Here is a 72,089-nt window from a genome sequence, read left to right on the forward strand (position 1 = left end):
AGCGATCTATTTTGGAACAATGGCTGAGAGCAGCTCAAAAATGCAAGGTGACGAACCTCATGAGGAAACCCTTCTAGTATGTTTAGATACAACAAAGGTATAATGCAAAGTAAATAAAGAAAAGACTGCAAGGGAATGGAAGACAGATCCAGCACTATGTATAGATACAAATCAGAGATTTAAGGAGCAAGTCCCTTCCCTCATCTATGTGCACAAAGAAACATACTGTATTCTTTTAGATTAATATACGGCTGCATTCCTACGACTGCCATGGTGACTGCTCAATTGCCCAAAACAGATAAAATGGGAACATGTACATGTATAAGGATATCCTCTTTGTTACACACTTGTCTCATGTTTTTTAAAGATCATAGGGTCAAATGGTGAGGAGATGATGACCCAGGTTTTGTTTTCAAACAGAGGTTAATTAGAATCAGGTCATGGGGGTCATGCATGTGTTCCATATTCCTGAATAATCTTACAAAAATATCTGATTCAAAAAAAGGTATGTTTTTTTCCTAGAATATTTCTGGATCTGGTGCTGTGACTGTTCAGCAACTGTAACTGCAATCCAGAAATTAATCCACTGTGTGAACTGCTTTGAGACATTTCTACAACATGTTAAAATCCTGCATCAATCAATATTTTTAAAATGTTTTTCTCTACTTACTGCCTTAATGAGCTAAATCATTGGAGGGCCTGCTCAACTGTTGGCTAGAATTATTAGCAGTAGGCTTAATTAAAGTTGAGAAGGTAAGTTATAGTAGTGTTTACTCCTAATGAGTGCAGAGGGAAGATTGGCTAAGCAGCAACATTTGGCTTTAGGCATTGAGTCAAATGCCATTTGAAGTCCGCAATCAATATATAAGCTTACAATTTGTACCTGTTCCATCTTCATAGCTCCCATTTAGAGAGTAACTGTATCAAATGCATAGAAAAATTAAACATGTTATTGCTATATATTAAGTGATTCTCAATTTCACATTGAACTATCATAAAAAGATTATTTTGAATCACTTGTAGGAAATGGCAAGCCCTTAAGTGGTTTACCAGCCTGATTTATTTAAACTTTTGAAAGATTTCCAAGCACTAGATGTACTTCAATATTATTGAGATGTTATTTCTGGGCCAGCCACAAATGATCCCAGGCATGTTAACATTTATATTTTTATTACAGCCAAATTTACAAAATCACGCTCCCTACAGGAAGCCTTATCCGCCAATGGAGCGGATCAGGATTTCAGGTGCATGTTGTCAAGTGATTTTCCGCCCATTAAAATGAATGATAAATCATGGGAAGTATGCATCTAAATTCCAAATATGTAATCCTAGCAAATGAATTGCCAAATGGGGGCAGATAAATGTGCGGTGCTATAGTGAGGCACTTGTTGCAGCACTGGAAATAGAGGGACTGTCACCGAAGGGGATTAAAACCACAAAAACTGTCACAAAGCTCATAGTTCCATAGCTTTGAATGAACTCTTGCTGTTTACTTTTTAAAAGTTGTTAAGAGGAAGAGGTGGCCAGCCTGTTGATTTCTTCTCTCTCCTGCATAACTGTCCCAACACCACATCCTTCTAATTCGTCATCTCATAATCCCTAGCACAGAAGCATATGACAAGGGAATGGTTTGATGTTCCAAGCCTTCCCCAGTACCATCACTTAAATGTAGCAGGATGGGCAAAATTTGAATAGTCAAAACCTGTGCCAGTTTGGGGAGGAAAAAAGCTTTAGAAGGTTGATTTAGAATTGGGATTTGATGTTAGGCCTTCCTGCCTATTTTCCTTGGGATAGCGCTTAAGGGTTGGTCAAAAATGATCCATTCCCACCAGAAAATCCAGGCTTTTGTTTCATAACTTCTGTGTTTAGCACCCCCATTGCCACCCTCCACACCTTCATCCCCTCTGATGTTTTATTGCGGGAGTTTGACACTCAGTTTGATGAGTCACATTTCACTGTGTGCTTCTTAGCATTCAATAAGCCCAGTGTTTACTGTCTGCAAAAGTGGGCATGTGATCAAGATTTTAGCCAGCAAACTGTTTTCTTGAGTGAACAGAATGGAACATTTGATTAGGGCTGTCTATGTTGCAGAAGAGAAGGAGAGACTGGTAGAAGAGGAAATCTTCAAATGAACATTCCAGACTTTTACTTCTATTTCAGATTATTAAAATTGACAAAACAAAGAGAATGCAAGAGGAACAAATGACTCTTTTCTTTAATATTTTCAAAAGGTTATTGCTTGATCTTCAGTGGTATTTGCTCATGAAGATTTGATATAAATGGTGCCACTCTCATCCTGTAACTGTCACTGTTTGTCTCCCAAGGTTTAATTCTTTCGGACTTGGTTTTAGTAGAATGTGATGGGTTGTTTGTGTGACTGAACCAATGAAAGTTGATACCACAGAGATGATTCCAGGCTCTGATTGTTTTCTGTTCTAGGATCTGAGTTGAAGAGAAGATGGGCTCAAAAATAAGAAATTTGGGTATGGGATTGCTTAAAGGGATTCTACAGTACGACAATATTACATCATGCAGCACATGGACACGTGCAGGCAATTGTGAGATGCTTAATTAAAATCAACATGCTCAGTTTTCAGAACGATTGTTGAGACATTGCAGAAGTCCAGTATGTCAGTATAATACTTAATTCACAAGGCCACCAATTTTAGCTCTGCAAGATCACTCAATGTAATAATAAGTTTGATGATGTTTTGTGCACCACAAATATTTCTGGAACACGCCATTTGTACAAAAACAGGGAAAAAAACAAAAAGAAATATTGCTGAAAAAAGATACATGTTGTCGAAGCTTTTCATCTTGCACGCATCGGGATAGATTTGAAAGGGTACCAAATCTCAAAAGGTACAATAATTTAAACTGCATAACAGGGTGCTGATTTGTTGGTAAGTGGACTCTGACTGGTAGAGGCATTGCCATGGAAAATGCACCAGGGAATAGTTGACTGCCAAGCTTTAACTTAAATTCAAACCAGGTAGGTCGACTCTGATTGGTCAAGGTAGTGCCCTGGGAAGGGAGCCAGGGAATAGCTGTCCCCCAAGCTTTTGTTTGGTTAAAAAAGACACAATGTGTGGACACGTTCTTTCTGTTTGCAAAGGACAAGGCCCTGTGTGTGAATATATGTGGCTTCTAGCATGAATAAATGAGCCACACTGAGGGCCTGACTGATTATCTTAAATGGGTTGTTCGTAATTCTTAGCACAATCAGGATTGTTTAGTCAGTGTTGTCCAAATGCAGAATCGCATCTGATATTGGACACTATGGGCAGAATATTTCACTGAGCGGGCAGGCGTGGGCCCGACCCGCTCGAGTGTAAAATGACGTACGATATTTTGCTCAGCAGGCGTGCATCGGAGTCGGAGCTGCGCCCACTATCAATTAACAGGCCAGTTAAGGCCTTTGACAATCGAATTGATGGCAATTTAACATTGCCGGTGTGATTTTTTCTCGTTGCATGGGCAAAACGGGCAGGCAGGCAGGCAGGCCACAATTTGCAAAACTTCATTCACGGGCGGGATAAGAAGGGTCAACGGCATTGTCAATGTGAGTAGTGAGGAGTTTTGGAGATTACTTTGCTGCTGGCGGATTATTGAGACTTGATGGCTTAATCTCAGATCGGGCCTTCGATATTTGGATTTCCAGGCTTCACTGGCATCTACCAGGCCCCCTGAGGACTCGGACCGTGTGGAACCATCCCAGGTATCAGACTGCCTTCCCTTATCCTGGTAATGGGGATTGTGGTCTCCACTGGAGGTACATCCTCTGAGGAGGAACAGAGGGGCAGAAGGGGGAGGAGGCCAGGTATCCCAACTCAGCTTCCAGGGAAGGGACCTGTGAGAGGAGATGGCCAATTGGAAGTCCAAGGCAGAAGGGGCCACAAAAGACACCACTATTCTGCTGCCAGGGTTTACAGGCAGTGATGCAGCTACCTCAATATGTCTGAGGTGCAGTGCCGAAGGAGGCTCCGCCTCTCCAGGGAGACCGTGACCTCCATTTGTCAGATGATCGGGCCTGAGATCAGCTCCAACTGTGTGGGTGGAAACCCCATGCCAGTGGCTCTGCAGGTTACAGTGGCCCTCAATTTTCCAGGGCTCAGTGGGGGATCTGTGTGGAGTCTCCCAATCAACTGTCCACAGTTGTGTCAAGCTGGTGACAGATGCTCTGTTCAGGCGGGTACTGACTTTCATTCATTTCCATACGGACGAGGCCAGCCAGACTGAGTGAGCCAGAGGCTTTGCAGCGATTGCTGGGTTCCCCCGTGTCCAGGGTGCTATAGACTGTACACATGTGGCCATCAAGGCGCCAGCGGGTGAGCCCAGTGCCTTCGTCAACAGGAAGGGCTTCCACTCCATGAACGTGCAGATAGTGTGTGACCACAGGATGCAGATTCTGCAAGTCTGTGCAAGGTACCCAGGCAGCTCCCATTACGCCTACATCCTCAGACACTCCCAGGTGCCAAGGCTCTTCAGTGCTCCAGCCCCCTGGCTGGATGGCTGCTGGGTGACAAGGGCTATCCATTGAAAACATGGCTCATGGTGCCTCTCCACCACCCAAGAACAGAGGCGGAGCAGTGGTACAACAGGAGCCACGCCTCCATAAGGGCGGTGGTAGAGAAAGCCATAGGTCTGCTCAAGATTCGCTTCCAATGTCTGGACCATTCAGGAGGTGCACTGCAATACCCCTCAGAGTGGGTGTCACTAATAGTGGTTGCATGCTGCGCTCTCCACAACCTGGCACTGGAAGTGGGGGAACCCACTGGAGGAAGAGGATGTTGATGCAGCTGCACAGGCCCCAGATGATGAATCCAGTAGTGAGTCAGAAGAGGAGCACGGTGAGGGGAATGCTGAGGGTGTGGAGCCAGACCTCGGTAACCTCCAGGGAGGCAGGGGCACCAGGGACACCTTGATCCAAGGGTCCTTCAGTTAGGCTGACAAATAAGAACCACCACCTCATGTCAGGGCTGCCGCCTCTATCCTGGATCACAGAAATGACCCTTTCCTTGGCCCCCAAAATATAGTCAGTGCCTGTGCAATAAAGGTTCGAGCCACCCACGTCCAGTATTACATACTGGCCTACCCTGCACCGACAAAATAAATGAAGCACACTCAGGCCAATAACACAAAAGCAAATGTAATATAATGTTGGAACTCACATAGTCTTGAACGGAACAACATCCGGTGTTGCTACTGACACCATTAAAAAAAGATAAACAAAATGAGGGAACAAAAGATCACCTGTGACCAATCCCTCTTGTGCTTAAGGTGCTTTAAACTTACGTTTGTGGGTTAAACGTCTAGGTGCTGCCCCCTTGCTGGCACCGGCATTGGAGAGAGAATGCTCACTCTGCTGTCCTATTGGCATTGATGACCTTGGCGGTCATCCTCTGGCCAGTGGAGCTCTTGCTGGCCCCGCCTGGGAGGGAGCAGCCAGATCCATGGCTGGCATCTCCCCAGTCGCATCAGATGCGACGGTGACTGGCAGTGGAGCAGAGGAGCTGCTGCCGTCATCCAGAGCATTCTGAGAAGAGCCCGCAGAGAACGATAAGCAGCTTGTGCGTCAACATGAGGTTGCTGTGGAGCTGCTCGCCATTGATGGATGGGGACCTAGCTGGGATACTGGGTGCCCCAACCATCTCACACACAGATACTGACCACCTGAGGTCATTGCCTGTGTGAGGGCTTGCAGGTCTGAGCACAACCACAGGAACGCCTGATTCTGTCCCTGGAACTACCTCGCCATGAGAGTCGCCACTGTCTCCATGGAGGAGGCATTGTGATCTGTCATGGGGGTCAACACAGTGCTCATGCTCCGTAGGGACTCCTCCACAATGGAGACTATGGCACGCATACCCTCTTGGCCCTCTGCCAGATCCTCCCGCACACCCCGCTTAATGTCCAGCATCTGCTGCCTAATGGACAACTCCAGAGGCTCATCACCTGCCTTCAACTGAGCATCGTCCTGGTCTCCAGCAGCCCTCCGACTGCCGGTGCCGTGAGCACTCTCTGCCTCCACCTGCACCTCAAGCGAGTGTGAAGCACCCTCACCAATGTGCACCGAGATACTAGATGGTGATCTAATGCCCACCGAGGTGCTGGAATCTGCACTGGTGCCTGGTTCAGAGAGTGGGTGTGACGCAGGTGCTTGGGGAACATGGTGGCCCTCCTGGGTCAGGGGTGGCCCTTCAGGGTCCGGAGAGCGAATGCTTGCTGGCAAACCTAAAAGGGAGAAGGAGGACATGTCATTAGTTAAAGTCATCACACTGTCACTGTGCATACCAGGCACCCTGGTGAGACAACAGAGACCTGTATCACGGTGCCATCATCTTCCAATGATCAATACAAACTCCAGACTCAAGGCTCACATCAATGAAGAGACTACACTAGAATGGTCGCACAAGCTGAAATTCTCACCTCAGTGCACTGCACTCTTACCTTCGTCTGACACCCCAGCACCTCCGCGGCAGGTTAACCGAGGTGCATGGCACCTCTCGAGCTCCAAGGCCTCCAGCTCGTACCGGGAGAGAATGAGAAGGTGTGGGGGTCCTCTGCCAGTCTGCCACTTCTCAATATTTTTATGGGATGTCTTCCCCTGCAAGGTCAGAGAAGCATTGATTAGTCCACTCTCTACCTGCAGCGCCATTGCAGCCTGGCCAACCCCAGCTGAGGAGCACCTTGCAGGGCACATTTGGGTTGTGGTCCTCGAGCCGCAAGGCACTCAGTCAAAGCAACCAGGTTTCACCCCCTTGGCCGGTGTGATTGACAGTTGGCGCTCAGACTCTAACACCCTTGAGCTCCATGGAGGGACGGCCAGCCCAAAACAATTCAACACACTGACACGTGCCAACACGGTACTCACCCTTCCTGAGTTCAGCAGGTCATTGAAGCGTTTCCGGTCGTGCACCCAGGTGCACTGCACCACGTCGTGCCTGCCCACCTGGGCTGCCACCTCCTCCTATGCCTTCTTTATAACCCTAACCCTAACCCTAAACCCTCCCATCTCTGGGACAAGGGTATCCCTTCTGGCAGCCACCTCCTCCAGGAGGGCAGCGAGGCACTCGTCGGAAAAACGGCGGGGAGGCAAGTGCCCACCTGACCTGCCCTCCTGCCTAGCGCTTGCTGCCGCACTCAAGTCCACCTTTACAATGGCAGACAGACGGTCTTCCCTTGCAGCCTCTGGGGGGGCTGCCTGGGCCATTATTAAACCAGCCGCCGGTCGTCATTGGGCCTGGCGGCCGACAGACCCCCTTCCTGGCTCGGCCCTTCCCGGCCAGTGATGAGCTGCATTTCACACAGGGTGGGCCTTAATTGGCCCACCAGCATGAAATCGTGGTCGGGTTCCGATCGCCAGCGGCCGTCGGCTTGCCGACCGCTCTGCCCGTCCCTGCCGAGCCCACCCGACGAGGGCAAAACTCTGCCCTATGTTCTAAGCTTTGCAAGCATGGGGTGTTTAAGTACAGTCAGTACTTTGCCTGTCGCAAACAGCTAAAGGGAAAGTGGTGATCTGATCTATCGGTTATTGGAATGTATGGCCTACATACCTGGCATCACACTGTCACTGAAATTCATATACCACAAACTCAGAACATAGTGTCCAACATTAGATGTGATTCTGCAATTGGACAACACTTACTAAACAATCCTGATTGTGGTAAGAATTACACTAACAACCAATTTAAGATTATCAGTCGGGTTCACAAGCTGGAATTTTCCAGCCCCTCACACTGGCGGAATCTTCCGGTCTCGCTGATGTGAATGGAGATTTCAATTGCTCAGCAGCTCCACCCCAGGGGAATCTGCTGTGGTGGCCCGGAAAATTCCGGCCACAGTGTGGCTCACTTAAGCATGCTAGAAACAGATGCTTTGCTCTCCTAAACCCTAATCCCATCCTAACAGTCTCACTTAAAACCATAGATTAGGGAAGATATTTCTTTACCCCACACCTGGGAAATCAGCACAAGACAGGCAAACAAGGATTGAGAACCCATTACACCAGGACCCTGCCTCCATTGGATCTAAATGCAACTTGTTCATCCTTCCATGCATGATGCAACTGGGCCTGGGTCTGCTGGTGATATTTAAATGAGGCTGATGGGGGTAACTCATTCTCTGTCATTCCACAGACCCAGAAGCACTGACACTGCTGTCCCCTTAGCTGTTGCAGTCTTTGGGTAGTCAGGTCATCTACTCCTCTGCCCTTCCCCCTGTGAGAATGCAGCACCACTGTTTGGCAAATCCAGGATCTCACCGAAACCCCTCCCAAAGCACTCTGGAATACTTCTGAATGACAGGGAGTGCTGCTGGGTGAATGATGGGGGTGTGGAGCAGTGAGCAGCATGAGAGGATGGTGGAGTGGCGGGTAGGAGATGTCATGTGAAGATGCATTCACTGACCTTGACAGGAGGTCATTTGACAGCTTCTAGATCCACAGGTTCAGACTCTAGGAGTTGACCTTCCTGGAAACCTGCACTGACTTCCTTCTGAGGGTGGTCTTTGAGGCCTCCTATCCTCTGCCCCTGCCCTCCCAGAGAACCACAGTGTCTCTCCTTCTGCCCACCTGTACCATTACTGCCTCCAGCATCTCATCCATCACTATGGATCCATCTGACTATCTCTTTTTAATAATTTGCAATGCAGCAATGTTTTTTGTGAAGATTCCTTTTGAGGTACAGCCTGCCATTAAGAAGAGAAGGTTGGTTGTACCACAGGTCTGCAAAAAACACTGTCAGGCCCTCCTGGTGTGCATGGGCAGGCAGTGTTCAGGAATAAAAAGCAGCACTGAAGCCACTCAGATGGATGCTACAATCATTCAGATGAGGTGGTACACAAAGTTTGCATGTTCCCCACCCGGATCTGAATGAGCATGAGCAGGTCGCAAATTGAAACCACAGCACCCAAAAACAGGGAGAACCAACTTCTAGTCTGGTGAATTTAATGAGGCAGAAATTTACAGAAGAATGGCTGCAATTAAAATAGAAAACGAGCTCATCCACACTCTCTGTGAGGGTTCCAAAAGTTGGAAAATACAAACACATATTATGTCTCTGCATTCGGTACTTCGTGAATTCAGCACTCGGGTCTATTTGTCTGATTCAGCAAGATACACTTGAAGAACTTGCGGGTTCTAACAGAGCGCATCCTAATGGAATTGATATCTGGGCTTAATTATAGCAGCATAGAGGGTAATTTTAACCCTATGTGCCTGGCACAAATCAACAACAATAACTTATATTTATACAGCACCTTTAACGTAATAGAACATCCAAAAAGGTTTAAGCAAAAAACTGCGGATGCTAGAAATCCAAAACAAAAACAAAAATACCTGGAAAAACTCAGCAGGCCTGGCAGCATCTGCGGAGAGGAACACAGTTAACGTTTTGAGTCCGAATGACCCTTCAACAGAACAGTTGAAGGGCCATTCGGACTCGAAACGTTAACTGTGTTCCTCTCCGCAGATGCTGCCAGACCTGCTGAGTTTTTCCAGGTATTTTTGTTTTTGTATCCAAAAAGGTTTCACAGAGGCATTATAAAACAAATTATGGCACTCAGCCACATAAGGAGATATTAGATCAAATTACCAAAAGCTGGGTCAAAGAGCTAGGTTTAAAGGAGTGACTTAAAGGAGGAACAATTAAAGAGGTTTAGGGAGAGAATTCCAGAGCTTCAGGCCTAGGCACAACCATTAATGGTGGAGTAATTAAAATCAGGGGTGTTCAAGAGGCTAGAATTAAACCAGGCAGGGGAGCAGTTGAAATGACCCAAGTCTTATACTCACCTTGTCCCATCAGGATCCAACATTCTACAATTTTAACCAGTTCAACTGAACAGGCAGCAGTGACACCCTCTCAAAGCTGGGGTCTTTTTTTAACATATGCATGTCAGCTCCTGATGATGTCATGAACAGAAGTGAGTTTCCCACCAGGCATATCCAACAAGGAAATGGGTAAGAGCCGAAAGAGGCCCAAAAAGAGAAATTCTTTAATTTTGTTTTAGTTATGGGGCCAGGAGAAGCAGGAATACTCCTCATGCCCCTCACAAGGAAAGGTTAAACCTCCATGCCATTAACTAATGCTCACTGACCACACCATCACCACTACCACCCACCCGTAATCCCAGATCCTGGGGATATGTTTGGAGCAGCCTGATTTACTTGTTGGTGGTGAGCAAGCTCTGTGCAGTGTAATTTTCCATCACTTCTAATTAACTTCCTGACTTAAATTGATGGAAAGTTAGCCAGCAATATTTAAATGAAGCCCTGGAGCCAAATTTCCCAGAGCCTCAATTTCAGAGCTGCAGATGAGTTTTGAACTCACATCCAGCCCACCCACCCAAAACTGGCCCACCGTTAAAATCGGGCTCATAATAATAATTTTAAGCAGAAGAAGTGGATTGATCGATCTAGCCCCCTAACCACAATATCCCCTTAGTACATTTCGAATAACACTGAATGCAATAATCTGCCTTGTTCTTTAGGAAACCTATTCACTGTCAGCACCCCTGCCAGTAATCTGTTTCATGGGCTAGATTTGACCCCTGTCAGGCCTGTTTTCGGCTGGGGGGCGGGGGGGAGGGGGTGCGAGGGGCACGTAAAAAATGAAGGGTGGCAAGCTGTTCAGAACTAGACATAGGCTGGGATTTCCTGTGCCCGTTAGCATCAGGTGTTTTCGGTGGCGTGAGCGGACAATATGGCGAGAAGGCCAAGAATTGGTTTCATGAAACCAGTCATGAAACCAGTTTGCAATCGTCCACTCAGCCAGTCGATGGCAGGCTGCGTTCCCCACCATTGGACGTCGGAAACCTCATGGTAATACATCAGCATATCATTATAAGGCCAGCCTGTTGGACTCAACCACCCCCCCTGCCCCACCGCTGGATCGTCCATCCACATCGGCCAGAAAACACGCCAGTGCAGAACACTTCTTGATAAGTGTGACATGCAGAAATCGGGACTTACCGCCAGGGCCTTGCTCACATCACAGACATCCGAAGAACGGAAGATGCTGGAGACTGGCACCAACAGGATCCTGGAGGAACGTCCATGGCATGCTAGGTGGATTCTCATGGACATGTCTCTGGCTGCGAAGCAGCTCATATAAGTTGGAAAGTTACTGTTGAGGGTCTGCTCACAACAGATGTTGGTCAAAGGGGTGGGAGAGGAAGGTCCAGCTGTGTTTGGGAGAGGAAGATGTACCAGAGAGTGGAAGAGGAAGGTCTAGTATCGACTGGCAGAGGAAAAAGTAAGGCAGGAGGAAGGAGTCGGGAGGGGGGAGGGACTAAGGATGGCAGAACAAGTAAGGGTGCCTGAGGGAGTCAGAAAGTGGGAGGGTCTAAATGAGGGGGAATCCGGGGTTGGCGGGGGGGTGGTGTCAGAGGACCAAAGTGTGTGGAAGGGATTCTGGGGGGGAAGAATTCAGGAGGGGGGAAGGGGTCCAGAGGAGGGAAGGGGTTCCAAGGAGCAAAGGGGCAAAGCGGTCTGAAGGGGGCGATGTCCAGGTGAACGTGCAAGGGAGGGGTCTGATGGGTCCATGACTACCTCCTGGGAGAGAACTGAGTGGTGGCATGGTATCAGGAAATGGTGAGAATAATCAAGGGCAGAGTGAGGCGGTAGGGTGGAAGGTTGAGGATTTGAAGGTAGCGGTAGAAGGGACGGCGAGGGTGGTTGGTGAGGACTCAGAGGCAGACATGGACTCTGAGGTTAGAAAGGAGGAGGTTAGGGTGGTGAATGTGGATCGGGATGGGATTTTCAGGAAGGGAATGTGCACATTCACCTGGAAAAGGGTTGTGGTTGCTAGGTCGAGGAGGGGAGGTGGAACATGATGCCAGGAGGGTCAACTGTAATGGGGGAAAGGAAAAGGGTGACGAGGAGGGGAAAAGATGGGGGAGCACATGAAAAACTGAATCCAGACCATGCTGTCTAAATCGAAAGTAAAACGACAGTCGTGATGTATGAGATCAGGTGCTGCATGGGAGTGCGATCATTGGGTGGGCGCATTCTGCTGGACCAGGGTCTCCATGGCATCCGCAATCTTTCCCATGGAGACCTCCATACGTGCACATGTGGGCACCACATCATCAGAGAGCAGGCAGATGCACTCCTCTGACTCATGTGTCATTCTGTTGAGGGCTTCCAATAGCTCTGCGTGATATTCCCACGCCTTCTGCTGACTCTCCATGATGAGTTGGAAGGCCAAACCTAGAGGCTCGTCATCTGGCTCAGACCTCACAGATGCCTGATCCCCAGCGGTCCTCCAAGTGCTGGGGAGCTCGCACAAACCTGCCTCCTGCTGCTGCGGACACGTGTCCATGTGGTGACCAACAGATTGTGAACCTGAGCCTGTGCTGGATCAAGGTCCCACCGAGGTGTGTGTCTCTGCACTGGTGCAGGGTGTGGGTAAACGCTGTGACGGGTCTTCCAGGCTGCTTATTTCCAGCTCTTCAATGGAGGAGGTGTCCTCTTGGCTGGAGCTGAGGGACTGGCTGGCTGAGGGTGTCGGTCACTTGGCAGAGCTCCCTATGAATCAAGGTAGAGATAATTAGTGCATGGCAGCAGAGTCAAAAGCAGGAGAGAGAGCACTCACATTTACATTGAGAGAGGGATGATGTGATGCAGGATCCTCACAAGGGTGTTCGCTGCCGACCTCACCATCACTGCAGGCACAGTCCATGTCCTCACCAGTTCAGTGAAATGGCACACTCTTAAAAGTGAGTGATGGACCTAATGTGGGCCACTTCACCCCTGGTCTGGGAACTCTCCCTGCTGATGTGAGAAGGCTTCTCCTACGTGAAAACAGATGGAAAGAGTATGAGCAGGACTCATGGCACTGTGTGGAATGTTTGTGTGGTGAGCGGAGCAGTGGACTGCATGAGGATGCGAGCTCAAGAAGGTATGAGCCTGATGGAGATGTGAGAGTGTGTGTGAGAGTTAGCAGTGTTGTCCCTTGAGGTGTGAAATCCCTGTGGATGTGTGATGGGTTTTGTGAGTGTGTGAGTTGAGAGTGATGAGAAGAGTGAATTACCACTGCCTCCCAAGCCAGATTAGTGAGGTTGCTGCCAAACCTGCAGCCAGAGCAAGGGCAGCCTCACAGTGAGCCTCCATCGCGTCCAAAAGGCGTTCGAGGGACGCGTCATTGAACCTGGGAGCTGCAGTCTTATTGTCTTTCGGGGCCATGTCTTCTTGGGCTGGGAGGTCTGCACAAGGCTGAACTTTAAATGTGGTGCCCGGCGTGATGAAGCAGCAAGGTGGTGGCGTGGCATGTGAATGAGAGCCCGCCCACCATGGAAATGGCATTTTTCCTGGGCATGCATAATTAATGCAGCAGGTTTGAGACGATACAGAGTGAAAAGTCGCCATTGCGGCCAGCAGGTAAAATGTTGTTTTTCCTGCCCGCTACCGCACTTAGTGCAAATCTGGGATGATTCCACCCATAGTTCTGATAAGTTGTATATGTATTTGTGGGTGTTAGGAATAAGATATATATTTAAGTTCAAGTTTAGTTTGTATTTATGTAATTTGTGTGTTAAGAAAGGGGGGAACTTGAGTTTTCCTTTCACTTTAAAAGGTGCCTGCATTCTAATGAGGTTTTATAACTGTTGAAGGGAAATTAAAACAAACACAATGTTGAAAAAACTGCTGTTGCCTAGCAACAGGGGTCCAGAGAGACAGACCCACAGATGCAGAGAAAAACAGAAAAGTAGTCTCAGTTCAGTTGATCATTATGCTCTAAGGTGGAGGAAGCAGTTTAAGTCTCTGCCTAGCTGGATATATTAGCAGATTGCTGAGAAAAATATGTCTACGAGTCTTAGATGAGTTGCTCTAAAGTTGAAGTAACAGTGAATGTCATGTGAGTTCTGGATCTCAAGGGAGATACCAAGTTGTCAGTAGTCTACTGGGAGAGGGGACTGCAGGGAGCAGGTCATAAAGGGAAAAGAGGAAAGTCCTAAGAAGACCTAGTCAAAATAAAAGAACAGGAATCTGGAAAATGTCTTGTTAAGTGAAGTTAAGAGTAAGGAGAAAAGGAAGGCTCCAAGCTTAAAGGGAGAAAGCTGCAGGATGCAGACTTAAAGCAAAATCGGCATGCAGCAAGCCAGAAGATCCAAGGGGACAGCCGAAGGTCTGTAAGTCTTTATTATGGGCATGTGAAGCAGTGGTGTTCTGTCAGCATGGCTGACTATCTGAGAAAGACTGTATGGAAGGCAAAGCTTGAATGCACGTGGTGATCCAGGGGAGAGGAACATTGGAAGGAGAGTTTGAAACCCTGGAGGGTGGACCCTTATGGAAGGCATCCGAGAGAAAGCGTCGTTTAGGAGAAGATTCCAAAACGGGTTCTTCGAGATTGGAAAACCTCATGTGAAAGATGGAGTTCAAAGAGACCAGTTGGCTCACAAACATCTCAGGGGAGTTGATGACAGATCCATAGCATCTGTTTGGGGTGGCATCTGTCACTTGGTTTCAGAGTGTGGTGTGTCTGACCACAGGTCACCTGTTGGTTTACATGTACTGTGTACTTACTGTGAATATGAGAGTATAAGATAACTTTTGTAACTTGTGTCATCCTTACAAATCTGTATCTATCTCTAAAGGTATAGTTGTGGGCAAAGGAGTATTGTGATATAATTCACCTTTTCTTGTTTAATAAATGTTTTATTCTTTTGTTAAAATTTCAACAGCTGACGCTTGTGTCTCTGTTCAGTGGCCGCCCTCCATGCTTCTAAACAAAAAATAAAACTTAGAATTTGTCAAGCCGGGTTCCACCCTGGGATCTGACTTGCCCAGTAGTAACATCAGCTGGGATCATAACACAAGCCCACCACCTTTCTGGCCACCCCCAAGATGTCCCCCATAACACAGTAGGTGGATGGGCACCGAAATCAGGAGCCCACCTGCCAATTTTAAATAAATAAATAATGGCCAATTCAGCTTGTTACCAAGTCATAGTGGCATTGAATTTCTACGCCTGTGGGTCTTTCCAGGTCTCTACGGAGGTCATGTGTGGCATCTCACAGGCAGCCACTCGCAAATGCACCAGGGAGGTCATCAATGCCCTGTTCACAAAAGCTATGAATTTTTGCGATTCACCACAGACACTGAGAGTCAGGCAGCTGGAGCTGTGGGATTCACTACCATCACCAAATTTCCACAAGTACAAGGGGCAATTGATTGCACACATCTAGCGCTAAGAGCTCCATGGGATCATCTAGCGCCCTCATAAACTGAAAGGGATTTCAACCTCTCAATGGGCAGCTGGTCTGTGATTACCATAAACAAATTCTTCAAGTGTGTGCTCGCTCTCCTGACTCTTAGATCCTCACTCACTCTCAGGTGCCACAACTGTTTGCTTCCCCTCAGCAACTGCAGGGGTGGCTCCTGGGTGACAGGGGATAGTCACAGAGGACATGACTATGCAGAACTACAGCAGACGAGAGGTACAATGCAGCCCATACTTCAACAAGGGCAACAATAGGCTGAAGATGAGGTTCTGCTGTCTGGACCACTCAGGTGGAGCACTCCAGTATGAGCTAGAGAGAATCTGCAGGATCATTATGGCCTGCTCCACCCAACACAACCTCACATAGCAAAGAGGTGAGGAATTTGCAGAGGGGGAGATGGAGCAGCCGGATGCCTCCTCAGATGAAGATGAAGCGGAAGAAGCTGATGTTCATGAGGGTGTGGATGGTATGGCTGCAGCTGCAGATGCCATGGCGATGGAGCAATCTGCCAGACAGGCGTGTGACAACCTCACTGCAGCTAGATTCCAGCCAGAATGAGACCCCTGCAAGATCTCTTGATCTGCTCCTCAATAAAAATCACGGTGGAATTGCAAGTCGAACTGGAACACTCCTTCCGGACCAATCTACGTTGCCATGACCTCTGGCATATAGAAGAAAACTGCTACAGGTCATTGGCATGAACAAGCCCATATACATGCTATCATGGAAGCCATATATACTTGTGATTTGGAAGGAAGTTGTTCATGACTCAGTGACACATGCTCCAAATGCTGGTAATGCCTTGTAAAGAATTCTATTATGTGTGCGTTCACCTGCAATATATAGAACGCATCAGCTACAATCACTGTTTAGACAACAGGCCTATGTACGGAAGTGTATTCATATGCAGCCAGAATTAAAGCTCATCATTGTATTCTTGCTGAGGCTATGGGTGGTACAGCCTTGTCCTCACTAAACAACCCTAGATATATATGGTTTGTGCTCTGAAACGATTGTAAAATGGTGGCCATGTCCGTACTGGTGAAATTTCTTGACACCAAAGATGATGGATAGGCCTCCTTTCTCTATCTGCTAGTATCCCTTTTCCGCTGTGGTGACCGTTCTTGATACGTAGCCTATTGGCCGTTCTGTGCCGTCATCCATCTGATGAGAGAGCATTCTCCCACTCCATAGGGAGATACATCACATCAGCGCCAATTCTTTCGTCTATTCATAATGAACTAATAGATTGGACAAGTGCAACAATTGTTTCACCTTTATGAAAGCTTCTTTCTGGGGCGCCTCCCAAGATAATGTTGGTTCTTTTGGAGTAGAGAATGCGGGGCAGGGGGAGGTGGGCGAGCACTGTAGACAAACTGGGTAAGAACCGCCCATAATAGTTGATCATTCCGAGGAATGATTTGAGCTCTGAGGCATTCTTTGGCGCAGGTGCCTCTCTTATGGCTCTCACTTTCTCCTGAACTGGGTGGAGGCCCTGTGATAACCCAACTCGATAACCCAAATAGATTACCTCACTTGCACCTCCTTCAGTTTGGTCAACTGCATTCGCTGCTCCCAATGCGGTCTCCTCTACATTGGAGAGGCCATACGCAGACTGGGTGACCGCTTTGCAGAACACCTTTGGTCTGTCCGCAAGCATGACCCACTTATTTTTATTTATTTTCATTTTTATTTATTGTTTTATCCCCACCTTTTATCCTGTTTTCTATATTTTTTTCCCACCACCATCCCCTCCCCCCACCCCACCCCCACAAGGGCCATCTGTCACTTGTTCACATTGTTCTTTCCAGAGTGTTGACCCTTGTCCTGTTATTATCACATTCTGCTTTCTGACCTTAATGCCACCATCAGCTCCTCCTTTAGCCAATATTACTATTATTAACACCCCTTTGTCCTTTTGTCCATGATATCTCTGGCAATCTCTTCTTTGCTTCCACCTATCACTGACCTTCTATCCAGCTTCACCTGCTCCACCCCCCTTAAAGAATATAAATTTCATCACATTTTTACTTCTCTTTAGCTCTGAAGAAGAGTCATACAGACTCGAAATGTTAACTCTTTTTTTTTCCTCCACAGATGCTGTTAGATCTGCTGAGTTTTTCCAGCATTTTCTGTTTTTGTTTTAGATTACCTTCTTTGATTGGAACACACACTCCAGCTTGCAAGAAATGTTTTAAGACTTCTTCTAAGTTTGCCAAAAGCTCTTTTTCAGTGAATCCTGTCACCAATATATATTCTAAATAGACTACAACCTGGGGCAGTCCCTGCAATAAGCTTTCCCTTGTTCTCTGAAAGGTGTCGCAAGCTGAGGAGACATCGAAAGGCAATCATGTATATTGGTACAACCCTTTGTGGGTATTAGTTGTGATAAATTCCCCGGAGGCATTATCTAACTCTAGTTCTTGATAAGCATGACTCATGTCAAGCTTTGTGTAGGTTGTCCCTCCTGCAGGCTTGGCATACAGGTCTCCAATTTATGGAATAAGAAGTCTGTCTAGCTTAGCTACTTTATTAACCGTCAGTTTGTAGTCTCCACAAATTTGGAAGCTTTGGTCAGGTTTAAGGACAGAAACTATGGGTGCTGCCCATTCTGAGAACTGAACAGGTTGTATAACGTCCAGTTTCTCTAGTCTGTTCAGCTCAGTGTCGACTTTTTCTCGCCGTGCGTATGGCACCGGTCTCGCCTTCATGAAGTGAGGGGTTGCTCCTGGATCCACATGAATCTTCACCTGCAGCCCTTGAATTTTCCCAGGTTCGTCCTTGAAGATGGTGGCATACTTTGGAAATAGCCCACCTGCTCTCAACTGGAAAATTTCAGCCCATTCTAACTTAATCTCCTTTAACCAATTTCGCCCCAGGAGGCTTGGCCCTTCAGCTGCTACCACCATCAAGGGTAGCTATGCCGATTGGCTTCCATAAGACACAGTTACTCTGCCTTTTACTTGAATGCCTACACCCATATATGTTTTGAGCTTGGCAGTTGTTTCTTCTAAACTTAATTGATGTTCACCATTATTCAGATATCTAAAGGCATGTTCCCCAATTACTATAATGGAAACTCCCATGTCCACTTCCATACTAACAGGTCTGCCATTTACTTTCACTGTGGCAAATATTGTTTCTAACTGTCAGATTAAACAATGAGTAAATGTCTGAATTTGTTGTTGTTTCAGTCTGTTCTACATTGTAGATTTCATTGGGCTTCTTTTGTTTACAAGCCTGCTTGAATCTTTCCTTGCACTGCCTCATTATATGTCTATTTCTGTGACAACAGTAGCATTCGATTTTTTTTAAACTACGAATCGCTAAAAGACTGCTTGTTTCCACTTTTATTAAAATTATTCTTCGATTTCGCTGTTAAGTTATTTTTCTTCTAGCCCCCTCGGCTAACAGGAGCTGTTTCCCGTTTTTCGGCAGAGTCTTGCATTTTCGCATCCTTTTCGGCTGGGGTTTCCCGACCGATGTGGAGGACGGCGCCATTTTGCGCACATTGTTTTGCTTTTGAATCTCTTACTGCGCTTTCCATGGCCAGTGCTATCTCTAGCGCCTTCTTGAAATCCAGATTCACTTTGGACAATAATCTTTTTTGAATAGTGTCCTCATTCACACCACACACTAAACGATCTCTGAGCATGTCGTTCAGAGTCGTACCGAACTCACAATGTTCCGTTAGCTGCTTCAACTTTGCCATGTAGCATGCAATTGTCTCACTGGGGCTCTATTTCGCGAATTAAACCTGAACCTCTGCATCGTGATTGAGGGCTTTGGTTGAAAATGAGGTCTTCACAAGGCTTCACGACATCTACCAATTCTTCAAAATTCTTCTAATCTGGGGCACTGGGTGCCATCAAACTTCAAATCAGACTGTAGGTTTTGCTCCCACATGTACGCAAGAGGATCATTTGCCTCTTCTCTTCCCGTGTGATCTTGTTCGCTTGAAAAAAAGAATGTGAGGCATTCTACATAATGAGACCAATCATCTGTGGCTGGTTCAAAAGGATCAATTTCCCAAATTGTGGCATTTTGAGAGGGGATTACTTCTTTGATTCTAATGGAGCTCGCTACTTACAATCACTGGGCAAGGTACAGTGCCAATTTCTTTCTATCTTGATTTATTGTGTCTAATCCTGTTTTATCCTCATCTCCAGTTTGTTATAAGGTTGGCCGAGTTGCTACTATTGATGATAGCGTTGATCTGCAGATGCTTCTTGGGTGGAAACATCAAGTTTATTTACAATGTACTCAGCAGCAATTACATGTGAGCTTTCAACTCTATCTCTACGCTGATTGCTGAGGTAGCCCGCTCTACTCTCCTTTTGGTTACTACAGATCATGTGATCTTCCTTAACTAGTATTATTCTTAAAGGTCCTTACACACTAAACAACCATAATTACTACAATATCCTTGACCACTGCCCTGACTGCAGCCGCTCGTGCCCAGTGTTTCACCACATCTATTGCCTGGCCAGGTTGTGCCTCTTGGGCATCTGAAAAGAAAAGGCACAAGAGTAAGACTGTGGTACAGGGAGAGGTTTGGAAATGGTGCATGCTTACTGCAGCTTATAAGACACAGTGAGTGGGGGATGAGAGGGAGCTGTGGTTTGAGAAAGAGGATTAGGAATTTGGACACTGTCATCTCCAATGTTTCAACCCTATCATTGGCCATGGCCTCGGCAATGGCAATTCAATTATCCAGCACTGTCTCCTATCTGGGTTTTGGAATGCGCACGTGCAGCTGTCCCCTGGCTTGATAGCAATGACAGAGTGAGGGATATGCCAGGCTATGAGGTTACATACTGTGTTCAAGTACAATTCTGCTGCTGCTGATGGCCCACAGCACCTCATGGATGCCCAGTCTTGAGTTGCTAGATCAGTTCGAAATCTATCCTATTTAGCATGGTACCACACAACACGATGGAGGGTATCCTCGATGTGAAGGCAGGACTTCGGCTCCACAACGACTGTACAGTGGTCACTCCTACCGATACTGTCATGGACAGATGCATCTGCGGTAGGCAGGTTGGTAAGCATGAGGTCAAGTATGTTTTTCTCTCTTGTTGGTTCCCTCACCACCTGCCGCAGACCCAGTCTAGCAGCTATGTCATTTAGGACTCGGAAAGCTCAGTCATTAGTGGTGCAACTGTACCACTCTTGGTGATGGACATTGAAGTCCCCCACCTAAAGGACATTCTGCACCCTTATCACCCGCAGTGCTTCCTCCAAGTGGTGTTCAACATGGAGGAATACTGATTCATCAGCTGAGGGAGGGTGGTACATGGTAATCATCAGGAGGTTTCCTTGCTCATGTTTGACCTGATGCCATGAGACTTCATGAGGTCCAGAGTCGATGTTGACGACTCCCAGAGCAACTCCCTTCTGACTGTATACCACTGTGCTGCCACCTCTGCAGGGCCGGTCCTGCTGGTGGAACAGGACATACCCAGGGACGGTGATGGTGGTGTCTGGGACATTATCTGTAAGGTATGATTCCGTGAGGATGACTATGTCAGGCTGTTGCTTGACTAGTCTGTGAGACAGCTCTCCCAATTTTGGCACTAGCCCCCAGATGTTAGTAAGGAGGGCTTTGCAGGGTCGAGACTGCCATTGTTATTTCCGGTGCCTAGGTCGATGCCCGGTTGTCCGTCTGGTTTCATTCCTTTTAGGTGCACCATGATCCCCATTCCTGTTTTCGGAGGCTATTCAATTTACTCTCTTACTGCTCTAAAATGCCAGGCAAATTGTTTTTCAAGGTAAAAGTGGCACAATTGCCAGCAAATGTAATTTCATTAATGTTCTTTAATTTTGCTGTCTGGAACATTACCAATATTTGTAGGACTGTAACAATTTATTAATTTTGCACAATGTTTATGTGGCAGAGAGGGGAAAAAAATTGTCTGCTGGTGATGAGGTAAGTCCTTCTCTCTCTACCTTTCCTCAAACTTTATCTGTCTATTTCTTTTCCTCCGTGTCTTTCTTTGAGAACATCTGGCTCTCATATTAAAACCTTCTCCTGGCTGTTCTACTCCTGGCAACCTATGAAAGTTTATTTATGTCCAGCACAAACCCGATCCAGCTCACAGTTGGGAGTAATTCTCTTCATCAAAAGCGCCTTTTTCGTATTGAGGTTTTGCCTTCCCTTTAGTTTTTTTACACTTACGTGTAGTTTCAACAAGTGCAGTTTAGAGCAACATTTACTGATAGCAGCGTTCTCAGAAAAGTACAATAATATTAAATGTTCAAAACATAAAGGCAGGGTTCCTTCACCACATAAAACTGAAACACATGAAAAAAAAACATTAAATGACGTGTAAAAAATAATATATTTTCCTTCCATGTCAAAAATGAAATGCTACACATAGTTTGGCAATATATGTGATCCTAGTACAGTAATGGTTTGTCTGAAGATGCAAATGAGAACGATTCCTCTGTAATTCCACAAAGGAAATGTTATTTTGATTTTTGCCACTTCGTGACTCCGGAGTTCTGCTCAAAACTCAGGAAGTTAAAAAGTAGGTAGGCATCACTTGGCAATTGCCAGGAGATAGTGAATAAAGTTCTCTGTTGAGCTGAGGTTCACCAGCATTTTGCGGCCTCTGACACAGTCAGATGTTTAGGCTGTGGAAAAAGATTTTCAAATTATTGAAGTATAAGAGTTTTTCAGCATTTTTTTGATGCATAAACTACCCTTGTACTATTCAGCTTTTATATTTTGTTGATTTGATGCCATTCAGCTGTGATGCAGCAGTACAAACTCCTAATGCTATTCCAGATGTACCATTTGCCTGAAAACTTAATTTACAAAGGCACCACAATAGACTGTTGACATAATTGGCCTTTCATTCTTCATCTAACAATGTAAAGAGCTTTGTTTCTCTGCCATCCATCTTAACACTCAATTTTTGTCATTTTGTGCCTCTCCGGAGGTTTCAGTGAAATAACTAGGCCTGACCTGGAGATTTGTTCATGTTGTCTGCCAGTTCAGACAGGAAATTAGAACCTGGATACATTTCTAAAGCAGTCTGCGCACAGCTGAAATTTTCCAAACCACTTTTCTCGTTTCAGTATCCTTTGAAGACAGATCCTCACTATTTATGTTCATTCATGAAAACTGGAATTGCATCTACCAGGAAATTTACCAAACTATATGAGAATTCATGGGCCTAGGTGTGCAATGAGTAATAGCACTGAGGTGAAAAGCCCTTCCTTTAGATGGCTTTTTAAGTGCTCTCAGTGAAATTACAAAGTCTTCATATAGACTGGTAGACTAGTAACTAGTAGAATAGATAAGGGAGAACCAGTGGATGTGGTGTATTTGAATTTCAAGAAGACTTTTGATAAGGTCCCACATAAGAGGCTAGAGGGCAAAATTAAAGCACATGGGATCGGGGGTAATATACTGGCATGGATTGAGAATTGGTTGACAGACCGGAAACAGAGACTGGGAATAAATTGGTCTTTTTCCAGATGGCAGGCGGTGACTAGTGATCGGTGCTTGGGCCCCAGCTATTCACAATATATATAAATGACTTGGATGAGGAAACCAAATGCAATATTTCCAAGTTTGCTGATGACATAAAACTGGGCGTTCTGAGTTCTGAGGAGGATGTAAGGAGGCTTCAGGGTGCTTTAGACAAGTTGTGTGTGTGGGCAAACACATGGCAGATGCAGTATAACGTGGATAAATGTGAAGTTATACGCTTCGGTGTGAAAAACTAAAAGGCGGAGTATTATTTAAATGGTGATATATTGGGAAACGTGGATGTACAAAGGGGTCTGGATGTCCTTGTACACCAGTCAATGAAAGTAAACAGACAGGTGCAGCAAGCAATTAGGAAGGTAAGTAGTATGTTGGCCTTCATTGCAAGAGGATTTGAGTTCAGAAGTAGGGATGCCTTACTGCAGTTATACAGGGCCTTAGTGAGACGACACCTGGAGTATTGTATACAGTTTTGATCTCCCTACCTAAGAAAGGATATACTTGCCGTAGAGGGATTGCAGCGAAGATTCACTAGGCTGATACTGGGGATGGCAGGACTGTCGTATGAGGGGAGATTAGTTCGACTGGGTCTGTATTCACTAGAGTTTAGAAGGATGAGAGGGGATCTGATTGAAATGTATAAAATTCTAAAAGGGCTAGATAGACTAGATGCAGGGAGGATGTTTCCCCTGGTTGGGGAGTCTAGAACCAGGGGCCACAGTCTCAGGATATGGGGCAGGCCATCTAGGACTGAGATGAGGAAATATTTCTTTACTCAGAGGGTGGTGAACCTGTGGAATTCTCTACCACTGAAGGCTGTGGAGGCCAGATCACTGAGTATATTCAAGAAAGAAACTGATAATTTTTTGGATATATGAGACATCAAGGGGCATGGAGAGAAAGCGGGAATGTGTCGTTGAGCTAGAGGATCAGCCATGATCATACTGAATGGCGGAACAGGCTCGAAGGGCCGAATGACCTACTTCTGCTCCTAGTTTCTATGTTTCTATGACACCTTCCTGAACAGGCATCTGAGCAGCTGAGATGTGTCCATAGCCGCACGGGTGCCCAGCAACCAACTGTAAATTAGATAACATCCCCAGCCCTGAACACTCAAGCAGGATCAGCCCTAGAGGGTCCCAGTGGGTATGATCACAGCATAACTGCTAGGATAACAACCTGTCCAAATTCAGCCACATACTGTTAGACAAGATTCATGTGGGCAGTGATCAGACATGAACAGTCTCACAAATTGATCAAGGGAGATACAATTTCTCAATCAAATTCAGCCTTATTTACGATCTCATGAGAGGGCTGTTAATTCGTGAGATATTTCTTCTGCTGACATTTACTCAGGGAGCCAGGTTGGGACCAGGTTGCTGATAGGATCTTACCAGCCATGTGGAGGCGGCTTTGGTGGTGGGAGGGTGAGGATTTCAGAAAATCTCACATTGTGATCACTCCCTGATGCTATCCCACCTCCGTGCACTCTTACAGGCGTCAGGATCTGAACAGCATCGACTCCCGCCAAATGGTGGCAGCAGCTAATTAAGTGCCTGTGTGAGATTAGATTGGTGATGCTGCCACGATCTTCCAAACGGTGGACAGGCCCCCCGCTGAGAACTCATAGGTGCCTGGAGGCGGTCCCCCAGCTACAGGCCATGTCCAGCAAGGCCTCGTTCAATTTCCCCCTTGGAGCCATGGGTGCCAGACCGCCACAGCTGCAGTCATAGGCCTTCCTGTGGAGGGAAGGGGTGGGGGGATCCCTTCCACAATGACAGACCATACTTACTTTAGCCCTTTCTGAAGTCTTCAGAGGCTGCTTCCCTCTTCAGGTGCCCTCGTGTTCTTCCACCACCACCAGAAACACCCACCTCTCTCACTAGAGCTGTCAGCCACCCACAGCCTCGGGCATTCCAAATGTCTCTCCCTCCTGCGGAGCCTGCCCACTGATTGGGCACAACTCCCAGAGGTGACCTGTTACTAGGAAGATCACACAAGTGGGCAGACCTCAGAAACCATCAGAGGCAGGACCTGGAAGTGGTCCCAGCCCGTGTCTAACATATTTAATCTTCTTAACAGACACTCGGTCTTCAACGTGAGTGTCCTCAACTCCATCCCGCAGTATGCTACCCGCCACCATCTCAGCACAACCCAAACCTGGCACAAGGTAAAAAAGGCCATTTGACAGTTAAAGACGCTTGGTCACTTGACCAGGAAACACCAAGACTGGTTCGATGAGAATGGCCAGGAGATCCAGGAGCTGATAAGCTGCAAGCGCAAGGCATTTCTGAACCTGAAACAGAAACCCAACTCGAGAGCAAGTAAACAGCTCTACAGACAACTGAAGGCTGAGGTCCAGCAAAAAACCCACGACCTAAAGAACAGGTGGTGGGTGGAGAAAGCGCAGGAGATCCAACTGTTAGCTGACAACCATGACATGCCAGGTCTCTTTAGCGCAGTCAAGACCACCTACGGCCTGAGCACCCAAGGCCCCACTCCACTGCTGGCCAAGAACGGAAAGGTGCTCATCAAGGGCAGAGAGGCAGTCAGCACCTGCTGGAAGGAGCACTTCGAAGATCTTAACAGACATTCTGTCTTCAACCGCAGCATGTTACCAGCCACCACGTCAGCATAACCCAAACCCAGCAAGAGGTAGAAAAGGCCATCCAGCACCTAAAGAGCAACAAGAAAGACAACAAGTCTGACTGTAGTAATTACAGAGGAATCTCCCTGCTGTCGGCCATAGGGAAGGCCATCACAAGAATCTTCTTCAATCGCCTTCTCCTAGTGGCTCTAGAGCTCCTCGCAGAGTCGCAATGCGGATTCCATCCACTAAGGGGCACAACGGACATGATCTTCACCGTGCAGCAAATACAAGAGAAATGCATGGAACAGCACCAACCCTTGTACATGGCCTTCTTTGATCTCACAAAAGGTCAATCGCAAAGGATTATGGAGCATCCTCCTCCGTTTCGGCTGACCCCAAAAGTTCATCACTGTCCTCCGCCTGCTCCACGATGACATGCAAGCCGTGATCCTGACCAACAGATCCACCACAGACCCAATCCACGTTCAGGCCGGGGTCAAGTAAGACTGTGTCATTGCACCAACAATCTTCTCGATCTTCCTTGCAGCAATGGTCCATCTCACCCTCAGCAAGCTCCCCTATGGAGTGGAGCTAAACTACAGAACAAGTGGGAATCTGTTCAGCCTCCGCCGCCTGCAGGCCAGATCCAAGGTCATCCTATCCTTTGTTATTGAACTACAGTATGCAGACGATGCTTGCGTCTGCGCACACTCGGAGGCCAAGCTCCAAGCCATTGGCAACACTTACGAGAGCATGGGCCTTACACTAAACATCGTAAGACAAAGGTTCTCTACCGACCTGCCCCCTCCACACCGCACTGCCCCCACCACCATCCCCACCCCCCCACCCCCCCAAGTTATCAAAATCCGCGACGAGACCTTGGACAACGTGGAACACTTTCCTTATGTTGGGAGCCTACTGTCAACAGTGGCAGACTTGATGACGAGATTCAACACCGCCTACAGTGTCCCAGTGCAGCCTTCGGCTGCCTGAGGAAGAGTGTTTGAAGACCAGGACCTCAAATCCAGTTCCAAGCTCATGGTCTACAGAGCAGTAGTGATACCCGCCCTCCTATATGGCTTAGAGACTGGACTATGTACAGCAAGCACCTCAAAACTCTGGAGAAGTATCACCAAGATCCAGCAAACCCATTGGCACAATAGACCCACCAATGTCAGTATTCTCGCTCAGGTCAACACCCCCAGCATAAATGCATTGACCAGTCTCGATCAGCTCCGCTGGGCAGGCCAGATCATCCATATGCCTGACACAAGTCTCCCAACACAAGCGCTCTACTTAAGGGCAAGTGAGCCCCAGGAGGGCAGAGGAAATGTTTCAAGGATACCCTCAAAGCCTCTTTGATGAGGTGCATTATCCCCACTGACATCTGGGAATCCCTGGCCAAGAGTGCCAGAAGTGGAGGAAAAGCATCCGGGAAGCAGCTGAACACCTCAAGTCTCAACACCAAGGGCTAGCTGAAGCTAAGCATCGACAGTGAATCCGGGCACCCCACTCACCCGTTCCCCTTACAACCATCTGCCCCATCTGTGACAGAGACTGTGGGTCATCTGAGAACTCAATTTTAGTGTGGAAGCAAGTCATCCTTGACCTCGAGGAACTGCCTAAGAAGAAGAAAAACTAAGATTCCACCCTCTGTCTGCTGACTGACAACTTGGCTACGGAGAGAAGCTCCAGTGAACTCCAGGCACAGCAAAAGACTCTTGGCAGCCAGGCAATAGAGCAAGAATGATATGTTATTCAGCACTTGCCAATTCATTGGCATCGTAGTCCCATGTGAGTCCAGTTGTGGCCACGTCCACCTCCTCTGCTCTTTTCTAATCAATCACAGTGTCTGTCTACTCTGATCAGCAGCTATGACATCCAATTCCAAGACAATGTGGTCAACCCACTTTAAGGGGCTGATCCTGCCCTGATATTTGTAATTTTTAAACAATTATCTGCCACCTTTATTTACTCACCAATCATTCTCTGAGATCACAACTGTCTCACAAGGTAACAGATGCACCTGCCACTGACCTCACAAAGGGGTCACTTCCACTTGGAGACACAATAGCACTGGAGACTTAGTTTGTCATGGGTGTTAATCCTGTTATTAGGGGCTGGATTTTCATGCCTCTGTCTGTGTAAGAATGGAGGCGGGTAGGATTTAAAGTGATGGGTGGGACATAATTCTGGGATTCCCAGCATATAGGATTCTTATAGCCCCAGGATAAGGGTGTGGATAGTAAGTCTGCACATGGCAATCCCAACCTTGCCTACTCCATTGCAGGGGTCAGCATTTTATGCCCCCCACTCTGCCCCCACCACCCCGCCCCCCACCCCCCACACCCCCCTCCCCCCAACCCCACAATTTTCATGGAGTCAGGCCCATTTTGTATGAAGATATGGCTTCAGAGCAAAGCTGAGTCTGGTGTCAGGAACATTTTGATAGGTAAGTTCAAAAGGTCTTGCCAACTTCAAATGTTATAGTTAGATGCTGTTTGGTAAGTTAAATGTGTTTTAAATGTAGCGGTCGATCAGAGGATTTTGTCGTTGAAAGGTAACTGACCATTAATTTGAAAAGTTATGGCCAGAATTTTCCCGTCAGCGATTTGGGGGCGGGGCCCGCTCACCGACGGGAAAATGATGCAGGATGATGTCAGGAGGAACCCCTGATGTCATCCGGTCCATTTAAATATTTTAGGAAGGCAGGCAGAGAGCGAAATCAGCTGTTTGCCCGCCGACCTGTCAATGGCCAATTGAGGCCATTGACAGAGTAATTAAGATAATTAAAGACCCTGCCCATCCAACCTTAAGGCTGGTGGGCAGGCCAGGAGCCCCAGCGGGCTTCTGATAATACATAAAAACTCATCCACTGGCAGGATGAGGTTTCAAGTCCGTTTTTAAAAACTTTATTAAATTTTATGTGATACTTATTAACATGTCCCATCTCGTGTGACATTGTCACATGAGGAGGACATATTAATAATTTTCTAATTTTTCTATTTTTAAAGTTTTTTAGACTTTTAGTAATCTACCTGAGACTGCACTTAGTCTCAGGAAGCAGTGCGCTCTTTCGTGCGCATGCACGGAAGAGCACACTTTGACAGATGAGGAATCCCTCCACCCCCCCCACACAGGAAGCGCATAACGCTTCCTGTCAGGCAGGCCGCTGGGCGGGCTTTAATTGGCCTGCCCACTCAAAATGGCAGCGGGCCCCGCTTCGGCGGCGGAGTTCGTCTGCCCACCCACTGCCTGCCGAGCCAGTGGGGCCCACCCACCAACCGAAGGCAAAATTCTGCCCTATGTGTAAACATTTAGATGTGGAGATGGTGGCATAGTGGTAATATCACTGAACCAGTAATTTAAAGACCCAAGCTTTGGGAGCATGGGTTCAAATCCCACCATGGCAGCTAATTGAATTTAAATTCAATTAATAAATCTGGAATATAAAACTAGTCTCAGTAATGATGACAATGAAACTATCATTGATTTTTCTTTTGTGCATAAAAACTCATCTGGATCACGAGAAAGTCTGCTACTCTAATCTGGTCTGGTGTACATGTGGTTGACTCTTCACTATCCTCTCAAATGAGCACTTGAGAGCAGGACTGTTTTTTTCAAGGGGAGTTTCAATGGCTGTGTGTTTGATTGACAGTTTTATGAGCTTCTAGGAGGAACATTTTTTCAACTGGAGTTTGAATTGTTTCTTTTTCATGAGCAGTTCAAAGACTTCTCCATGTTGTCATATGGCTCATGATCTCTATACATAGTGGATATTGTGTGAGTGGGTATGAAGGATGCATGGGTGCATGGAAGGGGCATGGGGGAATGGAGGAGGTATAGTGGGTGTGGGAGGGTGAGAAGTAAGGACTAGGGGGCCTAACAATCATGGAGAGAACTTGGCTCATGTTCCAGCGAATGAAGGCGAACCTTCAAGCCAATAAATGTGGCCTTGCCACCATTGCCCAAATTGCTGGACAAATAACAAAAAAACTTCAGAGATTTTCTTTCCTGAAGAACTATTAAAATGGAAATGCTTAAGACTTGACTCAGTAGTATTTCTAATGCAAGTTCACCTTGCAGTGGCAAGGTATGGTAAGCCCATGTCTGAGGCACTGTGAGTTTATAGAGTGGTTGCGTATTAACATTGTGCTTGAATATTTGCATAAGTGAGTTTCTCTGACGTCCAGGTGACAACAGCAAAAGAATACAAGAGGTAAGGAAGTAAGTGAAGCCTTTGTTTTAGTGTTGTGAAGAAATCTATATTTTTGGGTGTGTTTTTGGTGTGGAGCCAAGGTAATTTTGCACCTGGGGAAGTGACCTTTGGTTGACTAGAGATTGTAAAATTTAAGGCACAGAATGTACCAAGAGTTGATACATTCAACTCTGCCTCAGGACAGGGGTGAAACCTTATTGTGAGATATTAACACGTCACTTCAGAGGGAATAGCAACCTGTTGGTGAACAATGGTTGCTCAGGTGTCTCCAGAACCTCAGTTGGCAGCAGAAAATTGCTAGCTTTGTGCTGTTGGGGAGACTGGGGTTAAGAGAAGCCCGGAGCAGTTATCAGCCCAGTGAAGCTGAAATAAACAGCTGCCATTGGCTCCATGAAGCTGGCAATTGTGGGGAAAAAGCCCATGAGCACTGAGGTTTTGCTGAGAGTAGCTAGAGAGCTGGAATTGAGCCGGTAACTAGATGCTGGGGTGCAGCCTTAGGAATCCATTGGGATGCAGTCTTGGGAGAAGAGATTGAGCAACTGGAGGCAAGCAGTTGTTGGAGGAGTCTGAGTTGGAATGGCTGTTGAGGGAAATCAGAAGCTATATCCTTAAAAGACAGGAGTTGAGATCTCTTGTGAAGAAGACAGAGTTAGTTTTTAAGACATTTTGTGACTGAGTAATGTCTGGGTGGGTTGCTATGAAACTGGGGGACCTGTCTTGGTATGTCTGCCATCTAATGTGCAGCTTATGGTGTGTTTGAGCACAGTTTGCCTGTTAATTTATGTTTAATGCATGTTAATTTTGAATGTTGGAGTATAAGATAGATGGTGTCGATCATTGGCTTTGCTGACATATGTATAGAAAAGGTTCTTTTTGTTTAAAACCATGGAATCTTGTAGCTTTATTCTCTTAGTGAGTAACCAAGCTTTCTAATTTTGTTTACCTTAAAACAAAAGTTACAGGTCACTTACTGGATTGTAACAAAATTTGGGGGTCTCGTCTGGGATTGTAACACAATTTGGAGGTCTGGTCTGGGGTTGCAACAGTGTATACACTAGAGCAGTGCCTTCATTTACTCTAGCTGCTTTTGTGGAATCAACAAACCTCTTTCTATACAGTGTGGCAATTCTTGGACTGTCTCATTCAGCCACTTCCTGCCATAAGACATGAACACCTATCTTATGGAGATTCCTGCCCCCATTGTCCAACAGTTGCTCCATTTTAGCCCTGGCCTCTTCTAACAACACCTCCCTGGATGCAACTGAGAAATAGGTGGCATTCTCTGCTTCTGACATTCTCCCCACTCGCAAGATTATTGCTCGTTCAGATATCTTGCATTTGGCTTTCCTTTTCTCCCCTTTAACTAGCTGTCAGATTTTTAAATTTTCAAAAACACTCCATTTCCCTCTCTCTCTCAGCAGTGGCAAGTCAATGAAAAGAAGTATAACCAGTTTTAGCTCACCCTGCTTTGATAATGAAAGCCCTTGGTGCTAAATTCAATGTGTCAATGGGCAGGTGGGAATTACATGGATGGGCAGAACTCCTGCTCTGCCACCAATGGAAGAGGAATCCAGACAGATGGATCAAATGGTTTCCATCTGCCCTAAAACTTCTCTGATTCTATGATGGAAAGCAGTTACCAACCAAACTGATATGGACTTATTGCAAGGGATGAAACAATCTGATACATATGTCAATTCTAAGACTTTATCATTTTATTTTAAAATAGAAAAAACAAATGGACTTTCATTTATATAAGTGCCTTAATTGAAAAAAATCAAGGATATGAGTATTATGCAGAGGCTAAACATTTTCAAACTAAAATCACACCATTATTGAGTTTCCAACAGCAAAACATACCAGTCACCAGTAAACTCCATAATCTTCCCTTTCATTTTTTGCCAAAAAAGAGATCTTCCTTCAGTGCTTGTTTCTTTGAATCTAAAAAATAAGATGAGGATGATATGTCATAATTTGAAGCACCAACTAACAATTAACTAAATTCTAATGGATTTTCCTTTGTTCAATTATCATGAAAATCCATAGGAGGTAGGTAAGAGTTCTACATTGGCCAATAGCAGACACTTCTATTCCACCTGAGGGCACTCAAACTGCTTTCTGTATTAATAAAAGGAACGCAAATTCCTGGGACGATCTTGAGCATTACTGGAAAACCACTATCTGCTTTGAAATGTTGATAGAGTATTGAGTTTTGATCATAAGTAAATTGTACCAGTTGAAGGTGGCAATGAATGGCCTAAAGTACATCTATGAACTTGTTAAATTACTCAGCTAAGGTTATAAAAGTTAAGTATGTAGAATATCCGAAACATATAAGACTTTTTAATTAATTTTAGAACATGCTCAATGTTTCTATTGAAATAATTTTGCTGATAGCCAATTCTTGAATTCAGAAATTTTGTATAATTAACATAGATTTAAGAGCCCATTAGTATTTACATATTTAGGAACAGTGCCTTTATGAACAGTAGCGTAATAGTTACATTACTGGCCTAGATTGCAGAGGTATGGACTAATAATAAACATGAACTCAGGTCCCACAGTGCCAATTTTCAAATTTGAATTCAGCTTTTAAAAACCTAGAAATAGAAGCTGCTGAACTGTCACAAAAAACAACTGGTACATTAGTGCCATTTAATGTCCTTTAGAAAACTCGTGTGTGTAGAACTTAATCAACTTCCTTCTTAAAGTATGATTAAAATATATCCTCTGTATAATAATTGGCTAGATTTTCATTAATAGGGCATTGTGGATATTGGAGAATTGGTTCTATTCATTTTGGCAGGGGAGTAATCCAGTAAAACTAAAATGATGAATGCTGTATTGTCACTTTAAGATGCTTCTTAAATAGATTAACATGGAGCATTTTCATTTGGCATCTGGATGTAAAACTGGTGTTGTCAATTGGACACTCATTGTAAAACAGCCCAATTTTCATTTCCATCAATGTCAATACAAATGAAAATTAGGAGGTGTCCATTATGGGCTGCTGCTCTGCAACACCAGTTTTTTGCCCAGGCAGCAAGTTGAAACAGTAGCTCTCAGGCTAGAATATCAATGGCTGAGAGTACCAGGATTTCGATTGTTAACAAGTACTTCTCCCAGTATCTGAATTGCCGTTGAGCTAAAAGGTGCAGATTTGATCATAAACTTCTATTGACACAGATTCTGGGGTTAGCAATGAAGCAAGGGGGCTCACTGCTGACCTCAAAGTAATTCCTGCTGAGACTACAATCTCTCTGCTGAGTATCTCATCTCTATCACCTTGCAATAATATTGCAGCTGATTGTAGCATTCTTTACTGGGGAGTTCCCAGTGTGAAGCCGGAATCTTGTCATCAGGCTGTCCAAGCAGCCAATCACGTTAAAGGATTTTCACATCCAAGCAGGAAAGAAAAACAGTAAATAAGTCACTTTTAAAATTTGAAATAGAGCATATTAAAGATTGGGATATACATGAGGTGAAGGTAGAAGCTAAAATTTTCTGAGAACAGTTTTTCTAAAATAAAATTATTACAAAAATTTACTTTAAATAATCTATAAATTAATCACTTAACAGTACTCCATGTATATAAAATTACTTTACTGGGCCGCTTATGTTCATTAATCGCTTCACCATTAAAAATCCCAGTTGTACCTGATTGAACAAGGTGTAAATTTTTAAGGGATTTCTAACAGCGATGTGGGAGCACAGAAAGTTGAAGTTGTCACTTATTTCAGTGGTTGCCAAGTCTCTTAATCTAGCTGTCTCTGAGATGCAAAATGTTGCTACCTGTCCAAGTTACTGTGCTTAAAAATAAAGAACAATGATCCAGATCTTCCAGTCTCCGGGTCATCGGAGACCGGACATTCCCCACAAGATGTGGGCCGGGGTCCCACGAAAGTCATGATATGCTGACCTCCATGGGAAATACCCAGGAAGTTTGAACTTCAATGGGCAATTAGCCTGCTCCCCAAGACCCTCCATGAATGTCCCCAAATCTGAGTTAGAGTCGAAGACTTGCGATAGTTCTTATGTACTTACCTGGATCGTTATCGAGGAAATGTTAGACAGATTAAAATTTAGCCTAACTCCTGGGTAACTACAGAACTGAACCCCCACCAACTCCCCCCTCAACACCCGCCCCCTCTGCCTACCCCTCTGACCGCCCCCCCCCACCGAATAACCCCCTGATCCCCCAACTACCCCACCTGACCTCCCCCCGACCACCCCTCCCAACCATTCCACTACTCCCCTCCAAACCACCCAACTACAACCCCCGACAACCTAGCTACCCCCAACCTAACCTGACTACCACCCATCATTCGACTACCCCTCTAACCCAACTTGACTATTCCCCAATCTGACCACCTCTCTCAATCTGACCTGACTACCCCGACCCACCTACCCACTCACCTACTAACCCTCCTCACCCAACTACCACCTCGCCCACCTGCCACCTTACTCACCTAATACCTCGCCAACATGCCACTCTACCCACCTACCACCCTACCCACCTACCTACTTACCTCAACCACCCTAGCCACTTATCTCATGCACCTACCCATCCTGCTACCCTACCCATTCACTTATTCATCCACTCACCATGTGGGCAGCAGGTGCATAGGAACACAACACCTGTAAGTTTGACTCCAAGTCACACACCATCCTGACTTGGAACCATATCGCTGTTCCTTCACTGTCGTTGGTTCAATGTCCTTGAACTCCCTCACAAACAACACTTTGAGTATACCTACATCACATGGACTGCAGCAGTTCAAGAAGGCAGCTCACCACCACTTTCTCAAGAGCAATTGGGGATGGGCAATAAATGCTGGCCTAGCCAGCAACACCCACATTCCAAGAAAAAATAAAAAAACACCTATTCACTTACATTCACACTGGACCTTTAAACTTATCATATGGCAGCTAGTGCTGTAAAAAGGGGGTGTCCTGAGACCAGCCCTTACTCTCCAGCACTGCGACAGAGTTTTTGGAGGGATGCTGTGCTCCACATTTCTAGTTAAAGCCGAGCTCGAAATACCTGACAAGAAATTCAGAGCAGTGTCAAGGCAGGGGAAAGTTCAAGTGGAGCAGCAATCCGATGATGATTGCAGCTCCTCAGAAGATCCAGGCCAGTATTTATGTTGCCCATCATTTGAAAACAATTATTGGAGATTATATTAACTTTATACCAGCTTAACAACTTTTGTGGTGATGGTTTAATACACTATGGTTAAAAACTATTATATATTCACATTTTCTGACTAGGAATTCACTGCTTATTTTTAATATTTATTCCATTTATCAAATGAGTTCCTCTGATTAGAAAAAGTTGACTTGAACATATGCTGTCCTTTGATTTATGACTTTCATAGACTCTAAAAAATATTTTTATTTTCTACTATTAAAATGAAGTAGTCGCCCATTCTCTTTCTCATAGTTGATGAAGTAACTCTTTCTCTTTTCCATTATCTTATTCAATGAAATTTTCTTCAGTTCCCAGTGTGGTAGGAAGAGAGGAAGATGAATAGTAACCAAGGAAAGGTATTTCATCCAAAATCTCACATAAATCTTGGGTAGCAGCTTTCCTTTGCACACACACACTAACCTATCTTCAGGATTTCTAATATCTGTTAATAATAATAGAGCTTGTGCAATGCCAAATGAACCGATAGGAAAAATGAACCTGAGAACAAACCTTCAGAATATTACTTCATTCTAAGCTGACATTACGCTGTCTTGTATTTTCAATGATGAACTGCACTGTTGAGTTTGATATTAAATAAGTGATTTCTTAGAATCCAAGTGTCAAAAAATTATTCTCTTGAGAGTAAGTACAGAGATTTCAACATATAAATGAAACGATAAATCAGAATCCAAAAATAGTACTGTACTGTCTTGAAACTTCAAACTACCAATTATTTTTCTTGGAATTAGCCCTCTACATTCTCTAACTTCATTGCAAATAAAAGTAACTTTCCATTATTTATTGTACATTCGTCCATCATCCATATACCAGAAAAATTGATAACAAATGAATGTAATGGGGTAGGATTATCAAAATGATTAGATAAGGATGGTAAAGGGTTATGGGACTGTTGGCCTATTGGGGATGGAACAAATTGTTCACGTGAAGATTTCTTGGAGCATGAAACGCCGATCGATCGATGTTACTGCAGCTCTTCCTTCTCCACATTCTCCTGCCCAGCTGCTGGTCAGGGATTGTCCCTTATCAACACAAAGTTATTCTGCCTGCAACATACAGCCACTAAAGTAATCCCTGAATGGTCCAGGCAGTAAAGAGCTGCTTCAGCACACTGAGTTCGATTTCCATAGACTGCACCCACATTTCCTTGTTTGATCCTCATCACCAGCCTATTATCTTTCCCGATAAAAGCAAAAAACTGCGGATGCTGGAAATCTGAAACAAAAACAAAAATACCTGGAAAAACTCAGCAGGTCTGACAGCATCTGCGGAGAGGAATACAGTTAACGTTTCGAGTCCGTATGACTCTTCACCAGAACTTAGAGTCATACGGACTCAAAATGTTAACTGTATTCCTCTCCAGAGATGCTGTCGGACCTGCTGAATCTTTCATGATAGTTCAGCTTATGTACTACCACAGGCAATGGCACTTTGGACCTGCAGACTCCTGCCATGAGGAAGGAACTATAGATATGCCTACTGGAGAGAGAGACTCAGTGCTCTCTCCAATATAACAGTGAACTGTGTTATGTCGATGATGTTACCCACTGCAATCTGGAATGACCTTATAGCATGAAGGTTAAGTGCCTGAATGAGCTTAACAGCCACAGGGCTGTTTATGTCCTGGCTTGAGACAAAAGATGTGGATGATGTGCTAGGTGACATAGTTCAGCGATAGTCTCCTTTGTGAGATGAAACTACAATGTCTCAGTGAAGTTGCGGTAGGAGCAGTGCTCCCTGAACACCTGCTGTGGGTATGGCCTCTTACACAGATCCCTCCACCTCTCTCCTGGACTGCTTGACTGCTCCTCATCCTCACCTGACCACCACTACATCAAAAGGTGTTCAGCATCAACAAAATTTTGTTAGCAGAAGTCAGAAATCAGTTTTAAATCTCAGAAAACAGGCAAAACAAATGGCCATAAGTTATCACCAACCTAAAATAACGGGGAACAAAACCTTTAAATTGCACTACTGAAGGCTCTTTGCTGTCTGTTAATGCCATGAGCTGTCAAGCAAGTTTATCATATCCTGAGTCATGTCCTAAGGCTTACTAATTTCACAAAAGGGTCCTATTAACAAGCACAACTGTTCCAGTGCATGCTCTAGATAAGTATGGAGGAGCCCAATCCATATGGTAGGTGGCAAACTTCTACTGTGGAATTAGCATGCATCATATCAGATCCTTGGGTACTTTACACCTGTAAATGAGAGTGGCGTATTCACAGTTCTAAGCCCCAATGAGTCCTCATTAGGGGAGTTATGTCAGGTGTGTGGAGAGGGGGCTGTGGGTGGAGGTATTGAGTGAGATGTCCTCAGGCTCAGTGCTACGACTACAAATCATTCTGGTTTACATAAATGACCTGGATTCAGAAACTCAATCATCTCTTATCGATTCACATTTGCAGCGTAAAAATAATATGATCTGGAGTTCAAAGTAAGCAGACTAACTTTAACTTTTGGTGTAATTGTAATATTATTGAATAATTAATTTTTAACACTAAAATTCCACTGTGCTGAGTTAGTTGCATTGCACAATTAAAGGTTTTGGAGCATTCAAATTTATTTTCGGCAAAACTGAATTTAGGTTGACAGGGGTAGAATGCATAGCATTCGATTTGATATATCATACCTTAAAGGGGGCGCTGCCATTTCACCAAAACATAATTTTTTTTCAAGAGGTGAAAAGTAAGATTGCCTAATTTAGTGATACATCTATTTAAATAATATAGGGGAAGAGGTCGAAGGGAGAGAAGGCACAAAAGGCACAGGCAGTTTAAGAGATGAATTGAATGAATAGCAAACAATCTTGAGACACATTCTAAGCATTGATATGAAGGTACCCATTTCAACACCACACCTAGTATATTGTGCAAAATTTTAAGAGGAGATTCTATTCATGACCACAGGGATGTAATGGAAACTATGTGTACCTTTCATTGATTGGAGATCAAGATCTTATGGAAGTGCATTAATGTGTTGTTGCAAGATCCTTTCTCAATAGGAGTAACATGATTCCTTTCCCAGGTGGCTTTAATAGAGTTACAGTTTTCTATATGCCACTCAAAAACAAATCAAAAATCCGAACAATCAATTCAGTCCAGAACTTTCTAAACAAGAAGTGGTCGTGGGACATGAAACCTATTTTATGTACTGAAAGTAAAGTGAAATAAGAAATGGCAAAGTTATAATTGCTTAGAGGGGTAAGCACACACAATGCATTCAATATTGTACCCATTACTTGATAATTACTGTTACTTCCTTTCCTCAAAGAACAATGTGGCATTGGATCACCCTTTGTAGCTCATGGTGACAATCAAGGCAGAAGACTTACAAAAAGCCCCTCATTAAATTCATACTCACTTTCTGATCACAACTTATAAATATTTTGCCTCATAATTTTTTTTATATAACAAAATCAAGCAGACACTCTGGGGGTAGTTATAAACTCACTTGACAGGAAATTAATGGGATTTGATCAGCTGCCCATTTTACATCCTGTCTGATTTATTTTCTGTTGACTTCAATAGAAGTAAAATTTGGCGGCATGGAAAATGGGCTGCAGATTGGATCCCGCCAGTATCTCCTGGGGTGGGTGAGGTTAAAGTTACTCCCACTTTTTCTAATTTAAAGTAGGCAGTAGATTTGAGGGTAGAATTAATCATTTTACACAGCAACTTGGTCATGCCTTTTCATGCAAATGTAAGGTAAAATATAATTAATTACCAAAGATGAAAAAAGGGATAAATTGGAGAGGGTTATTGATCATAAAGATGTTAGGGCATAGCCAATGGTAAATTCTGAGCTGCTCAAATCCCAAAGGGAAACTTGAAACAACTGCCACAACTGTTTTGCAATTTGTATATATTTCAAGATGTGGGCTTTCAATTCATTAAAAAGAAGGCCACTAAGTCTTATAGGTTTCTTACAAAACTAAATTAAACTTTTATTAATAGAAGAAATGATTTTAAGCACATACACAGATTTACAAATTACTACCATGATAACTTCTAAATCCCCTAATTCATCTAATTCCCAGTTACACCTACATCAAGGCAACAGTGAGACACAAAAGACCCAGGCAAAGTAACACACAATAACCTGAACAGTCGAATTCAAAGTGATTTTCTCAGCTTCGGTTTCTTGTAGACAGCAGCTTGAGGCTTAGATGCTGGAGCTTCCTCACACTTGTTAGATCTTAGAATGTCTGCCCTTACACACACAGTCTTCTCTCCTTTAAACATATTTTCCCCTTTGAATGCAAATTCCCATTGTTCCACTATGTCTTTGGACTTTACCTTTCTAATAATAAAAATCTACCATAGTACCAATTTTACTAGTAATCTTTGGGAAAAATATACACAGGCAGAATTTTTCCCTTGGTGTGTGGGCTCAGCAGGGGCATGCGGGGGCAGTCGGGAAGCTGAGTGCCACCCGCGATCAGGCCCGGAAGGCAATTTCATGCTGGCAGGCCAATTAAAGCCCGCCCAGCATAAAACACGAGTGGCAGCACTGGGCGCTACCTGTGCAGGCGGGTGAAGGAGTGTAAGCTGGGCGAGCACGCTTTGTAGATGCGCACAAGTGCTCGCTACATAATCTCCCTGAGGCAGCCTCTGCCTCAGGGAGATGAACTGATTTGGAAAAAAAATTAAAGATTTGATAAACGTTATGAAACATGTTCCCTCACATGTTTCACATGAGCAGGGACAAGTTGTTTATGAAAAACTAAAGTTTTTATTTAATTTTTATTTGTTTTTGGAAACCTCATCCCACCCATGGATGAGGTTTCCAAAAAAGTGCAAAGGCTGCTTGGCCTTTTCGCCTTCCCACCAACGGTAAGGTTAGATGGGCAGCGAAAAGTTTCCTTCAATTACCTTTTAAATGGCCTTAATAGGCCTTTTAATTGTCGGCAGGTTTGCTGCCAACTCTGGCACATGCCCACTGACTGAAGTATCGCAAGAGTGCGCATTGACGTCGAGATGCACGCTAGACGTCATCGCACGTCATTTTACGCTCAGTCAGGTCTCAGAGGAGGATTTTTCTGGTTGATGCATAGAAAAAGACTGATGAGTATGCACACAGAATGCTTCGTGCACAGGCAGGCCTGCCAGAAAACCAGCTGTCATAATCAAGGTGCACAGAGGAGTCGCATTCCAACTTAGCACAGGGCTTTGTGCAGAGCTTGAAACCCATTTTTTCATTGTGTAGAAGTGATGTCCAGCTCCATGAGAAAACATGCAGAGCTGATCATGATGTAAATGTCTCAGCTTCCATTGCAACACAGGCTGAAGCTCTGAGTGAGGTTATGAAACCTTAGCTTGTTGCCTTCCAAGCTCAGACTGCTGCCATCATGGCTGCAATTCCAGGGTTGAAGGGACTTGCAGGATGTTACTGCAGTCCAATAACCTTTCCTCCAAAATATTTCCAAGATTGCTGATGTGCTGCCCTGGAGCAGTGCAATGGTTTCCTGGAGCACAATCCTGCTGTCCTCGCTCAAAATGACAGCATTCATCCTCTCACCACTGCCACTCCACCAGGGCCCTTGATGTTGCCTGTCAGTCAATCAGCCCAGATAGCAGCCACCCATACTGAGATGGTGCCATTCAGAGCTGAGCCTTCAAGGCCAAGATCTATTCAAGGTCATCTTGTAAAGCCATTTACAGTCTCCCCCACTGAAAGTCAGCAACCTTCCAGCAGCCATGCTGTAGCTATGGTGTAGCACTTCACAGGAGCACTAGAACAGAAAGAAAGCAGAAGAGGCACTAAGGGTATGCATTAGGGTAATTAATTGGCCTTTGTTTGAAATATTAGAATGGTTTCATATATATAGTTGGTTTGAAATTTTTTTTGATGGCTTTGATTGGAACATTGTGGTCAAGTGGACACCTATGATGGTCAGTAACAGAGAATGGGCAATTGGAGTTGCAGTTACTTGAATTGCAATTGGATGAGCCAATCATGGAAAGCTCGGGTGGAAAAGGATTGCCTGGTATGTCTTCTCCCTTCCGCCTCCTCCTGTCTCTTATAAAAGTTTTTTCTCCTCTGTGTTACCTGTCCTCATTCTCCCTGCTATGCTGTAGGCCAAGGGGGATACAAAGTACAGCCAGTGGTATGAGCAGAACCCTTGCAAGTCAAGACCAAGTCCTTGAGCAAGTGCCACATGACTTGCTGTAGACTTCACCAACTCTTCTACTAACTCAACAGCAGCAAGAAGAAATCAATCAGCAACCAACCTGAAAATTAGCAATGATCCCTTTAAGAGGTGCTGAATGCAAATTCAATTGTGCTAGGTTAAGAGATAGCATTGCGTGGAGCAGAGTGCTCAGTGATGGTGTTGCATCGTTCAAATCAGTGTTGCATTCATATTTACATCATGGTTTGAATACTCTGCAATTTTCTGGCATATATTCCTAGTGTCCGCACTACCGCCCTTCCCAAAATGGCCTCTAGTGTGGCCTGCAGGGGAAACAGGCCTGCACAGCCTGTTATTTAGGCCTGAATTTTTCGCATGGCGGGATCTCGCTTCCCACCATCCAACAAGTCGGCGGGGAATACATCCCCGCTGACTCCGAGCACCCTGCAGCCATTTCACATCCAAATGAGCGTTAAGTGGCTGCGGGCAGGACTTCCGCCTGTCACTCAGGAGTAAGTCCCACCTTAGAGAGCTACCAGCCAATCAGACAGCGCTGCAAGTAGACAGAAGAAGAAATGCAGCAGGACGTCGGAGCCTTAATCCAGAAGCAGAGGCCCAGGTAAGCTCAAGGCATCAGGGGGTGGGGAAGGTAGGGAAGGCCTTGTGTGCTTGTGTGTTGGGGAGGGGAGGAGGGGGGGGGGGTTGCGCAGCACAAAGGAGGTCTTCGGGGTCCTGGAGGAGAGGCCCAGTGTGGGGGGAGGGAGGATCGGAAGCCACCAGATCTTAAGTGGGGGGCGGGGTCACCCAACTACAAAAGGGGGCTTCTGATGGAGACACCTCCCCGTCCATCCCCAACTTCCCACTTGAGATATAACTCTTCTTTTTTGGGCTTCCCCCATGGAAGTTCAATCTCCCGCCAGCCTAAAAATTGAGGCTGGGCAAAAAACAGCCCTTAAGTGGCCAATAATTGGCCTCAATTGGGGCAAGGGCAGGCTTCCTGTCCAAGGCTTTGCCCGCCCCAGTATAAAACCGCCCCATGGTAGGGGTGAGTTGGAACCCAGAGGGAGCCCTGTCTCTTCAATTTCATGTTTCCGCCACCCCTCCCCTCCACCGCCTACAAACCCACGGACGGAGGAGCATAAAATTCTGACCTTAATTCATCACAGATCACTCTTTTCCAATGTAAACCTCTTCTTCAAAAAATGTTAAGTTTGTTATCATTATTAATAACACTTTCTGGTGTGTATACTTTATAAATGTATTTTCCTCAGTGCTACATTTCATTGATTACTTGCATCATAAGTCGAATAAAAGAGATGTCAAGATGTGCATCAATGTATTTGAAAGTGTTGAGTCCTGCTCATTTGCTGAAAGTGCAGTAGAACAAGATTCCCAACTTCTGCTGAGTATAGACTCTGGTCCCATCCCAAATCTCAAATTCGGGTTCACTTTAATATTCAGGCTGGGCAGCCAATACTGTAGCAGAACACAAAGCATACATCCAGAGGAGGTGTCAAAAATATCAGAATAGCACCCTGCTTTTCAAATGGCAGGAAATCAGAGGCCCATAACACAGTAGAATGAAGAAAAATCTTTTACACAGAAAAAAACAGGGGCCTGAATTTTTCACTCGTCGGGCGAGCGCAATCAGCAGGCCCGGGACAGAAGGGAAATGGATCCCCAACCACGATCGGCCCCTGACCACGATTTCACGTTGGCTGGCCAATTAACAGTCAGCCAGTATGAAAGCATGCTGAGAAAGGCTCAGCGCTGCCGGTGGGAGCGAGAAGAGGGTGGGTGCCGACATCACCGCAGGTGCTGGTGAGCACTTCCAGTGAGCTCTCTGAACGCAGACGGCTGCCTCAGGGAGCTGCAGACCTCCACAGAATAGACAAAACAATAAAAAAGCTGCAAAATATGTCCATGCAGCACAATCAAGCACCTGAAAGCATATCTCATAAAAAAACCAGTCCCCAGATATATTTTATTTCCCCACAGAGATTTCATCCCGCCCTGGGTCGAGGTTTGAGCAAAAACATAGAGGCCGCCTGGTCCATCCGTCAATGTAAAAGTGGACTGGCCAGGTAAAAACACTTTCAATTGCCTCCTTAATGAGCTCAATTGCCTGCTTAATTGTTGGCAGGCCTGCGCGGCAGTTAGAAGCGCGCCTGCCAAGCAAGATATCGCGTGAGTGCGCGATGACGGTGGGACGCTCGCCCGACATCATTTCACACTATTTCGCGGCAGGACGGGCCGGGCGTGTGCCCGCCCACAGTACGTAAACTTCTAGCTGGGGTCTGCATTTTCAGGTAATGAAACCCCATTCTGTGAAATGTTTTTGGGACCCTGAAATGGCCTGGTATAGAATCCATGGCTTCTTGGCAGGACTGGAATCAACTGGGCCAAAGAGTGGCATGGTGAGCAAAACTCCTGGAATCGCTCCTAGCACAACTCCTAAATCCTTGCAGGATGTAAGGGGAGATGGTGGAAGACACCATCCCCCTACAATCAGGATTTTAGGCAGAGTGTAAATGAAGCAGAAATCTGGCTGATTTAGGTTCTCCTCCAATGTCCCGCACTACAGTGGGTGCAACTCCTAATTTCTGTCATCCTCCAATCTCAGAGTTTCAGGCTCATTGTATCGAGGTATTTAGTAAAATAGTTTTTCAATTATTTCCAACAAAATGGGCACTGTTACAAATCTCACTGTCACGCTACTGATACTCAACTCTCCACAGCCAGCTTAGTTGCATATTAATTCACTGGTAATTTACTTCAGGGTTCTCTCAGTTGGCTGCTGTAACCTTAACACTGATTGTTTGCTAAAGCCAGATATGTTCTCTTCTATCTTCAGATGCAAGTATGCAGATACATGCAAGCAGGTGTCGTCAAAATCTGGTGCAACTAGAGCTGCCTGGTATCCCTCGTCCTCTTCTTCCACAAAGCTGGGAAGGGATTCCCAATGGGGAACACATGAATTGCCCAAATGGATCTGGAAGAAAACAAGAAAAGGAGCAAAGCTCTTGCTGCAAAAGCTCATGGGCACAGAGCCCTTAATAAGGAAAGAAAGTTGAGGTAGAATTGGTCTTAAAGCTGCTAAACAAATCATCTCGCTCACCGTCAATTATGACGTCAATTTTCTTTTTATTGAGTAAATAGTCTGTACACTGTTATTTTCCGATACAGTTCAACACCAGATACCCTAAAACATCATTATTATAAAGGCGTCCTTACAATTCCGTGTTTTACCAATGTAAGGAGGCATAACAACAAGAGACCCACATGACTTAAATATCATCATAAAGCTCTCTGGTATTTTTCCCACTGCTCCAGAACCAAACAGAAGCTCAAGGGCAGAATTTTCCTGTTGGCGTGCAGGGGCGGGACCCGCACGCCGACACGAAAAATGACGCGCGGTGATGTCGACCGCGCGTCCCACTGTCACCGTGCACCATCGCGATATTTCGTTGGACGGGCACGCAATGATATCCGATGTGCACCCACCATTAATTAACGGGCCACTTAAGGTCTTTGAGGCGCCAATCGACGGTGATTTTTAAGCGCCCTTGCGATCTTCATGTCGGCACACGGACGCAATGGGCAGGGGGGTAGGACACATTTATATAAACCTCAGCCACGGGTGGGATAAGAAGGCTCAGTGGGGTCGCGAGTCTGCTCTGTCAAATATTGATTTTTCAAAGTGGCTGATACTTGTCTGTGTTCAAAACACATACCAGCTGCTTGGTCTGGACTCACAACCTCCAGGTCAGCACTCTGCAGTGAGGAAACCTTTTTGGGCCTGCAGATTTCAGGAAGCCTTCGTTAGCCTGGGAATGGGAGCTGAACTCTCCACTGGAGGCACCTCTGTGAGGAGGAAGGGAGGGCTAGAAGGGGGAGGAGGCCAGGAGTGCACATTCAGCTTCCAGGGGAGCCACCTTTGGGAGGACAGGCGCAGGCACAAGGGGTGCAGGGCGAAGAGGTAGTCCAAGGTGGAAGGGGCCGCAGAAGATGCCATTATCCTGCTGCTAGGGTATACAGGCGGCAAAGCAGCTAACTGAATATGTCTGAGGTGCAGTGCTGAAGGAGGCTCCGTCTCTCAAGGGAGACAGTCAACTATATCTGCCAGATGATTGGGCCTGAGATCTCTGCTAACTGTGTGGGTGGACACCCCATGCCAGTGGCTCTAAAGGTCACAGCTGCCCTCATCTTCCATGCCTCTGGCTCCTTCCAGGGCTCAGTGGGTGATCTTTGCGGTGTCTCCCAATCAGCTGTCCACACTTGTGTCAAGCAGGTTACAGACACTCTGTTCAGGCGTGCATTGACGTTCATCCACTGCCGTTGGGACCAGGCAAGGCAGACACAGCGAGCCAGAGGCTTCGTGGCCATTGCTGGCTTCCCCCACATCCAGGGTGCAATAGACTGTACACATGTGGCCAGCAGGTGAGCCCGGTGCCTTCATCAACAGGAAGGGCTTCCACTCCATGAACATGCAGATAGTGTGTGATCACAGGATGCAGATTCTACAAGTCTGTGCAAGGTACCCAGGCAGCTCCCACAATACCGACATCCTCAGACACTCCCAGGTGCCGGGGCTCTTCAGTGCTGCTGGGTGCTGAGTGACAACAAAATGACAAAGGTGTTAAAAATCACACCAACTCATAAAGACCTCATTGCGGGCCAACACAAAAGCACCAGTGAGAAACCCGTAGTGTGCCTAAGGTGCCTTATGTTTACGTTTTCGGGTGCTACGTCTAGGTGCTGTCCCCTTGCTGGGAGTGGAATCTGAGACAGCCTGCTCACTGTGCTGTCCTGTTGGCCTTGGTGATCTTGGCAGCCATCCTCTGGCCTATGGAGCCTGTGCTGGCCTCGCCTGGGAGGGAGCTGCCAGTGCCACAGCTGGCATCTCCCCAGTCGTCGCAGACTCACTGGATGCAACGGTCAATGGCAGAGGGGCGGAACAGCTGCCACCCACATCCAGAGTGCCCTGAGAGAAGCCCGCAGATACAACAAGCAGCTGCTGCACCCGACGTGAGGTAACTTCGGACCTCCCTGCTCATCGTGGATGGATGGGCACCGAGCTGGGAAACTTGGTGCCCAGACCATCTCCCACACTGGCACTAACCAGCTGAGGTCGATGCCAAGGTGAGGGCTTACTGGTCCGAGTGCATCCTGATTGGACCTGATTGGTCTCCTGGAGGAGCCTCTCTACGAGAGTCGCCACTCTCTCCATGGAGGACGCTTGGTGCTCGGCCATGAGTTCATTGCATCGGCGATAGGCCATGTAGACTCCTCCACCACGAACACCAAGGCAAGCGTAGCCTCATGTATCTCCCCCAGATGGTCCCGCACACCCGGCAGCATTTCCTGCATTTGCTGCAACACAGACGACTCCAGAGGCACATCCTCAGGCAGCGACTGAGCGTGTGCCTGGTCCCCTGCAGTCCTCTGACTGATGGCGCCATGGGCATTCTCTGTCTCTGCCAGCCCCTCTAGCAACTGCGAAGTGCCCTCACCGCTGTGCCCCAGGACACTAGCCAATGTTTTAATTCCCACCAAGGTGCTAGTATCTGCGCTGGTGCCTGTCTGGCAGAGATGGTGAGTCCAAGACTTCAGGGCCCTCAGGTGCGAGAGGGGGCATCTGTTGCTCCTTCTCCTGGCCCTGCTCCACTGACGCTGAAAGGAAGAACAAGGAACAAGGATCAGTTAACGTGGAGACGGTGTTAATGTGCATCCCTGTCCCCCAGATCATTACGCACTCATCCTTCCATAAGCAATGGTCAAGCCATGTTGCAAACTTCAATCATTGAACATTCAGCACTGCCATGGCTGCTGGGAGAACAATGGTGACCTCAGTGCTGGGTATACATACCTGTCCGTGGCACCCCAGCCTCACCGACACTGGTGGACCTGGGCGCATGGCGCCTCTCCAAATCTAGGGCCTCCTGCTCGAAGTGGCTGAGAATCGCCAACTGGGCCGGCCCTCCGCCAGTCCTCACCCGCTCGGCGGCATTATGTGGCATTCTTCTCCTGAAAAGGAGAGAAGAGCATTGATTAGTGCTACTTGTACCTGGATTCTCTTCGCGGACGGCCCACCCCAACCAGAGTGGGACATTGCAGGGCTCCAGTGCCTCCTCACCCCGCAGCTGCTGAACACTCACACAAAGATGCCAGGCCTGTCGTCCCCTCCCCCACCCACCCCCACCTTGGCCAAATGCTGCCTCCATCACATTAGGCACCACACGGTCTAACCTTCCATAACAAGGAGACGTAAGCACGTGGAGCGCAGAGGGCAGCAGATCGATCGGTGCCACGCCACCTTGAAGCTCCCCTCCCAGCATGTCATCACCCTGACTTTGACATGTCCTGGAGTTCCAGCACTGCGCCCAGGTGTAGCTCCTCCAGGTAGCCCCCAAAACAGTCATGTGGGTCTCAGTGTACCACATGCTGCGGGCGCAGAACCCATCTCTTCATCACCCTCTCAGGGTGACCTCGGCATGGGCAATATCTGCTGGCCCACTCGGCAAAGGACACATGCCGGCAATGATTCAATGCAGTAACTACACTCAGACTTGGCGGGGGGGGCAGGGGGGAAAGCCCACCTGCTGGGTTAAGTGACCAATGCCAACATGGTGCTCACCCTTCCCGAGCGCAACAGGTCGTTGAAGCGCTTGTGACACTGGATCCAGGTGCGCCGCACCATGTTGCGGGAGTTCACCACCTCCGCCACCTCCTCCCAGGCACGTTTGGTCATGTGGGTGGGTCTCCACCTCCCATCCTGGAGTATGAGGACCTCCCGCCGTGCTGCCGCCTCCTGGAAGAGGACAGGAAGGCAATCGCCCGAAAAACGAGGGGCACAGTACCCCCCGGCCCTATCCTCCTGCCTGACCTGCTCACCAGCAGCGCTCTGGGGAGCCCTTCCACTGGCCGTGATTCACAGCCTTTGAAAGGCTGCAGCAGCTTTTTAAACAGGCCGCCGGGTCACCATTGGACCCGGTGGTCATTGCAGTCCCACCGCCGCCTGCCCATTCCCGCTGTCTTCAGGAGCCGCGATTCATGCTTGGCCTGTCTTAATTGACCAGCCTGTGTAAAATGGCGGCGCAGACCTGATCGCGGGTGGTGATCGGGTTCACGTCCGCTCCCGCACTGCCCGCCTGACAGGCAGAAAATTCTGCCCCACGTGATAAGCAAATGACGGGACTAATATCCATTCATATTAGATATGCCTCGTTTGCATCATTTCCAGCCTATAACTGAGGCTAAGATTGGACTGAACAAATTTAATATAGTTGTAGGTTTGCACGATTGATCAATGGATAAATATCATGAGTAGGCGAACTAGGCAGAGTCGGAAGACTACAGAAGACCCAGTCCTTGTTGAGTGAGCAGATCTCAAATTGTGTAGTGGCAAGAAGGGCTACAAATGGTTGCATTGCCATTGATTAAGGAAAGGGAAAATTGGGTGGGTTTCCTATTGCTAATCACTATCAGGTGGCCATGGCTCTAAGTGAGCATGTGTGGAAGATGGGCAAGCATCAATCTTGACTGATCCTGCTACAATCAAATACCCAACCAATACTCACAGCTTAAAAACACAGAAGAGTCCCCAGTATCTGGAATTATACTCAACAGTCAACACCTTCAGAAAGAGAGGAGAGAAAATTAGTCAGGATTTTTAAAAATTTTACTCTGATGTTGGAACTTGCTATTTAATTGGTAAAAGAGAAGTACAATCCCTACAAAATATTTCTACAGAACTGACATTGTATAAACTCAACTGTCATTACCCTTTGGGAGGAGTAATATATCAGAGAATTAGCAGAGAACATCATTGTGTTTGGGAATTTTCTGCACTCTGACCTAGAATTATGTTACAAAATCTATTTAGAGATTATGTTTGATATATTTATTGACAGAGGAAGTGTTGATTTATGGTCTGTGTAAATGACCTCAGTGATCAGCAAATAAAAGCAAGGACTGGTGTTTGCTTGGCTCAATTGATATTACTGTCAACTCTAAGTCAGACCACTATGAATTTGAACAAAGCAGCTAGGCTAACAGTTCACTGCACTGTTCAGGGAAAGCTGCAATATTAGAGTTACCATCTTTTGGATGAGGTGTTAAATGATTAGATGAATGTAAAAATCTTGTGTCATTTGAAGATAATCAGGGAGTGGTTCTAGCTAAGTTCCTCTCTTGACAACATTATCAAAAACAACTTCTGCTTTTTGGTCCATTGATGTTCATGGGATGACTCTGAATAGGTAGTTGCTGTATTACTCTACATAACAACAGCGACTGCACTTTAAAAGTAATTAATTGGCTGTAATACATTTTGGGACTTTGAGGACATGGTAAAGCAAGTTCTTTCCTTAAAGGACAAAAAAACTGATGTATAAAAACATACTATTCAGCAATGAAACAAAGTGCAAGATGCTTCAAACTTGCTAATCCAGCAATATTCAGTGGCGCCAATTTACTACATACTCTACTGAATCCTTGGACCAAAATATCTAGCAGAAGTCAAGTGGAAGTGCTGTGGAGTTTCCATAAGCTAGGCCAGAGGCTGAATAAATGAGTTCTGGCCTGCACTGCTACTTTCTGAAGGGTCTTGTTTGGAATCTTTATCTAATCCAAATACGTCTCTGTGCTTTAGAGGGGGATAGTAGATCAGTGGTTTTTTCAGACCTAGTTCAGTGGAAAGAGGCATATGAGCCCCCTTTCCAGCAGAGGTGAGGCACAACCAAAGGTCCAGGCTCGAGTCTTGGCCTGGACTCCCAGTCAAATTGACAACTTTGAGGTAAGAGATTGCCCTCTCTAACAAAAAGGCGATGTGGGACACTTCAAACATTTTGCCTGTGTGAGTGTTGACCTCTGCCACTTCTCCCACTCAGCCTCACTTCCCAATGTGGCAGACAGGGTTGTCCCTCGGAGGTGCGGGGCCCGGGGCAAATCACACTATGTAGCCACCCCCGGTAAACATTTTTAGACAAGTTTCCTGTGACAGCTGGGTCCCTGAGTGTGTGAAAAGGAGCACCAGCAGCGTCCCAGCTGCTGAACACTCTGTGACAAGCACGTACTGCACGATTGACTGTGATAACTGTGTCACACGTGAAACCAAACCTTGCTTCCAAGGCTGAGCATAATTGTTGGCTCTCCTTTTGTTCAGGAGAAATCCATGATCTCTATGGGATTCCGTTATAACATTTTTATTAACACACCCCACACCCAAACTGGGGAAAACTTTAAGGCTGGAATTTTCCAGCCGCTCAGGCTGGCGGGATCTTCCGGTCCCACCGATGTGGATGGAGATTTCAATGGCTCGCCAATCCTGCTGCAGGGGAACCCTCCACAGGGCGGGGAGTGGCTGGAATATTCTGGCCTAAATGTCAGAGCGAGGACATTCACTGCTTTTAACTTTTATTTAAAAAATTACAAACACGATGCAATAAATAATTCGACTTAAAAAAAAAATGACTGTCCATCTTCCAACATTAAGCAAATGCTCATTGCAAATGCGTACTGGAAGAAAAATAAAATAAGAAGCGGAGGGTTTCAATTGCCCGGGAACGAAAATAAACACAGCAAGCGAGTGACTTACCCCACAGGTCGGACACTATGTGCTATATGCCCGCTTTAAAGACATTAACTAGTTTGGAATAGTTCATCTTTCCCCCCTGCAGTGAATGAGAGTTGGAAAAAAAGCCGCTCCTCCGCTGCTGAGAGGTCAGCGCTGCCGTCTCCAAGGGTAACAGATGGTGCTGAGCTCGCACAGCGCTTCCAGTCAGCTGGCCCACTGCTTTGGCAGGGGTTTATCCCATGTTCATATGGTTTTAATGTGCTTTCTCTTCTACCCTTTTATGAGTTTTGGTGAGGGGATACCTGCTTCATTTATTCGCTTATATCCACCAGTAAACACTCATTTTGAGCTTAGCGTGCAAGAGGTAGTGAATCAGCTGGTATGTACCACAGGCTGTATTACACAGGACGCCATGGTTTCAAAGTGCGGGGCCTGGGGCGGCCACCCTGTTCGCGTACCCTAGGGACGGTTCTGGGGGCAGGCGGCCAACATATGCCCATGAATATTTATAAAAGGGAACCTCCCTCAAACTCTGGATACTGTAGTAGTGTCAGTGAGGGGTGTTCTCATTTGGCAGATCCCATTCTTTAAACTGGGATTAAAAACCCAAAGATTATCAGCCCTTTTTAGAGAAAAAAGTCTTGCATCGATATGGTCTCCTAAAATATTTTATGCTCAATGGGTTCAAAGTTTAGTCACTGTTGTTACCATGGTGAACATGGATGCATTCTTCAGAAGTTACATGAGGGAGAAATGAATAGAAGGATATACTGATAGGGCGAAATGAAGTAGAGTGGGAGGAGGCTTGTGTACAGCATGAACGCCAGCACAGACTAGTTACATAGAAAATAGGAGCAGGAGTAGGCCATTCGGCCCTTTGAGACTGCTCCGCCATTCATCATGATCATGGTTGATCATCCAACTCAATAGCCTGCTTCCACTTTCTCCCCATTTGATCCCTTTCACCCCAGGAGCTATATCTAACTCCTTCTTGAAAACATACAATGTTTTGGCCTCAACTACTTTCTGTGGTAACGAATTCCACAGGCTCATCACTCTCCGGGTGAAGAAATTTCTCCTCATCTCAGTCCTAAATGGTCTACCCCATATCCTCAGACTGTGACCCCTGGTTCTGGACTCCCCCACCATTGGGAATATCCTTCCTGCATCTAGCCTGTCTAGTCCTGTTAGAATTTATAGTTTCTATGAAATCCCCCCTCATTTTTCTGAACTCCAGCGAATATAATCCTAACCAACTCAATCTCTCCTCATATGTCAGTCCCGCCATCCCAGGAATCAGTCTGGTAAACTTTTGCTGCACTCCTTCCATAGCAAGAACATCCTTCCTCAGATACGGAGACCAAAATTGCACACAATATTCCAGGTGTGGCCTCACCAAGGCCCTGTATAATTGCAGCAAAACACCCCTGCTCCTGTACTCGAATCCTCTCGTTATGAAGGCCAACATACCATTTGCCTTCTTTGCCGCCTGCTGCACCTGCATGCTTACCTTCAGCGACTGGTGTACGAGGACACCCAGATCTCTTTGCACATTCCCCTCTCTCAGTTTATAGCCATTCTGATAATAATCTGCCTTCCTGTTTTTGCTACTGAAGTGGATAACCTCACATTTATCCACATTATACTGTATCTGCCATGCATTTGCCCACTCACTCAGCTTGTCCAAATTGTTGGGCTGAATGGCCTGTTTCTGTTATAAAAGCAAAGTAAGCTGGAAATCTGAAACAAAAACAGAAAATGCTGGAAAAACTCAAGAGGAAAAATTCAGGGCTCTGAAGAAGAGCCATTGGGACTTGAAAGTTAACTGTTTTTCTCTCGACAGATGCTGTTAGACCTGCTGAGTTTTTCCAGCATTTTCTGTTTTTGTTGGCCTATTTCTGTGCTTTACATAGCGGCTGTTCGAGTTTTCAACTGCTAGTTGTTTCCTAGGATTTTCGCGTTGTGTTAATCACCCTGAGACCAAACACACTTAGAACAAATGTTGGACATTAGCTTGCATCGAGCGCCGTGTTATGTCTGTTTCTGAGCAGCCAGAACACGAAATTTCTGGTCATCAATCTAGTGTTTTGTATGTTGGCCTCTTGGTAAATATTATTTAAACATAAGAAAGATAACTGTGAATTATTTTATTTACAATTGTATTTAATGTACCATTTCTTTAAACACAATTATTTATTTGCTCTTTAACAATACGTGTTGTAAAATGTCTCAGATGAATTCATGCATAGACCATTTAAAAAGAAACACAGGCTAGGGAATTGGATTGCTAATTTCTCCTTGTACTTTCAGCTGCTATTGCTGTCACCAGGAGTATTTGCCCTTGGAATTATGTAAAAAGGTCAAGGCCAGCAATTATTCCACAGCCTGAATTTAGGAAATAAGGATTTGCACCGGTCTGGGAAGTGGCGTTGTAGAATTAATCGAAAAAAGAGCAGCTTCCCGATTTGGACTAAATGGGAGACGCAGTAATTTCATGTGGAAGATTGATAGGTTTTGTTCTTTCCGAGATCACGGGGCTAGGTTCTGCCAAATTCTGGGGATCAATCAGACTTTCAGTGGAAAGTTCAACAGCACTCCTTCAGCCCAGGCGCACACTGACTCTTTCATGCTACACATCTTTCTACTCCTGTGGTCAAGTACCTTGCAGTTATTATCGCTTATTTGTTCAAGTGGTAAGGAAATATTAAATATCACAAGTTCTCAACAGAGACTGGATCGTAATTACCAACAGATGCTTGGCTGCAGCGTACGGAGAAACTCTGCCTCTCCACAAAGAAGTTGTTGGAAGCCTCGGGCAAACTCATTGCGCGACGATCTGGTTAAAATCAGCTTGAAGTTAACTAGCCTCTTTTTCCACTTTGCACGTTATCTTAACCTTTCTTGTGTACCCCAAATGACTAATGCAGAACTTCACCGGCAATGACAGTGGCTCGGTGATGTAATAAACAGATCCGTACATTGTCGTTGTTCAGCTTCAATTCATCATGCACTTAACATTCATTTTTTTTTCTAAAAGTTAACCTTTTCGACGCTCGCTTTTCCTCCACTGTTTATGCTGCAAATTTTAATGGTGTCTTTTTTTTTAAAAAAAAGTGATCATAAGATTCTTATCATTAACGAGGATATCATTAAATGTGTACCAAATACACCGATATTATCAACAAGGAATTTTAACTAATCTACCCGAACCTATTGGGACCAAAGGAGGTAACCATTGGATTTATGAGATTTATAAGACAGTAAATGGTTGTAAACTATAATTGATTATTAGTAGAGTCATTAGAATAGAACACTATAAAATCTGTCAGATTAATAAATGGTGCTTCCAGCAACAGACGTTTCTCAGTTGCTTTACTTTCCCCGCGAAGACCCTTCGTACTTGTTAAGCTTTTAAGTGAAACCAGAAACGCAGGCCATAACGAGGCAGCATTTAAACGCATGCCTGCAGGAATATGGAGTTAATGGCCTCTTTATTTGTTAAAATGGATTATTTTAAATAAATTACGGAGCACTTTCACTGAATAAACAGAGTCTCAGAGGCTGTGGCATGCGTTACATGCTTAATTTAGCCACAGAATTCCTAAATGAGTAGTGAGCTGTGTAATCGCCTTTGATTTCAGTGATAGATCCAATTCTTCAGGCAAAAACCGAGCCATTGAGAACTGAAAGCTAACACCATCTTGAGGAAAATAGAAAGTTTAATCTGGAACATATACCTATAATATTTAGGAAACCACAGGGTTGGAGTGTTCCATTAACAGAACACAGGCAGCTTTGGAAGTGAATGATTTGCTTGTCAGTTTTATTTGAGCTTGATATGCTCATTATATCCATAATGTTTATGCTGTATAGGTCCACTTAAATGTCATAAAGAATGACAGAATCTAAAATGCATTAGAAAAAAAAATGTTTGTTTAGCCAGTAAATTCTGTCCATGATAATAACCTAACATTCATTATATGTTTATTATTTGGGATGCCTATTACATAATTTTTCTTATTTGCATGTTTTTTTTAATTTCAACATGTTCAAGAGTTAGAAATTAAAAATGTCATCACAATGCCAACATTTTTTTTAGCTTCATTTGTGGCTGTTAAGAAAATGAATGCTGAGGCCCCAGTGGAGGAGACTGGCTTGTTCAAGTGTTTATATAATCGACTGCTTTTTCTAACAGGTCACTCATTTCAGAAATAATGCAACTGATATTTTGTTATTTCCCTCCACCTATATATTTAACATTTATTTAACTAATAAGCTGCCATTACTTTATAATTAAAATTTAGTAAATTAAGTTTCCTTTGATTTTAAACACAAACTGAAGAATACTACTTTGTAACTATATTAAGATGTATAAAACAGTATTTTCTGGTTGTATCGCTTTCTCATAATATCTTGCAGCAAGTAAAACAAGGAACAATTGAAATAAAACATGCAGGGAAATAATCTGTATCGCATATTGGAATTAAGCCAAATCATTAAACAATCTAAAACTGCTACTTCCATTGATGATAAACTGCAAAGGAAAGTTCTCTAAGAGTCCTATTCTATTACATCTGCACGGTTACTAAGGCTGGAGTTGTATGCAAACTCAAATCAATGCGAGTTAACCTTCTGGGAGAGGGTTCACACCTAATGACTTTTGGAAATGTGCTGAGTTCTGCAGTTACTTGTTTTCATGTATGCCCTCAAAACTACTTTTTGTCAACACTGAAGCAGCAATATAACTCAGCTATGGTCATATATGAGCTAAATGTAACAAAACTCATTTGGGAGAAATTCTGACTTCTGAAGGTAGCGTAAAACAGGTGACAACAGTTGAACACCTCCCCTGATAGGCTTCATTGTAAATGAAATTTGGGAGAGGTGTTTAACAAGTTGCCACATTGATTATTGCCTAAAGTGAAAATTAGCCCCTTAGCTTCTCTTGTTGCCTCCTCCAATAGCTCTACACTGCAATGCAGGTGGGTAAGGACAGCAAGATTTAGCTTAACACCAAATGCCTCTAAGTATCAACATCCTGCTCCATTCCCAATATCGGTATGTTAACTTTGGTTACAAAGGAATTGGAATATAAGAGCCAAGTAGTCTTACCACAATAATACTGGTGAGGTCATAGTTGGAGTATGTGTGCAGTTTTGGTCTCCTCACCCGAGGAAGAGCATACTTGCCCCAGAGGAACGCAACAAAGGTTCACTAGATTAGTTTCTAGGATGAGGTGATTGTCCTATGGAGAGAGATTGAGAAGACTAAACCTTTATTCCCTGCAGATTAGAAGAATGAGAGGTGATCTAATTGAAACATATAAAATTCTTAAGAGGCTTGACAGAGTAGATGTGGCTAGGGAGTCTAGAACATGGGTTCTCAGTCTCAGAATAAGGAATCGGCCATTTAGGACGCAGAGGAAGAGATAAGGTCATATGGACTCAAAATGTTAACTCTGTTTCCCTCTCCACAGATGCTGCCAGACCTGCTGAGATTTTCCAGCATTTTCTGTTTTTGTCTTCACTCAGAGGGTTGTGAATCTTTGGAAATCTCTACTCCAGAGGGCTGTGGATGCTCAGTTGTTGAGTATATTCCAGACAGAGGTCAATAGGTTTTTAGGTTCTAAGGGAATTAAGAGATATGGGATTGTGTGGCAAAATGGAGTTGAGGTAGAAGGTCAGCCATGAATGGGGGGGTGCAAAAGGCCAATCCTGCACCTATTGCTTATGTTCTTATGTTCTAATTGGCCATTTTTGCCAATTAGGTGATCTGTCTTTATCATGCTAGAGAAACCTCTATAGAAATTTCAGATGTATCTTTCTATAGAAAGGCTTTGAGTCCTTTATGTTCAGATGTCACATTTCAAAGTATCACACTTCATTACAGATGCAAACCAATCTTAGAAAAGGAGAAACTCAGTCACATTCTACTTGTTCTTTGTTTGAAATGAACCCAGTACTTACTCGGGTCGGTCAATCTACAGAGAAACAATAGCCTATTCATGCTTGATTATATACCTGGAGGCATTCACCTCTAACTGACCTTAGGGTATGCTTATTGAAATCATCACTAGAGAGGTTGTATACAGCTCTATTTTAGCAGCAGCATAATACAATAGGGCTAATTTTAACCTTGGATAGTGGTGGAAAATTGAATCAGCTGCCCCTCCCAATAAATGGCTATAGGGAGACATATATTCACAGAGTCGAATTTGCCAGTTTTACACTAATACCCAAATTTACCTGCATTGTATGTTTTGTGATACATTAGGCTTAATGCCAACAGTAATATCTATGCTTAATATAATAGATTGTTGAGTCAGTCCTTCTAGACCATTGGGCATCACTTGAGATTTGACTGTGTGAGTTTATATCATCTGAATGCTTTGCAGATCAATTTCTGCAGAGGTTCTCTTGCTTATCCACCATATTTTCAGTGGAAGAGCCACACATACCCTGAAATAATAGTATCCAGTGTTTCTGTGACATTTCTGCCAATGTTACAGCAGGCGATAGGTGAAATTCCAGTGAAATTTCACCCTTCTAGAACATTGAAAAGGTTTATTTCTCACTTTAAACCATCTATTTAAAATTTAAAAAGTGATCTTTGAAGAGTGAAAGGCTTCAGAGCTGTAAAACAAGAGTCATATTGTTAATATTGTTCTTTGCATGTGTGTTTTGTGTGTCTAATGAAGACTGTCACTACTGTAGAGCATTTGTCTACTTTCTGCGATTACTTTTGCCCCCCAAAACTCCTGGGAAAACTACAGACTGAGGTGAATGACAGTTATAGTTCCCTCTAATCTAAACCTACGCATAATGCCTGCAATTTGTTTTGTATTGGTATGTAGTCATTCTCCAGGAAATAAAACTGAATGGGGAAATTAAATCCCTCACAAGCATAATGTACCCAGTTACTATCAAAGAGAATCTTAAAGCTTTGCAGGAAAATTTAAGAGTAAGAATGCAGGTTAATTTGATAGAATTCCTAATACCCTATATTAGTCAGTGTACCTGAAAGTCTAGGCAGAGTAGGGACAGATATACACTGGGGAGCCAGTATTAGGGAGGTCCTTTTGTTTTGTAGCTCTGAAGAGGCTATTTTTTGAATTATTTTAAATTCTCAGCAAAGGCCCCGAGTACTTCTAACTGTTCAGAGTATAGATTAAAGCTATTATTTGTCACTCATTGGGAAAGACAGTCAGAGTGGCATGGGAGAAAGTCAAGCAATCCAGTTTAGGGTTGTTGTGTAATTTAATGGACGTCCTGAAGAGATAACCAGTGACAGGGTAAGAAAGTGGCTGAGAGTGTCTCCAGTTCCTCATTTCTGGCCCAATAGGAGTCTTTCATTGTTAGAAGTAGAATCAAGTTCTACATCTCTTACCACAGGGAAGCTGAATTGGTAAAACTACTGTCAGATTAGAAACAATAGTAAATTTAGATTACATCATGATTGCAAGAGTATCAACAAGCTTAAAGCTTATATATTAATGAAAAGAAAATATTGTTATGTATTCTGAAGATCTGGTTGAGTGCTTCAGCGGTTCAAAATTAAGCTGAAAGTAAATATGGAAAGCACTGCCTGAGAGTGTGGTGGAGGCAGGTCGATCAAGGCATTCAAGAGGGAATTAGATGGGGCAGGACATTCCCCCCCATCGGAGACAAAGTTGAAGTGCGGGTGCACGGAGGTGCATCTCCGATCGGCACCCCCAGTTGGAGGCGCGCTGCCATTTTACGTGGGCGGGACAATTAAGGCCTGCCCAGCGGGACGTCCGCACAGAAGTGCTATGCGCTCCCTGTGCGGGCGGGGGGAATTCCCTGAACCTGAGAGTGCGCTCTTTCGCGCATGCGCACGAAAGGGCGCACTCATCTCCCTGAGGCTAAGTGCTGCCTCAGGGAGATCGCCTCTACTGTCAAAACTATTAAAAATAGAGAAAAAACAAATTCCCTGATATGTCCCCTCATGTGACACTGTCACATGAGTTGGGACATGTCCATAATTTGTTTTAAAACTTTAATTAAATTTTTCAAAACCTACAAGAAACCTCATCCTGCCCATGGATGAGGTTTCTTGCTTTTTCTAATTCCTGTCAGGGCTCCTGGCCTGCCCGTCAACCTTAAGGTTAGACGGGCAGGTCCATTAATTAGTTTAATGACTCTGTCAATGGCCTCAATTGGCCATTGACAAGTCGGCGGGTGCACAGCTGATTTTGCTGAACCCCCCACCTACCTGACAATTTAAATGGGGCACGGTGACGTCAGGAGTTCCCCCCAATGTCACTGCGCGTAATTTTATGCGTCGGCGAATGGGCCCTGGCTCCCGCTGGCCAATAGGAAAATCCTGCCCATGATTTCTAAAATTTGTTCATGGGATGTGGGCATTGCTGGCTAGGCCATCATTTATTGCCCATCCCTAATTGCCCTTGAGAAGGTGGTAGTGAGCTGCCTTCTTGAACCGCCGCCGTCCATGTGGTGTAGGCACCACAGTGCTGTTAGAGAAGGAGTGCCAGGAATTTGACCCAGCGAGAGTGAAGGAACGTGATATATTTCCAAGTCAGGACGGTGACTGGCTTGGAGGGGAACTTCCAGGTGGTGGTGTTCCCAACTGTCTGCAACTTTTTCCTTCTAGGTGGTCATGGTTTTTGAAAGTGCTGTCTAAGGAGTGTTGGTGAGTTCCTGCAGTGCAGCTTCGAGATGGTACATCCTGCTGCCCACAGTGCATTGGTGGCAGAGGGATTGAATGTGGATCGGGTGACAATCAAGCAGACTGCTTTGTCCTGGATGGTGTCAAACTTATTGAGTGTTGTTGGAGCTGCAGCCATCCAGGCAAGTGGAATGTATTTCATAACACTCCTGACTTGTGCCTTGTAGATGGTGGACAGGCTTTGGGTAGTCAAGAGGTGAGTTACTCACTGCAGGATTCCTAGCCTCTGACCTGCTTATGTAACCACAGTATTTATATGGCTAGTCCAGTTCAGTTCCTGGTCAATGGTAACCCCCAGGATGTTGATGGCAGGGGATTCAGTGATGGTAATGCCATTGAATGTCAAGGGGCGATGGTTAGATTCTCTCTTGTTGGAGATGGACATTGCCTGGCACTTGTGTGGCACGAATGTTACAACCCTACAATGTGCAGGGTTACAGGGAGAAGGCAGGAGAATGGCGCAAGGTGAAATGTTCATTCAGAGAGCCAGTGCAAACACCATGAGCCAAATTACCTCCTTCTGCGTTGTAACAATTCTGTGATGCTGTGAATTATTGCTAATTTTGTCTCAAGGGATCAGTACCAAATTTGGAGGAAACCTATAAATGTGTTATAATTTTATTAAGGATGCTGAAGGATAGAAAGGAACAAACTTCCACAGGCGATTCCACATAAGTATATGCTGGAGCAAATTGATTAGGCAATGAAAGTTTATTCCAAGGAGTTTGTATGTAAGGAGCATTGAGCACATCAGCTGTGATGATTAATGTCTTTGTTAAATTGTGTGAAATAAAATGTTACTATAGTTTCATTATGATTCCATTTCTCATTGTGTCATTGCAACTCCTCCTCCCTCCATACAAAATTGGTTAGATTGTCAAAAAGTAATACATTTTAACTGATGGCGCATTCTTCCAAGACAGCACGTTTTTAGTGTTAAACAAAATAACTAATTTTCTTTAAACAAAATAAAGAGAACAAAATAAAATAATACATTTTAAAACAATGTTGGGCAGCTTCAGCAGTATGGTACAGCGTTGTAAATTAAGTAGAATTATTTGAATAACAAACAATACTTAGGTTCATCCTGCCAACTTCTATAGGTTAGATTACAAGTGCTTGGCCCTGTTTCTCAAAAAAATACCTCGCAGGGACAGTGTTTTCCAAGTTAGAAGAACCTTTATCCCTACACATGAAATGCTCATCAGCAAAAAAAATCTCACAGGGATGGTATTTTCCAAATTAGAAGAACCTGAATCTGCTTCAACCACCCTTTTACACAAGGGTTTAAACTGGGGGAGGGTTTAAACTAGACTGGCAAAGGGATGGGAACCTGAGCAGGGAGACACAAGAGGGGGAAACAAAGACAGGAATGAAAGACAGAAAAGTAGTAAGCAAAAGTGGAAGGCAGAGGAAAGAAGGGCTAGCAGCAAATTGGGCCATAGTACAAAAAATGTGTAAAAATGTTAAAAAGACAAGTCTAAAGGCACTGTATTTGAATGCATGGAGCATTCACAATAAGGTAGATGAATTAACAGCCCAAATAGATGTAAACAGGTACGGTATGATTGTGATTACGGAGACATGGCTGCAGGGTGACCGAGGCTGACTATCCAAGAGTAGTCAATATTTAGGAAGGACAGGCAAAAAGGAAAAGGAGGTGGGGTGGTGTTGTTAGTTAAGGATGACATCAGTGCAATAGTGAGAAAGGATATTGGCTCAGAAAATCTAGATATGTAGAATCAGTCTGGGTGGAGCTAAGAAGCAACAAAGGGCGGAAAACATTAGTGGGAATTGTCTTTAGGCCTCCAAACAGTAGTGGGAAGGTTGGGGATGGCATTAAACAGGAAATTAAAGATGCATGTAACAAGGGTGCTACAGTAATCATGGTTGACATTAATCTACATATAGAATGGGAAAACCAAATTAGCAATAACATTGTGGCGGATGAATTCCGGAAGTCTGTACAAGATGGTTTTTTAGACCAGTGTGTCAAGGAGCCAACTAGGGAACAGGCTTTCCTAGATTTGGTATTGTACCATGAGAAGGGGTTAATTAATAATCTTGTTGTGTGGAAACATTAACGTTAACTTGAAACGTTAACTCTGTCTTTCTCTCCACAGATGCTATCAGACCAGCTGAGTTTTTCCAACATTTTTTGTTTTTGTAATGACCATGATAGATTTCTTCATTAGGATGGAAAGGGAAGTAGTCCAGTCTGAAACTAGGGTCCTAAATATAAACAAAGGAAAGTACGAAGATATGAGGCGTGAGTTGGTTAAGATATATTGAGGAACTTCTTTAAAAGGCATGACAGTGGATAACAATGGCTAACATTTAAGGAACAAATGTATGCATTGCAACAGTTATACATTCCTTTCTGGTGCAAAAACACAACAGGAAAAGTAACCCAACCATGGCTAACAAAAGGAATTAAGGGTAGTATCAGATCCAAAGATGAGTCATAAAAAGTTGCTAGAAAAAGTAGCAAGCTGAGGATTGGGAGTAGTTTAGAATTCAGCAAAGGAGAACCAAGAGATTGATTAAGGGGGGAAATAGAGTATGAGAGTAAACATGCAAGGAACATAAAAGCAGACTATAAAAGCTTCTATAAGTATGTAAAAAAAGATTAGTGAAGACAAATGTAGATCCCTTTCAATCCGAAATGGGATAATTTATAATAGAGAACAAGGAAATGACAGAGCAATTAAACAACTGCTTTAGTTCTGTCTTCACGGAGGAAGACACAAATAACTTCCCAGAAATACTAGGGAACCAAGGGTCTAATGAGAAGGGCAAATTGAAGCAAATGTATTACTAAAAAAACTGTGCTGGAGAAATGAATGGAACTGAAAGCCAATAAATCCCCAGGTCCTGATAATCTACATCCCAGGGTACTAAAGGAGGTGGCCATTGGAAATAGTGGATGTGTTGGTTGTCATCTTCCAAAATTCTGTAGATTCTGGAACAGTCCCAGCAGATTAGCAGGTGGCAAATGTAACCCCACTATTTAAAAAAGGAGGGAGAGGAAAACAGTGAATTACAGACCAATTAGCCTAAGAACAGTAGTAGGGAAAATGCTAGAGTTTATTATAAAGATGTGATAACAGGGCACTTAGAAAATATCAAAAGAATTAGACAAAGTTAACATGGATTTATGAAAGGGAAATCATGTTTGACAAAGCTACTGGCATTTTTTGAGGATGTAGTGAGCAGAATAGATAAGGGAGAACCAGTTGATGTGGTGTATTTAGATTTTCAGGGAGCTTTTGATAAAGTCCCATATAAGAGGTTAGTGTGCAAAATTAAAGCACGTGGGATTGAGGGTAATATATTGGCATGGATTGAGAATTCATTAGCAGACATGAAACAGAGAGTAGGAATAAATGGGTCTTTTTTGGAGTGGCAGGCAGTGACTAGTGGGATACATAAATGATCAGTGCTTGGGCCCGAGCTATTCACAATATATATCAATGATTTGGACGAGGGAACCAAATGTAATATTTCCAAGTTTGCTGACGACAGGAAACTAGGTGGGAATGTCAGTGGTGAGGAGGATGTTAAGGGGCTTCAAGGCAATTTAGACTAGTTAACTGAGTGGGCAAATACATGGTAGATGCAGTATAATGTGGATAAGTGTGAAGTTATCCACTTCAGTTAGAAAAATAGAATGGCAGAGTATTATTTAAATGGTGATAGATTGGGAAATGTTGATGTACAAAGGGACCTGGGGTGTTCTTGTACACCAATCACTGAAAGCAAGCATGCAGGTGCAGCAAGCAGTTAAGAAGGCAATGGGAGTATTGTGTACAGTTTTGGTCTCTTTACCTAAAAAAAAGAGTATATTTGCCAAAGAGGGAGTGCAGCGAAGGTTCACCAGACTGATTCCTGGGATGGCATGATTGTCGTATGAGGAGAAATTGGGTCGATTAGGCCTGTATTCACTGGAGTTTAGAAGAACGAATTATATTGAAATATAAAATTCTGACAGGGCTGGACAGACTGGATGCAGGGATGATGTTTCCTTTGGCTGGCGGGGTCTAGAACAAAGGATCACAGTCTCAGGATACGGAGTAGACCATTTAGGACCGAGATGAGGAGAAATTTCTTCACTCGGAGGGTGGTGAACCCATGGAATTCTCTACCGCAGAAAGCTGTGGAGGCCAAGTCACTGAATATATTTGAGAAGGAAATAGGTAGATTTCCAGACTCTAAATACGTCAAGGGGTATGGGGAGAGAGTGGGAGTATGGTATTGAGATGAAGGATCAGCACGATCATATTGAATGGTGGAGCAGGCTCGAAGGGCCGAATGACCTAAACATGTCCTATTTTCTATGTTTCCATGTTTCTATGAAAAATAACATGAAACAAAATTGGGGCACAGGTTAGAATCTTAAATTGATTAACTCAGTGTTGAGTCCAGAAGGCTGTAAAGTGCTCAATTGAAAGATGAGGTACTGCTCCTAGACCTTTCATTGAGCTTCATTGGAACATTGTAGCAGGCCAAGGACAGAAAGTTCAGAGTGGAAGCAAGGTAACTGTAGGCTTAGGATCATGTTTATGGACTGAATGGAGGTGTTCTACAAAGCAGTCACCTAGTCTGTGTTTGGTCTCCCCAGTAGAAAGCAGACCACATTGTGAGCAGCGAATACAATATACTAAATTGAAAGAAGTACATGCACATTGCTGTTTCACCTGGAAGGAGTGTTTGGGGCCTTGGACAATGAGAAGGGAGAAAGTAAAAGGAGAGTGTGGTAATTATAGTTTTGGAAAACTTAGGACTGTAGCTTTCAGAATAATCTTGCGTTGTAAGATCACATGATCTATGTAAACCAATGTGTTAGCAGTGCGGGGAACCTTGAAGAGAGTACTTTTTCAGTAATGGAGTTTGATGCGCATAGTTGCTGCTGCTGTCTTGTAAATAAAGTTAAATGTGTCCACTAAGAAAAGTTGTTTGGAAGATCAACTCTATAACAAATTGGCGACGAGGATGAATCAGATTCGGTGCTGTACCTCGCCCAGCGATCGTGAGTATCTAAGTTCATTAAAAATAAAAGAATATGTACTCATCCGAAATGCCACAGTTTGGCAGAATCAATTCCTTTGTGCCAGCCACAGACGATTGATCTCAATATATAGAACATCTTACGTTCTTCTTTCAAGCAAACAAAATCAAGGGGTAGGAAAAGAAGAGAGCAATTCTCCTGAGTATTTGTGGTTTAAGACCTACAGTTTAATTTGAAGCTTGATGGCCCCCAGTACCCCAGATTCAAAGACTTTCAGTGAACTAGTAGACCTCGTTAAGAGACATTTTAAACCCAGCCCTCAGTCACAATGCAGAGGTTCAGGCTCAATTTACAGAATAGAGCCCCGGGAGACAATTGCTACCTATGTGGCAAAATTAAAACAACTAATGGAATATTGTGATTTTGGTGAAAGTCTGAATGACATGCTCAGAGATCATTTAGTATGTGGCGTGCAGGAAGACACTATTCAGCGAAGATTGCTGGCTGAAGTGAATCGTGATTCTAAGAAAGCATTAGAAATAGTGCTGGCGATGGAAAGTGCTGTAAGGGATTCACAAGCAATTCAAGGGGTGCAAAATAGCACCCTTTCCTAGTCAGGTGAGAACAGTCGTCGAAAGTGGTGCGAAAAGCCGGGACTCTGCCACGAAGTGGAAAACAGTCACTGCTAACTGAAAAATGAGAGTAAACAGCTTAGCAACTAAATCAAAAAATAACTTTCATCGATGTGGAAACAATCAGTCTTCTTGTGATTGGCAATTTTAAAAAGTAGAATGTTATTTTTGTCGCAGAAGTGGACACATAATGAGACAGTGAAAAGCAAGATTTAAACAGGCCTCCAAACAACAAATGAAGTTGAATGAAGTCTATAGTATAGAAGAGCCAGAAAAAAACAATTCTGACATTTAGTCATTACTCAGCATGAAAGTTAGAAAGACAGAGCCAATATTTATTACAGTGCAAGTTAATGGTAAACCATTAAAAATGGAAGTAGACATGGGTGCTTCTACCACTGTAATAGGAGAACACACTTTCAGATATTTAAATAAAGGTGACCAACAATTAAATTTGGAACAAACATGTGCCAAGTTGAAAATGTACACAGGCGAAGAAATCCAAGTAAAAGTTTTCAGCAGAGTAACAGTTCATTATAGAAACCAATCAGCACTTCTACCCATGATGGCAGAAGATCAAGCCTTCTAGGTCAAAATTGGTTGAGGGAAATTAACCTTGATTTCAAAAGGAAGCAGGAAGAACTCCTGTCTTGAAAAAGGAACAAGGCAAAGTACTTCAGAAAGAGCCTGGAGAGTCCAAGGACCGCAGCAGGATGAAAAAGGAGCGTGTAAACATTCAGCAATCTGAAGAAATGAAGACGGTCTTAAACAACGACATGGAAGAACAGCAGAAGAAACTTAAGGAGACTCTGCTGAATGACAGAGTTCAAGATGAAGTGAGTGATCTTCACAAAGAAAAGGAAAACCTGTTGAAAGACCTTCACACACTACAAGATTCCCTCAGGTTAAAGTTCTGTGCCTCTGAAAAAGTATAAAGAGAAACAGGGAGAATTTAACACCTCTCTGAACAAACTGAAGAACCAGTTGGCAGAGAAGACGCAGCAATGTTCAAGTTTCCAGGAGGAAGCCAACAGATATATGGAGACAGAAGAGCTGAAGAATCAGCTAAATGAAGCTAAGCAGCTTTGAAAGCAAAAGTTGGAGAACTTTCCAAGATGCAAGTAGATAATGAAGTCATGGGTAGCACAACTACTGAACTAAGACAAGTTGAGATTTTACCTGGGAGGAGTCTGGCTGACAGGGAAGTCAAAAAGAAGGCCGAGACTAAATTCTGTGGTAAAAAGAAGACATATAGGAAGAGGAGGCAGAATTACTGATGATGTGCTGTCTTCGGACAAGACTAAGCCTGATACTTCCCAATTTGGAGGGGAAGTTGGAGAAAAGTCATGGGAACCAAAAAGCGACTCATGATTTGCATAGTCGTGAATGACAATTTACTGTTGGAGAAGCAATATATGTAAAGAATTTCGGTGGAGGACTGAAGTGGTCACCTGGTAAAGTGAGTTCTGTGGCCGGACTATTGTTGTACCACGTGGAAGAGGAGGGCCGGATCACCCATAAGCATGTGGATCATTTAAGAAAAAGAGAGCTGCCCCAACAAAATGATATTCCACCTGTAACCATTACTGAACTTGTGGTTCCTGTTTAAGTTGCTCAACCAAAGACAGACATGCCAGATATCTCTGTCAGAGTGGAAGACACTGAACTGTAAGTGCCTAATGAGGTACCTGATGTTAATGCGATTCCAGAGAACATGTTTTCTACGAAAGAACCTGAAGTTGTGGAGCTGTGACATTCCACATGGATCAGGAAACCACCTAAAAGACTGAACTTGTAATTTCATGATCTGTGTAAATAACGTAATGCCATGAGATGAGTTTCCTTGTAAATACAAAATGCACAGAAAAGTTAAAGGGGGAGGAATGTAGTAATTATAGTTTTGGGAAACGTAGGGCTATAGCTTTAAGAATATCCTGTGTTGTAAGATCACATGATCTGTGTAAACCAATGTGTTAGCAGTGTGGGGAACCTCTCAAGAGAGTTCTTCTTTAGTTATGGAGTTTGATGCATGTGTGTAGTTGCTGCTGCTGTCTTGTAAATAAAGTTAAATGTATTCACTAAGAAAAGTTTGCCTGGAAGATCAACTCTATAATAGAGAGGTAAATAATCTGCCCCTTTATAGCTGCCTACATTGCTGGTTTCAACCAGACAGGTAAAGCTAAGTTGGACTCACACATCTTCGCCGTACAATTATCATTGCCAGTGGTCATTGACTCAATAGCTCAACTCAATCAAACCTCCAGGTTAGAAAACAAATGCTTATGAATAAATAGCTTTCAAGGGGAGGAAAATGGAGGGGAAATACTCTAAAATATATAAGTTTTGCACTTGCTTTATCAACTAATACCCAAATTTAATGTTTGTCAGGATTTTGCTCTGGTGCTTTTAAGTGTTTTCTACTTTTCCTTCACTCCAACCAATATTATTTTATAATAATATACTTAGCTTTTTTGTTCTGCTTTGCGAATCATTACTGTTTCCGACTGCTGCATTTCTATCAATACATAATGAGAAATCTAAATATATAAAACAGGTTTTATGTCCATTTAATCTTTCATTGGCCCATTAGGGATTAGTCCAAAGGACTGAAAGGCAGTTAATGAAACATAAACCGTTCGTAATCATCCACTTGTCATAATGGGAGTAACCTTTGAATTGGATTGGTCAAAGAGAAAAATCAACCAAAGGTACTTTCCATAGCTCAATTTGGGACTATTACATCTTCCTAAATTTACATGTTTTGGTTGTTGGTTTAATAGACCAAATCTTGCGCATTACCTATGTTTGCTTAGTTGATAGTTTCAGGTTAATGGCTTCCATCAGAACTAGCATCTGACGTTGACCTAATAAAAGGTCATTAACCTGAACCATTAACTCTGTTTCTCTCTCCACGGATGCTGCCAGACTTGCTGAGTATTTCCATCATTTTCTGCTTTTATTTCAGATTTCCAGCAATGTTGTGCTTTTGCGTTATTGTCGTGTGATAACATACATACTTACACACAAATTAAAAGTTGGCCCCCCGAGCCAGCTCCATCATTCAATAAGATCACGGCCAATCTGATTGTGGTCCCAGCAACACATTCCTGCCTACCCCCAGCAACCTCTTGTTAGTCAAGAATCTATCTACCTCTGCCTTAAAATTACTCAATGATCCTGCCTCCACGCTCTCTGAGGAAAAGAGTTCCAAAGATTCATGACCCTTTGAGAGGAAAAATGTCTCCTCATCGCCATCTTAAAGGAGAGACCCCTTATTTTTAAACTGTGTCTCCTAGTTTTAATCCATCCCACAAGGGAAAACATCCTTTCAGCATCCACCCTGTCAAATCCCCTCAGGATCTTATATATTTCAATAAGATCACATCTCATTCTTCTAAACTCCAATGGATACAGGCCCAACCTAAGCAACCTTTCCTCATAAGATAACCCCCCACCCCCATCCCCCAACAATTACCAAGCCACCTTAGGCAGCATCGTCCAAACCCACAACCACTATTATCTGGAAGGACAAGGGCAGCAGACACATAGGAACACCACCACCTGGAAGTTCCCCTCCAAGTCACTCGCCATCCTGACTTGGAAATGTATTGCCGTTCCTTCACTGTCACTGGGTCAAAGTCCTGGAACTCTCTCCCAAACAGCACTGTGGGTGTACCTACACCACATGGACTGCAGCGGTGCAAGAAGGCAGCTCACTACCACCTTCTCAAGGACAATTAGAGATGGACAATAAAAATATTGGCCTAGCCAGCCACCCCCATGTCCCACGAATGAATTTCAACAAGTAGTCCTCTATCCATGCTAATATGGTAAACATCAGAGTGAAGGATGTGGGGCTGGAGGCATTAATGGTAGAGTTGGACAGGAGGAGAGATGCCATGGTTCTGTGGGAGTGTGGGGGGGTTGCAGGGGAGGCAGTAGAAGGCCCTCAAGGACCACCCTGAGAAGGCAGTGGGAGCAAATGGCCATGGAGGTCAATTTCTGTAGTCAGGAGCCAAGGAGCTGGCAGCAGTGACATGAGAAGTCTGATGACTTCACTCAAGTGTCAATGTTAGTGGATGCATCTTCACATGGCATTTCCTTCCCACCACATCACCAATCTCTCAAACTGCTCAACGCACCACACCCACATGAGTCACCCAGCAGCCCTCCCTGGCACTCAGGACCTATTACCCAGGTACTCTGCCTCACCCTCTCACACATTCCAATGATGCCAGCATCATACCTCTTGCTGCCTCTGCAAACCTCCAGCTATTCAACTGTGGCAGGCATATCACCCAAACACAGTGGCCAGGATATTGAGGTCAGGAGGCGGGGCCCGCTCGCCGATGCGGAAAATGATGCAGGATGATGTCTGCCGGAACTCCCAACATCATCCCGCGTCATTTCAATTTTCAGGCCAGCGGGGGCGCAGCCGAATCAGCTGTGTACCCGCCAACCTGTCAATGGCCTATTGAGGCCATTTAAAAAGTAATTCAACTAGTTAATGGACCTGCCTGTCCAACCTTAAGGTTGGCGGGCAAACTGGGACCCCTGTCAGGCTTCAGAAAAAGCATGAAACCTCATCCACGGGCGGGATGAGGTTTCATGTAGGTGTTTAAAAATTTAATAAAAGTTTGATTGAAAGTGATGGACATGTCCCAACTCATGTGACAGTGTCACATGAGGGGACATGTCAGGGAAATTTTATTTCTCAACATTTACCACTTTTAAATTTGGCACCGATCTCCCTGAGGCAGCACTTAGCCTCTCGGCTGAGGGAATCTCCCCCACCCACACAGGGAGTGCATAGCACTTCCTGTCAGACGTCATGCTGCGAGAGTCTTAATTGGCCCGCCCACGTAAAATGGTGGCGGCCCCCAATTGGGGGCACCGATCAGAGGCGCGCCCGCACACAGCCTGCCCAGTGTTACACAATCATTGGCATTCTGTCCTTTCTCTTGCAGGACTCAATGACACACATTAGAAGGAAGCAGAACAGAACCAGTGTGAAATGGAGACACCTGTATCTCCTAAGCCTTATAGAGGAGATGGTTGTCAACATTTTGGGACCAGCTGTGATGGAACTTGTGGCATCTGGCATCATTGAGCACATTAAGGATGATGTTATGTTCCTGCTTTATGCCTTTCTCAACTTGCAGCTCACCCTCATCCTGCTGCCTGGCATGATATGTAAGCTGCTGATGGGCTGAACATGATCTTCTTGATTCCCACCCCACCCCATTTCCCTCACAGCAACCTTCCCCTTCTGAGTTCTTACTTTCATGCACCCCAAGTCCCAGGAAGAAGTGGGAGAGCAACATTACTGGCAAAGAGACCAGATCACATGGTCAGACACTTGCAAGCCGCCTCAGATTCTGGCACTGCATGTACTTGGAGACTAATATAGAATTATGATCAGAATGTGGAGAATCAATACATGTTGGCCCCCATTACTGTTGCAGTCTGTAAGCGGACAGGTCACCTACTCCTCTGCCACCCCCGTGAGGATGCAAGGACACTGCCAAATCCAGGAACTCACCTCAGTATCTCCAAAAATACTCCGGGGCACTTCTGGACCTATTGCAATGGAAAAGAGTTCTTAAAAATCACCTTGCCTGAAATTTAGGTGGCTTGCACATTAAATAAGATTACTTCAGACTCCATCTTTGTGCAGAACACTTGTTGTCTGCAGAGTGATCTATGAATTAATTGCCAGGACTACATTGTCCAAATTAGGGATTCAGGCATCACATCAGCCAGTTGTGCTGTGTGATATTAAGCTAGTGCCAGTTCAAGGCCTTCCTTCACACTAAATAAGTGCTGACTGAGTTGAATAGCAGGTATTAGTTTTTATGAACAGTGAATCAATTTATTGGTTGTGAACCTAATGGAGAAGAATTTGCTGCAGAAGGGCATCTCAAAGCATGTCTTGTTAGTTAGGTATCTTCTACAATTTTTGGCACAATTTTTATTTGTCCACAAAATTACTGCAAGCGAGGGCTGATGGTGGGCTGAGGGCAAATTCTAACTCGGGCTAACTCGGGCTGTGTAATGTTTGATTTTTGACACTACACAGCAATCTAACACTTGAAAATGGGATCAGATGTTCACACACACACTCTGACAGGAAGTGTGCAGTACAAGGTAAAGGAGTTTGCATGTGCACACCTAACAACTATCTACAGTATGCAGAGCAGATAGATGTCAATCTGTGTCCAATGCAGATATAATGCCAGCACTGCCATTTTCGAGCTTCACACTCCAACCAGTGTTTGCTTCACAAAGCTGAATACAATGATAACACGAATTAAGGACCCTTTCACCAGGGCTATTTAAAGGAAGCATAAACTAATAACAGGGTTGTTGCTGGGTTATGTTTTCTGACTTGGCGCAATTCTGTTTGTTTTTGGAGCTTTCCTATACTTGGCTGAAGTTTAAATAGCCTACTAAGAGTGGTCTGGCTGGTGCTGAAGTACTTTTCTATTCATTTAAAAGCTTGTGCTGAAACAAATTGCATCCAAACTTGGGTAGCTTGGTAGGCCTTCCTCTTGGAATTGTACCTGAGAGAATGAAGAAAAGTCACACAGGGCAGAACAAGCTGTTAGAAGAGGAAGGAGGAGGGAGGAGAAGGGATCTCAGCAGGAGGCTATATCCATCGAGGGTCCTTAGAGAGCAACTCACTTTCCTCAACTTCAGTGATGAACAATGCTTAAGATGTCTGCATTTCAAAAAAAGAGTTTGTAACTGAAATTTGCCAACTGCTGCTGCCACAACTGCAACCATAGAGCAGGGGAAGGGTTGCATTGCCTTTGGCTGTCAGAGTGACCTTGGCTCTTAACTTTTATTTATATGACAATTTTCAGGCTGTTGTTGAAGATATTAGCAATATATCACAACTTTCAGTGCATTGCTACCTAAAAGAGGTTGCTGAGACTCTCTATATACAAAGAGTCAATTTCTTCTCATTCCCTCTGGACAGGGAGAATGGACAAAAGTGTTTTCAAGGATTGCCACATTTTTCATGGTGCAGGGTGCCATTGACTGCATGCACATTGCTTTGTGTGCACCTCATGGCAACTCAAGCAGTTTCATTAACTGAAAGGAATTCCACTTCCTCAAGCTACAGCTGGTGTGTGACCACAGGCAGTACATCATGCAGATCAATGCCTGTTGGCAGCAGTCACAATTCTTCATTCACCTGCAGTCCTCTGTGACGCCTGCATTTGACCCACCATAGCAAGACAAAGGCTGACTACTGGAAGACAAGGGTTATCCACTTATTACATGTTTCA

General features: G+C 44.7%; 1 long non-coding RNA gene across 1 annotated transcript; it reads right to left on the minus strand.

Annotated features, from left to right (window-relative positions):
- Positions 1 to 19,594: 19,594 nt before the first annotated feature.
- On the minus strand, positions 19,595 to 53,410 carry LOC144686299 (uncharacterized). Its single transcript, XR_013577901.1, has 3 exons — positions 53,195 to 53,410; positions 31,390 to 31,470; positions 19,595 to 19,730 (listed from the first exon to the last, which is right to left on the minus strand). It is a non-coding gene; the product is annotated as an uncharacterized LOC144686299 (long non-coding RNA).
- Positions 53,411 to 72,089: the final 18,679 nt, after the last annotated feature.

The sequence above is a fragment of the Cetorhinus maximus genome, chromosome 1 (assembly GCF_964194155.1).
Source record: "Cetorhinus maximus chromosome 1, sCetMax3.hap1.1, whole genome shotgun sequence".
NCBI classification, from domain to species: Eukaryota; Metazoa; Chordata; class Chondrichthyes; order Lamniformes; family Cetorhinidae; genus Cetorhinus; species Cetorhinus maximus.